At 34.9% G+C, this 72,089-nt stretch overlaps 1 pseudogene; it reads left to right on the forward strand.

Annotated features, from left to right (window-relative positions):
• The first annotated feature begins 30,405 nt into the window (after positions 1-30,405).
• Positions 30,406-50,835, forward strand: LOC141419838 (renin receptor pseudogene; annotated as a pseudogene).
• The last annotated feature ends 21,254 nt before the right edge of the window (positions 50,836-72,089 follow it).

Raw genomic sequence — 72,089 nt, forward strand, 5'->3', positions numbered from 1 at the left:
ATGTATACTGTATTTTCAATTCTCAAGGTTAGGCATAAATAGTATTAAATAATAAAACTAATATAACTGGCTTGTGTATTTAGAGAATGTTAGAATAACATGGACCCCTGATGATTTTCATTAGCATTTTACATGAAACCATCTTCAGCATTTTAACTTTGTATTTATGTAAGAGTATTCAAAAGTCATAAAAATGTGATCTTTGAAATGATTATGACTCAACAAGAAATCCTCTAAATACCTTTTCCCTAACAAGCAATCCTCACCCATCGATGGAGGACTGAGTGTAATGGCTGGTGAAAAGTAATAGTGCATTTAATTCTAAGCATAAAAGTATGATGAATGCAAGCAAACATGCTGTCTTTGAAGTCATCCTAACTCATTTCCTGTTTATGCATGTAACATAAAAATTTGTGACTCAAACTGACAGATGTTGCTAAGTTTCCTTCCCACACCATATCATATTAAGCAGCAGTTGATTCTTTTGATGTTTGTAACAGAAGAGAACAAAGTACAGTACATTGTTGAAATTGCTTTCATGCTTTTTTCCCTAATCCTTGATTTGATTTCTATCTTAAGGATAGTGTACTGATGCGTAACGTAAAGTATAGAGAAATAACATGTAAACAGTAAATGATAGCCAGTAAGACTCAAAAGAATAGGCTAGTTTCTTGACTTTGGGATTTATATTCAACTCTAAGTAGGGATGAACAGATTATGTTTCTCTTTTCATTTTGAGTGAGGCGACGGAGGTAGTTTTCTTTTATGAAATAGATTATTCTAGTTTACAAAATAAAAACTTCAATACATAACATAAAAATGTTATAAAATTAGTTCCACTTCTGCACATTATATAAGTCTTTCATTTCCCTTTTAGGAAATATTACTGTACATGGGGATTAATTATAATTAGGTTTACTGAGAAAATATTGCAGCAGTGAAATTATGTTAAATTTGATTTTCTTTCACTTATAATATTTTGCCATAATTTCTCCTTAATTCAGCAGATTACTTCAAATAAACACCACTTATAGTCCATTCACATATCTCATATATTGATTCATCAGTATCACATTTAAGGAAATATATAGAAAACAGTTGTCTTTGCATTTGGATGCTGTCATCCCAGCACACTGACTGAAATATTCAGATATGGTCCATTTTACCAGATTTCCTTTACAGCATAGTCTGTGAGATACATTTGTACAGTTTTTAAATCATTTTTTCTTTAATATCCAGAATTTAAATGTCCCCAGGGGAAATTTGTGGAGGATTTTTTAGGAACTCTGCTACTCATGAGATTGCTTTTCTTTTTAGTTCTCTCCAATCAATATAGGCAATGTTGGGATATTGTACACCTTAAACCTTCAATTTAAGCAAGAATATTCTTAGAGCTCTGAGCCAATAGTTTTGTTCCCATTATTTTGGTGACACCTCCCTACAAAATGCTGAAAGCCTTTTAAAAAGTGTCAGCATGTTAATATATGTAATTTTAAGTAAATACTCAAACACAAGTGAAGAAGTTATAATTCAAGCTTAAAATTTTGCAGCATTTATCCTTTGTCTTTTATCATTCTTCATAGATCATCACTTGTCTAGTCTTGTAGAACCATCATAAATGGTGTGTCTTGCATCTCTTCCTTTGTTCCCTTGCTATTTCTGCTTCATACTGTGTTCCTATTAATTTTTCTCTTTGGGAGGATGCCCATTCTAACTCTGATTTCCAAGCCTGCCTCTGTGGAACACTGGATTACATGACCTTTAGATGCAGTTTTACTGGAGAGACATTGTATTAAATGTGTTTCTTTACTGTGGTATTTATCATATGCATTAAAATGCTAATTTTATTAATCCAGAAAACTATGTGTCAATTACTATGCTAGACCTTCTTATATTTCATTCAATAATAATCTTTTTACTATAGTTTTTACAGCTTATACAGCTAGTAAGCAATGAAGCCAGAATTTGAATTCAGCTTTTTATGACTCCCTGCTCTGTCCATATTCTTTTCCTCAGACTGAGACATCATACCATTTCCTTAGAACACAATGTAGTTATTAGTTATATATTTCTTTCTCTTCCCAGAAATTTTGATATTTAAATATAAAGAAAAAATAATTTTGCTTTATTATGGAATGGATACAATAAAGGTAAAAAGTAAATGTCTATCACATTATGAATTATTTCTACAAATTACTAGCTGTGAAAGAATAAGTCCTTTGGTGACTTAAAACCTATTTCCATGTTTTTACAGTAGAGACAACATTGATTTTAGAGAGGTATTTGTGAGGATTGCATGTGAATATGTAGAAAAATCGGTTGAAAAATTTGACATATAAGTATTGAATCATAATATTTTTTATTATTGTACTGGGTGTGAGTATATTGCACTTGAATGCACTCCCTGCTCTATTTTCCTCCATATTCCCCTCCCACAATCCAAGAATAGTTTCATCAGGTATCATTTTTCCATTTATATACATGTGTCACTGTATCATCTTTACCATACTGTACCATTTCCACACTTCCTCCCCCATCCCACTGGAACCAGCCTCCCCAGGCAGGACCTGTTCTGTGCTCCTGCTCTCTGATTTTGTATAAGAAAAGAAAAACAATGACATTTTTGTTTGTTAAGATAGCTACATAGGAAGTTTCCTTGTTGTACTTCCATGTTTATATGTATTACAGCCTATTTTGGTTCATCAACTCTATTTTTCTTCTTTTTAACCTTAGTCTATTTCTTATGGTGGTTTCATCCCATTTAAAAATTCTATATTCATTCTTTTATACAGAGTTCATCTACCATATTCACCTTTTTAACTTCCTTCTTTACCCCCCCATATGTGATATCTTTTATCATTACCTGATTTTCAAAGCATTACTGCATTTGTATTAGGTCTGTATTCCACATATGAGAGAAAACATGTGACTTTTGGCCTTCTGCACCTGGCTAACTTCACTTAAGATTATGTTCTCTAGTTTCATCCACATACCTGCAAATGACAAAATTTCATTCTTCTTTCTGGCTGAGTAAACTACTACAGTTTCTTCATCCAGTCATAAGTAGTGGGGCATCTTGGCTGTTTCCATAATTAGCTATTGTGAATAAGGCTGTAATAAACATGGGTGTGTGGGTGCCTTTTTTGTAATCTGAATTACATTCCTTCAGGTATATCCCTAGAAGTGGTATTGCTGGATCATATGACAGTTCTATTTTTTTTTTTTGAGTAGCCTCCATACTGTTTTCCATAGTGGTTGTATTAACTTACATTCCCACCACCAGTCTATGGAGTATCAAAGTACTTGACTTCAAACTATACTACAGAGCCATAGCAATTAAAACAGCATAGTACTTTCCAAAAATAGATATAAAGAACAGTGGAACAGAATAGATGACCCAGATATGAATTCACACAGCCATGCCCACTTGATTTTTGACAAAAGCATGAAAAACATATGATGGAGAAATGACAGCCTCTTCAACAAATGTTGTGGGAAACTTTGATATCTGCATGCAGAAAACTGAAAGTATATCCATGTCTTTCACCCTGTATAAGTATCAACTTAAACTGGATTAAGAACTTTAATATAAGAGCTGAAACATTGAAGCTGGTGCAAGAAATAGCAGGGAATACACTGGAAGTAATAGGCATAGGCAAAGACTTCCTCAGTTGAACTCAAATGGCTCAGCAACTAAGAGAAAGGATTGAAAAATGGGTCTACATGAAATTAAAATGCTTCTGTACAACAAAAGAAATCATTTCTAAATTGAAGAGGCTGCTCACAAAATAGGAGAAAATTATTGCTAGCTATACATCTGACAAGGGATTGATAAGTATAGGGAGCTCAAAAAACTCAACTCCCCCAAAAAATCTATGACCCAAAGAAGAAATGAGCAAATGAACTGAGCAGAGCTTTTTCAATGGAAAAGTCCAAATGTCTAAAAAAAAAAAAAAGAAGAAGAAGAAATGCTCACCATCCCTGGCCAAAAAGGATATGCAAATCAAAACCCTGTTAAAATTCCACCTCACTTCTGTTAGAATGGCTACCATCAAGTACACAAACAACAACAAATGTTGATGAGAATGTGGGGAAAAATGAACCCCCACATGCTAGTGGGAATATAAACTAGTACAACCACTTTGAAAAACAGTATGTAGGCACCTCAAAAATCTCCAAGTAGACCGGCCATATGATCCATCAATTCCACTCCTAGGCAGATACTCATAGCATCATTATTAAAAACTATGTTCTCAAAACATTCACTTACCTAAGTTTCTACATCAAAATTGGATTGAATTGGTTCAGGTAGGTTTACTTTTTTGTAATTCATTTTTTGAGACAAATCTCATTATGTAGCCCAGGCTGACACTGAAATGTTGATCTTCCTACTTCAGCCTTTCATGTTTTCTTTGTCATTTTTATTTTAAAAATTAATAAGTGATTTGTAATGTTATTAAAAGAGAAAAATGAAATGAGTCAGACATTGGGTGATAGATTTCTTATATTCAATTTCGACCCCAAATTTAAAATTGGGATTTTTTTAGCCTATTCTCCAGGTTTTTGAATGGAAGATTATTCTTACTTTACAACTGGTAACTCCTAAACCTCATATTTTAGTTTCCAGTGTGGATCTTACTCATTGAGATGATCAAGCATAGAGTACCACCTTGCTTTCACTTAAATTTGAATGCTCAAAATGCTGAGTTTCGTTTCTGTAGACACTTTTACATGAAAACTTAAGATATTCTATTAAGAATGGTGAAAGAAATTTCAAAAAAATAAGATTTGAAAATTAGTTTATAAAATTATTAAATTCATTGTGTAAAATTAAGAAAATACCACTAATTTTGTAAGGTCCATCTAATAACCAATTTTAACAAAACCCATCTTATTGAGCTTTATTTGTTTGAAATTTATATTCTTCTAAAACAAAGATCTGGTTATACTTTTTAGACAACTTCACCAGGAAATTCTGTTGAGTGCATGGTTTTTAAAATGGTAATAATAATCACAGAACTTAGGGCATAATACAAACTGGCAACAACTCTAACTACTGTGCATATATTCACTAATTTTGTCTTCAAAACAAATGAAGTGAATACTGTATTAACAGAACTGAGGTATTTTAATCCACATGCTGGCTCAGTATCTGATGTAATGTATCACTTGTCATAGTTTATTAGCAATTATGCACATTTAAAATGCTTAATACCCAGATATTGGTCTGATTCAAAATGTCACATTCAAGTTGTTCCAGATAATTTATTTTTCAATATCTTTATATTTTTAAATAATATATTTCTTTGGTCTACATTCTGAAAATTCTCATTAGAAATACTATTGATATTTTTACTGACAAAAACCTCAATATTTAGCTCTTCTCAATTGCAATTCTTATCAAAAGTCTGATACAAGCTTAAAAGTGAGTATATGTTTCAAAATTGAAACAATCTGTCATTTTTATCTAAAAATACACCTGGAAAGATGCTGCCTTTTATCATGAGAAAAGAAGCTTATTGTTCATTTGCTCTAACTCATAACAATTTTAAGCAGTCAGATAGCAGAGAGGTGAAACAATGCAAAGTATAAGCAACTCATGGTTTTTATTTGTAAATTCAATATATATTTTACTTAGATGACATATTTAACAATGCATAAGTATGTACAAACTGATAATTGACAATTTTCTCAGAAATGTCCATACTGAATCTTCCAAAGAACAATTATACCCTATTCTCTTCCCACTTGAAATGAAAATTTTGATTTCTCTTTCACTAAAATCAAAGGCAGCATTCATCAAAGTATATTCTGCAAGATATTTATAAGTATTAATGACAGAAAAGTGTTTTGTAGTCAAAGAAATAGAGTTACTAGGTTAAACAATCAGACTTATGAATTAGAAAATTTTTCATGATATCCATCATGAATTTCCAAGGGCAGAAACACCATGTAGAAGTTTATAAAACAGAAAATGAGCCTTCACCAAACACCAAATCTTCTGCTTCCTTAAACTTAGACTTTCCAGCCTAACATAGAAAATGTTACTAGGGATGGGTGCAGATACCTTAACATATTGAAGAAGCATCTGAATGTAATGATGGATAGAAGCTAGAAGAATTTAGAGAGGTATATCAGAAAAATCCAAAATTTCTGTAAGTGAACATTGAGGATGATTGTGGTGAGAGCTCAGAAGAATAGGAGAGCTGTAGAGAAAATCTCAATCTTCTTAGAAATTAGAAATAATGAATAGAACACTTCTCCATTGCTCTATTTTTGCTGCTATAATGAAATACCTGAGTCTAGGTAATTTATAAACAACAAAAATTTATTTCTCACTGTTCTAGAGGATAGAAAATTCAAGCAGTATATTGAAAGGATTTAAGGTTGTAAAAAGAGTGGAATTTATCATAGGATGCAAGAGCTTATCAAGAAATGCAAGAATGGTTTATAGATGGAAATCAATGTAATGAACCTCAATAATAGAAAAAAGAAACCCACATAACCATCTCAATTGATATAGAAAAAGCACCTGACAATATCCAACATTCTTCCTGATAAAAATATTTAACAAATCAATAACATAAGGGAAAATACTCAACATGGTAAAGAGAAAGCATGAAAAATCACAGGTAATATCCTTGTACTTGATGGTGAAAGAATGAAAGCTTTCCCCCAAGGAACAGGAGCAAGACAGTGATAACTGCTTTCACCACTGCTATTAAGCATTGTGTTGTAAGCTCTACTGTGGAATTAGACAAGAAAAAGAAATAAATATCAACCAAATTTGAAAGTAGGAACTAAAACCAATCTCTATTTGATGACAACATAATGTTATATAGAGAAAATACTAAGGAAGTATCCCAAAACCTGTAAGAATTCTAAGGAATTTGGAAAAATTGTAGGATATGAGATCAAACACAAAAATATGTGGTGTTTTTACTCAGTAATAAGCAAAAATTTTAATGAAAAATGAATAATTCTATGTACATCAGCATCCAATGGAATAAAATACCGAGAAACAAATTTAACTAAAAAGGTACAGAAGTCACACATTGAAAACAATAAAAAGTTTGCTTAAAAATTAAAGTGGACTTAAATAAAAGGAAAGACATCACATCTTTATTGAGAAGACTTATTAATGTTTAGCTGGCAACACCCTCCAAAATAATGATTAGAATCCATAGTATCACCATCAAATCTCAATAACATTTTTTGTAGAAATCAAAAACCTGACGAAAATTCTTTGCAATTTCAAAGTATCTTGAATAGCCAAAATGATCTTAAAAAACAACAAGTACTTACCACCTGCTGTAATGGTTATATTTTTTAAAAAATGAAAAAATTAAGTGTTGGTATAGATATGGAGAAATTGACATCATGTTACATTATGAATGACAATGTAAAATGGTCATTTTGTAATAAATCAGACATGTAATTATGATCCAGAAATTCCACACATGGATATAAACCCAAAAGAATTGAATACAAGTATTAAAACAAAACTTGCATACAGACGTTCATAGCAAAACTGTTTACAATAGCCAAAAAAGTGGAAATAACCCAAAATGTCCATGAATTAATGAATGGATATTCAAAGTCAGTGTATCAACATAAAGAAATATCATTTAATCATACAAATCAATGAAGTAGAGAAAGAGGTTACAATATACAATATAGATAAATATTGAAAACTTGTGCTAAGTGAAAGAAGCCAAATACAAAAGTCCATGTATTATAGGATTGCATTTGTAAAAATTATCCACAGTTAAAAAAGCCATTAGCAATGAAAACTGAGTTGAAATTTCCAGGGCCTAAGAAAGAAAGGAATATGCACTGAGCTCCTTTTAAAGTATAGATTTCAAACCTTTCAGGATGATGAAAGTGTTCTGGAAGGTAATAATTATGATTACATAGAATATGCTAAATTCCATTGAATTGCCTATTTGAGATGGTGAAAGTCATAAATGCAATGTGTATTTTATCACACTAAAAAGTAAGAGAATATTATGGGCAATTTCATGTCAATAAACCAAAAAACACAAGAAACTGAACAAGCTCCTACAAAAATACATCTTACTAAACTGTCTCAGAGAAAAATTAAGGAAGAAAACACAGAAACCTAAAACTTTAAGGAAATTGAACACAGTATTTAAAATCTGTAACACAGGGATTCTTTTTTCTGCCTGAATATGTAGGTATCTGGAAAGGATACAGTTATTCCCATCCTTAAATGAGAATGAAAGCTAGAAAAATCACTACCTTATAATTTTTTTTGACTATATCAGAGGTGACATCACAAGAAAACAAACTACAACCAAACCTAGAGAGAAGTAGGCTCTTGAAGGGACAGATTGTTGCATATGAGTGCTTGCTCTCCTGGGATATATCCTGATGAACACCAGTTAGGGGAAATCTGCTAAAACAGTTGACAAATCATTGGATTCACGTCGACAGGATCATATAAAGCTCATGAGGGCTGCAGAAACAGAGCCAGCAAATTTTTATACACATGAAGCATCATTTTCCCTGAATCCCAGTAAGAGCTTATAGTAAGGACTAAGGAGAGTCTTAAAGGGTTTCTTTGAGTTGGCCCAGAAAAGAACAGTTGTAGTAGGAAGTCCTCCAGGTGCCTTCTGTAATTGTGATATGTAACAAAATTCTCAAATTATTTGTGTGTGTGTGGTTAGAAATATCTTTAAAATATTGGGGTGTTACAAGAGAGATGACACTACTCAGAAGTCAATAGGCAAGGAAAAATTTACCTCTGCAGAAGGGTTCACATCAGAAAGTCTGGGAAGTAAGCACACTGGGCAGGAAATCTGCAGGGGTTTTATCTAATGCCATGCTGTCCCTCTCCTGTCCCCATACGGGGCAGGTTTTGGGCTTGCAGTCAACGTGGTTGGCTAATTAGGAAAGACCAGGTTGAGAAAGGGCTTTGGGAACCCAGAAGTTTGAAAGTTCAGGGAAGCTATAACCATTTTTGGTTATCATCTCCGTAACCAGGGCATCTAGTAGAATTCTTGTCCTGGCCTAGCTGAGGATAACAACCATTTGTTCTTAATAGAAACCTTCATCAGATTAAGTTGAGTCCATGAAGTTAGCATACGGGAAGCAAGTTAGTAAGGCAGTTATTACTGATTAAATTATTTGACAGAACGACCTTACCTAAGCTAATTCTTATAGTGTGGAAGGGGATCTAACAAAACTTCCTGACATTGGAGTACTGTCAATACCTTTCACAACTTGAGGAAGGGGACAAACAAAAATCTTCTCCTCATATAAGTATTCCAGGCATATTTGTTGGGCCCAGAATTCAGCTAGAGGAAAAACATTTCTGACAGCCTGAAAATGACACTCCATGGACTCAGAGACAGATAATTGACTAAAATTGAGCTTTAATCAGAACATTAGAGAATGCTCCCATAAATTCCAATTACTCTGAAGTAAAGTTCTACAAATATGAAAATGATCCCCATTTCCAGGCATGAAAGCTATTTACCTTGATTTATACTGCCCTACACATAATTTCTATGAACATTTAAAAATGTTCATAAAGCATAAAAAGCCAAGGAGGATGTCATTCTAGATGACATTCTAGATGTCATTATCATCTGTTGCAGATATAAAAGAGGTATGGCATATACCCTGCAGTATAACATAGGCATTATCAGAATCCTGGAATCACAGAATGAAGAAGAGGAAACAAATGGGAAGATTAGAGAGAGAGAGAGAGAGAGAATATGGAGAGTAAAGATTGACTGAGACTTTTTAAAATTAATGACAGACACCAAACTCCATATCCCAAAATGCTCAGAAAATATTAAATAATTTTTTTCTGATACATGAATGTATCAATGGATATATTTTATAATTATGCATGCTATTCAGTTAGTCTGTCTTTCCTTCATTACAGCTGCACTAACTTGAACACAAAGTTTTATGTTAAGTTTAAAATGGGTGGTGTGATTACTCCAATTTTATTCTTTTTAAAGATTACCTTGGTTATTCTAGTTCCTTTGCATTTCCAAATGCATTTTAGAATCAACCTGCCTTCATTTTGGTTTATTTGAATGGTTTAAAGTATACCATTTAAATCATCTATTGTTTCTGGCTGTACATCTGTATGCATAATTTTAAGTAGCTGTTCTTGGGATTAGTATATGTATACTTTACTTTTCAGTGTCTACTTAGACTCAACATTTTATCACTTCAAGTAGAATGTAGAACATTGCTATCATATACCTTATTTTGAAATTCCCTTACTAATTTTCTTATATGTTATATCTACATACACTAAAAAAAACTAACATTTCTGTTATCAAATATCAATTGCTTTGAAAGAACTCAAGGAGAAAATTGTTCATTATATTTAAGCAAATATTTAACATTTCTAATTGTGTTTCTCCATTCTTGGTGTATTAAATCCCTTTTGGTACCATCTTTCTATGTTCTGAAGATTCTTCCTTAGGAATTATATCAGTTCTACTGGCAATGAATTCTGTTATTTCCTTCATTTGAGAATATCCTGATTTCTGTTTTATTCTTTTTTTTTATTTCTTGTTTTCCAATTGTGTCATTTATATCTTCAAGTTTTTTCGCCTTAGATGCCACCCTGCCCCCCAAATAAACATCACTGAATCTCTTTTTTTTTTTCTTGGTGTTTTTATTTTTTTATTTTATTTTTTAATTTTTTTTCTTTTATTATTCATATGTGCATACAAAGCTTGGGTCATTTCACCCCCCTGCCACCACCCCCTCCCTTACCACCCACTCCCCCCCCTACCCCCCACCCCCTCAAAACCCAGCAGAAACTATTTTGCCCTTATTTCTAATTTTGTTGTAGAGAGAGTATAAGCAATAATAGGAAGGAACAAGGGTTTTTGCTGGTTGAGATAAGGACAGCTATACAGGGCATTGACTCACATTGATTTCCTGTGTGGGGGTGTTACCTTCTAGGTTAATTGTTTTTGATCTAACCTTTTCTCTAGTTCCTGGTCCCCTTTTCCTATTGCCCTCAGTTGCTTTTAAGGTATCTGCTTTAGTTTCTCTGAGTTAAGGGCAACAAATGCTAGCTAATTTTTTAGGTGTCTTACCTATCCTCACCTCTCCCTTGTGTGCTCTTGCTTTTATCATGTGCTCAAAGTCAAATCCTCTTGTTGTGTTTGCCCTTGATCTAATGTCCACATATGAGGGAGAACATACGATTTTTGGTCTTTTGGGCCAGGCTAACCTCACTCAGAATGATGTTCTCCAATTCCATCCATTTACCAGGGAGTGACAACATTTCGTTCTTCTTCATGGCTGCATAAAATTCCATTGTGTATAGATACCACATTTTCTTAATCCATTCGTCAGTGCTGGGGCATCTTGGCTGTTTCCATAACTTGGCTATTGTGAATAGTGCCGCAATAAACATGGGTGTGCAGGTGCCTCTGGAGTAACCTGTGTCACAGTCTTTTGGGTATATCCCCAAAAGTGGTATTCCTGGATCAAATGGTAGATCGATATCTAGCTTTTTAAGTAGCCTCCAAATTTTTTTCAGAGTGGTTGTACTAGTTTACATTCCCACCAACAGTGTAAGAGGGTTCCTTTTTCCCCGCATCATCGCCAACACCTGTTGTTGGTGGTGTTGCTCATGATGGCTATTCTAACAGGGGTGAGGTGGAATCTTAGCGTGGTTTTAATTTGCATTTCCTTTACTGCTAGAGATGGTGAGCATTTTTTCATGTGTTTTTTGGCCATTTGAATTTCTTCTTTTGAGAAAGTTCTGTTTAGTTCACTTTCCCATTTCTTTATTGGTTCATTAGTTTTGGGAGAATTTAGTTTTTTAAGTTCCCTATATATTCTGGTTATCAGTCCTTTGTCTGATGTATAGTTGGCAAATATTTTCTCCCACTCTGTGGGTGTTCTCTTCAGTTTAGAGACCATTTCTTTTGATGAACAGAAGCTTTTTAGCTTTATGAGATCCCATTTATCTATGCTATCTCTTAGTTGCTGTGCTGCTGGGGTCTCATTGAGAAAGTTCTTACCTATACCTACTAACTCCAGAGTATTTCCTACTCTTTCTTGTATCAACTTTAGAGTTTGGGGTCTGGTATTAAGATCCTTGATCCATTTTGAGTTAATCTTGGTATAGGGTGATATACATGGATCTAGTTTCAGTTTTTTGCAGACTGCTAACTAGTTTTCCCAGCAGTTTTTGTTGAAGAGGCTGCTATTTCTCCATCGTATATTTTTAGCTCCTTTGTCAAAGACAAGTTGGTTATACTATAAACTTTCCTCTCAGGACTGCCTTTTATGTGTCCCATAGGTTCTGGTAGGTTCTGTTTTCATTTTCATTGACTTCCAGGAACTTTTTAATTTCCTCTTTTATTTCATCGATGATCCATTCTTCATTAAGTAATGAGTTATTTAGTTTCCAGCTTTTTGCATGTTTTTTGTCTTTACTTTTGTTGTTGAGTTCTACTTTTACTGCATTGTGATCAGATAGTATGCACGGTATGCACGGTATAATTTCTATTTTCTTATATTTGCTGAGGCTTGCTTTGTGCCCTAGGATATGATCTATTTTGGAGAAGGTTCCATGGGCTGCTGAGAAGAATGTATATTATGTAAAGGTTGGATGAAATGTTCTGTAGACATCTACTAGGTCCATTTGATCTATTGCATATTTTAGATCTTGGATTTCTTTATTGATTTTTTGTTTGGATGACCTATCTATTGATGATAATGGGGTGTTAAAGTCTCCCACAACCACTGTGTTGGCGTTTATATATGCTTTTAGGTCTTTCAGGGTATGTTTGATGAAATTGGGTACATTGACATTGGGTGCATACAGATTGATGATTATTATTTCCTTTTGGTCTATTTCCCCTTTTATTAGTATGGAATGTCCTTCTTTATCTCGTTTGATCAATGTAGGTTTGAAGTCTACTTTGTCAGAGATAAGTATTGCTACTCCTGCCTGTTTTCGGGGGCCATTGGCTTGGTCAATCTTCTTCCAGCCTTTCATCCTAAGCATATGCTTATTTCTGTCAGTGAGATGAGTCTCCTGTAAACAACAAATTGTTGGATCTTCCTTTTTAATCCATTTTGTCAAACGGTGCCTTTTGATGGGTGAATTAAGTCCGTTAACATTAAGCGTTACTACTGATAGGTATGTGGTGATTACTACCATTTAGTTGTCTTAGTTGTTTGAAGGTTTGATTGTATGTACCTAAGTTGATGTTACTCTCTACTGTCTTGCTTTTTCTTTTCCTGTGATTTGGTGCTGCCTGCCTTTTCATGGTTAAGTTGGGTGTCACTATCTGTGTGCATAATACCTTGCAGAATCTTTTGTAGTGGTGGCTTTGTGGTCACATATTGTTTTAGTTTCTGCTTATCATGGAAGGCTTTTATTGCTCCATCTATTTTGAATGATAGCTTTGCTGGGTAGAGTATCCTGGGATTGAATTTATTTTCATTCAATGCCCAGAAGATCTCACCCCATGCTCTTCTTGCTTTTAATGTTTCTGTTGAGAAGTCTGCTGTGATTTTGATGGGTTTATCTTTGTATGTTACTTGTTTTTTCTCTCTTACAGCCTTCAATATTCTTTCCTTAGTTTCTGAACTGGTTGTTTTAATGATGATATGTCATGGAGTAGTTCTATTTTGATCTGGTCTGTTTGGTGTCCTGGAGGCCTCTTGCATCTGTATGGGAATATTTTTCTCTAGATTTGGGAAATTTTCCATTATTATTTTGTTGAATATATTACGCATTCCCTTCGCTTGCACCTCTTCTCCTTCTTCGATGCCCATGGTTCTCAAATTCGGTCTTTTGATGGAGTCAGTGAGTTCTTGCATTTTATTTTCACAGGTCTTGAGTTGTTTAATTAATAGTTCTTTGGTTTTTCCTTTAATTACCATTTCATCTTCAAGTTCTGAGATTCTGTCTTCTGTTTGTTCTATTCTGCTGGATTGGCCTTCTGTTTTGTTTTGCAGTTCTGTTTTGTTCTTTTTTCTGAGGTTTTACATATCCTGGCTGTTTTCCTCTTTAATGTTGTCTATTTTTGTCCTGAGTTCATTTATCCATTTATTCATTGTGTTCTCTCTTTCACTTTGGTGTTTATACAGTGCTTCTATGGTTTCCTTTATTTCTTCTTTTGCTTTTTTAAATTCTCTATTTTTGTTATCTTGAAATTTCTTGAGTGTCTCCTGTACATTTTGGTTGACCCTATCCAGTATCATCTCTATAAAATTCTCATTGAGTACTTGAAGTATGTCTTCTTTTAAATTATTCTTGTGGGCTTCATTGGGTCCTTTGGCATAGTTTATCTTCATTTTGTTGGAGTCTGGATCTGAGTGGCTGTTTTCTTCATTCCCCTCTGGTTCCTGTACTAATTTTTTGCTGTGGGAAAATTGGTTTCCCTGTTTTTTCTGTCTTCCAGTCATTGTCTTTGGTGTTGTTACTGTCCCTGTACTGTGTGCAATTAAGTATTTCCTAGCTTGTAATAATAACAATGGTAATATTTAGAATGGAAGGGTGAGCTGAGATGGAAAGCAAGAAGTTAAAGGAAAGGAGAAAACAAATACACAGACAAGAGGGAGAAAGCAGAACAAGGTTTCAGATAAGAAAGTTTCAAAGGTATAAACAGGGAGCGTTAGTGTACTAATTGACAGTAAGCTGAACAGACATTAGAGAGAGAGAGAGAGGATTGAAAATCAAAGATAAAAAATAAAAAATAAGTAAATGAAAGAAATATCTATATATAAAAATGAATTAAAACAAAATGGAAAATAGAAAATAATAAAAAAAAAACCTCCAAATTTATATGCAATGCAGTTTCAGTCTTAATAATTTGGGTGTCCATCTCAGTCTCCAGTCCCGGAGATGTTGCCTCAGATGTTGTTCTGTAGTTGTCTCATCAAAGAGGATGCATAAAGTAGAACAAAACTACACACTCACACACACACAAAAAGCCCCACAAAGTGTCCCAAGTTCAAATGCAATACAGTTTCAGTAAGTTTTTCGGCCTGCAGGTGTAATTCGGTTGTTCTCTCATCAAAGGTAGGGAGAAAAAGAAAAAAAAGCGTCTGGAGACAGTTCTGAGAGTGGTATCTGCAACTGTGGCTTGCCTGCCTGCTGCTCTCAGCCTGTAGCTGGCGGCGTTATTTATGCAGATCTCTGGGGTGAGCTTAGCACTCACCTGGTCCCACAGGCTTTGTTTGTTCAGAGTTCTCCTGTGCGGGAACCTCTGCTACAGGCTTTCCCCTTTCCAAGCACTGGGAAAGGTGACACTGCCCCCGCGTTGTCAGGCCTGCGTGTTTATTTACAGTTCATGTGGGAGGTGGGTCTTCCCTCCCTCCTGTGCAGTTTTCCTCCCACCGCCACTTTCACAAGCTTTCCTGCTCCTGATTACTGGGCGGTGCTGCTGCTCCTGCCGGCTGCCATGTTTGTTTACAGTTCATGTGGGAAGTGGGTCGTCCCTCCTCTCCTGTGGAGTTTTCCTCCCTCCTCCACTCTCACAAGCTTTCCCACTCCTGGTTGTTGGGCGCGTGCCCCGCTCCCGCCAGAGGCTCTCCTGCCCACCCGGCTTGTTTATTTACAGTCCCGGGAAGGATTCCCTTCCCCCAATCTTCAGTGCTCAGGGCGCCCCACCCTCTTTCCAGCGTGTCTTAATTGTTCTTATTGCTTATTACTCAGTTTCTCTTTTTTTCCCTGGGTGGAGGTCAGTCTGTCTAGGGGCCTATGCTGCTCTGGCCTGTGGGAGTACCGCGGTTCCGCGAAGCTCACCTGGCCCACGTCTTCCCAAGCCGTCTGTACGCTGGCCACTGGCGGCCCGGGGACCCTCCTCGTTTCTCCGTGTAATGTGAGGTGGAGATTCTCTGCGCTGGCTGGAGATGTGGAGGGGTCAAATTATGCCTTTTCTCAGTGATTATGCCTGCAAAGTGTGTCTCCAGCGTCTCTCCAAGATTTCACTATAGGAGGCTCATTTTCTGCTTCCTCTCTCTAGCTGCCATCTTGGAATCCCTCACTCTCTGTTTTATTCTTAAAGAATAATTTTATTGCTTATAAAATTCCAAATTGATAGTTCTTGTCTTTTAACATTTTAAAATCACATGCCATTTTCTTCTCTCTCCTTGATTTCTTCTGAGAAATCAGTTTATTTGGATTATTGGTACATTGTTAATAATTTCATTTTTCTGGATGTTTTTAGAAGTTTTTTCTTTGTACCTATTACTACCAGTTTGATTTTGATGGGTCTAAACGTGGATTTGTTTTCATTTATTTTGTTTAGAATTCACAAAACTTCTAGAATGTGAAGATTTACTTCTTTTACAAATTTGGAGAATTTTTGATGATTATTTCTTCCAATATTTTTCTGAACTGCTTGCTTGCCTCTCATTCTGGGCATGCAATAATGTCCATGTTTGACCTTTTATTATTGTCTCAATTCCTTTGAGGCTCTCTCATTTGTTTTCAATATTTTTTTCTTCTGTTTTAAGAATTGAATACTTTTTATTGATCTGTCATCAATATTTACTTATACTTTCTTCCATCATTTCCGTACTGTTGAGTTCATCTAGTGATTTTATTCTAATTCTAATTATTTTATTCTTTATTTATATTGATGAATAGAAATGGAAATTCATTTATTAATTTTTAAGTTCTATTTGTCGGCTTAGTCTTGTCTATATTTTCATTCCTTTAAGAATATTCTACATTATTTGTTGGATCATTTGTAGTATGTTCTTTAAAGATTTTTGTCAAATAATTCTAATTTTGATGTTATACTAACGTTCACATGTACTACTTCTCCACATCCATACAAATGAAAATGCTCCTAATTCTTTTATATGCATTGTAAGTTTGGATTGAATCTTAGACATTTTGAACATTATCTAAGAAAACTTTGACAGTTATTTAAATCTTACAGAGAATATTCATATTTTTGCACTAAGACTTAATCAACATGGTTAGGATCAGGTCTCAAATTTTGACCAGGTATTTTTGAAATGTAATTCAATGCTATTTGATTGTATTTCATGTTTGTACCATGTAGTGGGTATTCTGAATAATGTACAGTAAGTTAGCTCTTCATTCCATCCACATAGTATTTGATAAGATGTTTAGGAGAGGATCTCTGAATATGTAGTTTCAGTGTAACCTTAAGAGTCCATAAATAACTTTATGAGCATTCTTCAGTATGTATCTCCTTTGTAGTCTCCACAAAACTTTTTAAAATCTATTTTCAGTCTGTCAGGCAGAAAACTGGGATTTTAATCACACTGATCTTCGTACCAACATCTGAGACTAAGCTTTGGAGTAGGGATAAGACAAAAATGGTTATTTTCCTCATACTTTTGAACAAAGAGAAAGATTCCCTTCCCTTAGATTTTACATGTTTGTCCAACTGCCTGTGTCTCACTACAATTGCTGTCTTTGTCCTTGAAACTGAACTAGAGAAATTTTTCTTGCAGCTTACTACATATCTTTCAATGATCATGTGTTACTTGCATAGATGTTGAGATCAGGCCTGTAGAGACTGGAGGAAAACTTAGTAAAGTCATATCTGATTTAACTGAAGTTTCATATTCCACCAGTTAGTGCTTTTCTAGACTTGTCAAATTGCTGCTGCATGCACTCAATGTGGATTCAATGATAGAGACAGCTTAAAATTTGCATACTCCATCTTATTCTGAACTTACTCTGTCAATCACTTTTGGGAATTGTCATAGCCTAACACTTTAACCATTTTAATACGTATAATTCAATGGTGTTTTAGCACATTCACAATATCACATAACTACTACCATGATATAAATGCAGAACATTTTCTTTACCTGAAAATAAACCAAGAATTTATTAACCAGCCTCTACTATTCTCCCTCCCACCAACACCCCAAAACCACTAATCTACTTTATGTTTTGGTGAACTTTGCTTATCCTAGACATTTCATACAAATGAATTTGCAAAAATGAAGCTTTTTGCATCTTTCACTTTCAAATTGTAATAATTTTGTCAGAGTTCATCAATGTAGCATATTTCAGGATTTATCAGTACTTTATTCATTTTTATGGCTGAATATTATTCCACTGTATGGATATACCATATTTTGTTTATCCATTCATCAGTTGATGGACAATAAAGTTATTACCACTTTTGTCTATTATTATGTAAAATTTGCATACAAGTTTTTATTTGAGTATCCCTTTCAGTTCTTTTTGTTATATATACAGAAATAGAAGTGCTTGATTCAATGTTAATTCTGTTTAATTTTTAGGAAAAAAACCCTTTTTCCCACTGAACTCAACCATTTTTTATCCATACCAGCAGTGCATGAGGGTGCCAATCTTTTCAGATTCTTATCGATGCTTACAATATTATGTTTTATAATTATATCCATCCTGGTGGGTGTGAAATATTATCTCATTGTTGCTTTTATTTTCATTCATGTAATAATTAAAAAGGATGAGAATATTTTATGTGCTTATTGGACATTTGTATATCTTTGATGTATAAATATTTGAGACTTTATACATTTTAAAGTTTGTTTATTTGTATTTTTGTAGCTGAATTATAAGAGGTCTTAAATATTCTGATATTAGACCCTCATTAGGTGGAAGATTTGCAAAGATTTATACTCATAATATAGGTAGTCTTTTCACTTCATTTATAGGGTATATGGAAAAAGCACACAAGCTCTTAATCTTGGTGATGACCAAATTATTTTGTTGTCTGTTTCTTAGGTCTTTGTTGTCATACCTCCTAATATATTGTCAAATCTAAGGTCATTAATATTTCAGTCTTTAAGTTTTATAATTTAAGGACTTCCATTTTCACCTTTGATCCATTTTGAGGTTTTTTTTTTTTTTTTTTTTTTTTTTGCAGAGCTGGGGTCCAAACTCAAGGCCTACACCTCAAGTCATTCCAGTAGCCCTATTTTTTGATGGGTTTTTTGACATAGGGTCTTCTGGACTATTTGCCCACACTGGCTTGCAACTGCAGTCCTCCTGATCTCTACCTCCTGAGTAGCTAGGATTACAGGCATGTGCCACCAGTGCCCAGCTTGAGTTCATTTTTTACAAAATATATGTAATTCAGTTGTATGTGGAAATCAAAATTTTCCAATACTACTTGCTGAAAAATACATTGTTTTCATTGATAAATGTTCTCTTCATGATTGCAAAATGTTAAATTTAATCTGGGCATGGTGGTATAATCCTTGTGCTCAGGATGGTAAGGTGGAGAATAGTGAGTTCATGGTCAATCTGTGCTACATAGTGGGACACTATCTCAAAAACAAAACCAATAAATGAAATTTGAAAGTTAGCCATACATATGATTGTTTCTAAATTTTCAATTCCATTCCATTGATTTAATTTTTTTTCTTATCCTAGGATCACTATGTGAATTATTGTAGCTTTGCAGTAATTATTGAAATCATAAAGTGTGATTCCTCCAACTTAGTTTTTTTTCTCTTTCAGGATTGTTTTGGTCATTTGGTGTCCCTTACAATTCCATATGAATTCAAGGATCAGCCTTTATATTACTGCAGAGCAAAGATCATTGATAATTTTTAGGAATTACAGAGAAACTGTACATAGCTTTGAGAATATTGTATCTTTTTATACTGTATCAATACATGAACACAGATGTCTTACCAATTATTTAACTTTTCTAAAATTGCTTTCAATAATATTTTGTAGTATTTTTATATTATTATTTTATTCACATGTGCATACATTGTTTGGGTCATTTCTCCCTCACTCTCTCCCCCCTTCCCCTCTCAGTTCCAGGCAGGTCCTGTTCTGCCTTTGTCATTAGTTTTGTTGAAGAAAAGAGACAAGCCTAATAAGGAAGACAAAGTGTTTTTGCTAGTTGAGTTGAGGATAGCTATACAGAAATATTCCTAGCATTGCTTTCGTGTACATGTGTTATGACCCATGTTGATTCATCTTTAATTGATCTTTACCCTGGTTACTGATCCCCTTCTTTTTTTTTCTTTTTTTATATAGTTTTTATTTTATCCTGGAAGTTTGACCCTTGTGCACAGTCTGTAGAAATCTGTCTTCACTTTCATCTGTGTAGCACTCACCTTTGTTTTTTTTTCCTTTTTCTTTTATTATTCATATGTGCATACAAGGCTTGCTTCATTTCTCCCCCCTGCCCCCACCCCCTCCCTTACCACCCAGTCCGCCCCCTCCCTCTCCCCCCCAATACCCAGCAGAAACTATTTTGCCCTTATTTCTAATTTTGTTGTAGAGAGAGTATAAGCAATAATAGGAAGGAACAAGGGTTTTTACTGGTTGAGATAAGGATAGCTATACAGGGCATTGACTCACATTGATTTCCTGTGTGTGGGTGTTACCTTCTAGGTTAATTCTTCTTGAACTAACCTTTTCTCTAGTTCCTGGTCCCCTTCTCCTATCGGCCTCAGTTGCTTTTAAGGTATCTGCTTTAGTTTCTCTGCGTTAAGGGCAACAAATGCTAGCTAATTTTTTAGGTGTCTTACCTATCCTCAGCCCTCCCTTGTGTGCTCTCGCTTTTATCATGTGCTCATAGTCCAATCCCCTTGTTGTGTTTGCCCTTGATCTAATGTCCACATATGAGGGAGGACATATGATTTTTGGTCTTTTGGGCCAGGCTAACCTCACTCAGAATGATGTTCTCCAATTCCATCCATTTAACAGCGAATGATAACATTTTGTTCTTCTTCATGGCTGCATAAAATTCCATTGTGTATAGATACCACATTTTCTTAATCCATTCGTCAGTGGTGGGGCATCTTGGCTGTTTCCATGACTTGGCTATTGTGAATAGTGCCGCAATAAACATGGGTGTGCAGGTACCTCTGGAGTAACAGTCTTTTGGGTATATCCCCAAGAGTGGTATTACTGAATGATCCCCTTCTCATGATAACCTCTGTTGCTTTATGGTTTCTGTATTAGTTCCTCTGGAGTAGGGACATCAAATGTTTTCACATTTTGGGTTTTCTACCTATTTCTATATCACCAAAATGTGCTCTCCCTTTATCATGTGATCCAAGTCCAACCACATTGCTGCATTTGCCCTAGATCTAAAGTCCGCATATGAGGGAGAACATATGATTTTTGGTCTTCTAAGCTTTGCTGACCTCACTCAGAATGATGTTCTCTACTTCCATCCATTTACCTGAAAATGATAAGATTTCATTCTTCTTCATGACTGACTAAAATTCCATTGTGTACAAGTACCACATTTTCTTGATCCATTTATCAGTAGTGGGGCATCTTGGTTGTTTCCATAACTTGGATATAGTGAATAGTGCTGCAATAAATATGGGTGTGCAGGTGCCTCTGGAGTAATCTGTGTTGTATTTCTTTGGGTATACTCCAGGAGTGGAATTGCTGGATCATATGGCACATCTAGTTTAGGTTTTTAAGGAGTCTCCAAATTTTTTTCCAAAGTGGTTGTACCAGCTTGCATTCCCACCAGCAGTGGATTAGGGTTCCTTTTTCCCCACATCCTCACCAACACATGTTGTTAGTGGTGTTTTGATGATGGCTATCTTAACAGGGGTGAGGTGGACTCTTAGTATGGTTTTGTTTTGCATTTCTTTTATGGCTAGAGATAGTGAGCATTTTTGCATGGTTTTTTTGCCATTTGAATTTCTTCTTTTGAGAAAGTTCTTTTAAGTTCAGTTGCCCATTTTTTAATTGGTTCATTAATTCTACGACAGCTTAGTTTCTTAAGTTCCCTGTATATTCTAAGTCCCTTGTCTGATATATAGGTGGCAAATATTTTCTCCCACTCTGTGGGTGGTCTCTTCAGTTTAGAAACCATTTCTTTTGTTGTGCAGAAGCTTCTTAATTTTATGAAGTCCCATTTTTTCCATTCTTTCTCTTAGTTGCTGGGCTGCTGGGGTTCTATTGAGGAAGTTTTTGCCTATACCTATTAGTTACAGAGTGTTTCCTGCTCCTTCCTTGAGTAACTTCAGAGCTTTAGATCTGATATTTAGGTCCTTGATCCATTTTGAGTTGATACTAGTACAGGGTGAAAGACATGGATCTAGTTTCAGTTTCTTGCAGATGGATAACCATTTTTCCCAGCAACATTTGTTGAAGAGGTTGTCTTTTCTCCATTGTATGTTTTTGGCACCTTTGTCAAAAATGAGATGTGTATAATTGTGTGGATTCATATCTGTATCTTCTATTCTGTTCCACTGGTCTTCATGTTTGTTTTTGTGCCAGCACCATGCTGTTTTTATTGCTATTTCTTTGTAATATAGTCAGGTATTGTGATACCTCCAGCATTGCTTATTTTGTGGAGTATTGCCTTGGCTATTCGCAGTCTCTTGTGTTTCCAAATGAACTTTAGGGTAGATTTTTCAATTTCTGTGATGAAAGTCATTGGGATTTTGATGGGAATTGCATTAAACATGTAGATTGCTTTTGGTAGTATAGCCATTTTTATTATGTTGATTCTACCAATCCATGAGCATGGGAGATCTTTCCACCTTCTATAATCTTCCAAGATCTCTTTTTTCAGGAATTTGTAGTTCTCCTTATAGAGTTCATTCATGTCTTTTGTTAAATTTACTCTTAGGTATTTGATTTTTTTTGAGGCTATTGTGAATGGAGTTGTTTTCTTATATTCCTTCTCAGTTTGTTCATTGTTGGTGTATAGAAAAGCTAATGATTTTTATAGGTTGATTTTGTATTCTGCCACCTTACTGTAGCTGTTTATGGTGTCTAAGAATTTTGGGGGGAGCAAGCCTCAGCAAATGTAAGAAAATAGAAATAATCCCATGCATTCTATGTGACCACAAAGCATTAAAACTAGAAATCAACAATAAAAACAGCAGTAAAAAACATGTAAAGAATTGGAAGCTGAACAACACATTGCTCAATGGTGAATGGATCATTGATGAAATAAAAGAGAAAATTAAAAGGTTCCTGGAAGTTAATGAAAATGAAAACATGATCCACCAGAATCAATGGGACAAATGCAGTCCTAAGAGGAAAGTTTATAGCCATGATATGCATACATTAAAAGCACAAAAAGATCTTAAATCAGTGACCTAATTCTACAACTCAAACTTCTAGAAAAACAAGAAAACCCCAAAACAAGAAGAAGGAAAGAAATAATTAAGAAAAGGGCTGGAATCAATGAAATAGAAACCAAAAAAAACCATACAAAGAATCAATGAAACAAAAAGCTGACTCTTTGAACCAATAAATAAGATTGACAGACCCCTGGCAAGCTTGACTAAAATAAGTAGAGAAAAGACCCAAATCAGTAAAATCAGAAACACAAAAGGGGAGATAACAACAAACACCACAGAAATCCAGGAAATCATCAGAGACTACTTTGAGAGCCTATACTCTAAAAATTTGAAAATCTTTAAAAAATGGACAAATTTCTAGAATCTTACAACCACTCAAAACTGAACCAAGAAGATATCAATCACCTGAATAGATCTATAACACAAAAAGAAATTGAAGCAGCAATCAAGAGTCCCCCAAAAATGAAAAGTCCAGGACCTGATGGACTCACTGCTGAATTCTCCCAGACGTTTAAAGAAGAACTAATACCAACTCTCCTTAAACTGTTTCATGAAATAGAAAGGGAAGGAACACTGCCTAACTCATTCTAAGAAGCCAATATTACACTCATTCCAAAACCAGACAAAGACACCTCCAAAAAGGAGAATTTTAGGTCAATTTCTTTAATGAATATAGATGCAAAAATCCTTAATAAAATAATGGTAAGCAGAATCCAACAACACATCAGAAAGATCATACACTATGACCAAGTTGGCTTCATCCCAGGGATGCAGGGATGGTTCAACATACACAAATCTACAAATGTAATACAATACATCAATAGAAGCAAATATAAAAACCACTTGATCATCTCAATAGATGCAGAAAAAGCCTTCGAGAAGATCCAACACCACTTCATGATAAAAGCTCAAGAAAACTAGGAATAGAAGGAATGTACCTCAACATCGTAAAGGCTATATATGACGAACCTACAGCCAACATCATACTTAACGGTGAAAAACTGAAACCATTTCCCCTAAAATCAGGAGTGAGACAAGGGTGCCCACTATCCCCATTCCTCTTCAACATAGTCTTGGAATTCCTAGCCAGAGCAATTAGGCAAGAAGAAGAAATAAAAGGAATACAAATAGGTAAAGAAACTGTCAAAATATCCGTATTTGCAGATGATATGATCCTATACTTTTAAGACCCAATATTTTGTAGTTTTTGCTTAAAAATCTGGCTACTGAAGTTTAATTGGGTATTAATTTTTACTAAAGTTTTATAAATAAATGCAACAGTAACTTGGTGGCACAGAGATCATAGCCAGGAGTTTTCATTTGAAAAACCTAGTGATAACCACAGAATATCAGGTTAATTTCTTGATCACCCCAACTGATAGAGAGGAATTGCTGAGAAACTTCCTTTGTCATGAGCAATGACTCAGGAGCAAAGCAACAATGATTCAATATTATTCCAAAAGATCTATTATCCCCACCATTTTCCAGTTTGAGAAAGAAGCTCCTAAATTAAAGAATAGGACAAATAAGGTAAGTTTTATAACACAGGATGGAAAAGAATTATTGAATCTGGCCACATAAGTATTGCCTGTTGTGGTGAGGTTTATATAAGAAGCAATTATAGTATATAATCAGGATGCTCATAGTCACTTGGCTAAATGCTAGAGATACATGATTAGCAACACACTATGTTTGATTGCTGATCCTAAACAAGCTTTGGAAAGTATCATGCAAGGAGCAATGTAAATAATTCAATATGTGGAAGTAGTGGAGATAGGATCCATGGGGTTGTTAATATAGTGGAAACTGAAACACTGATGTTTATAATGGAGAAGGCTTAGAGAGTTAAGAGTACCTTATTGAAAAACTAGCCTTATAGCATCATTCATAAGAAGAATCTTATTTCATTCATATATCATCTTATTCACCAAGTGCCTAGTATCTGCTAGGCACTCAGTTTTCTGTATAGTATCCCTTACCTGTTGCAAAAAATCACCTCAAAATGAATTAAAGGCAAATATAAGACTCAAAACTATGAAACTGGTTAAATGAAGCACAAGGAGAATGCTTCAGGACATAGAAATAGCAACAATTTTTTTGGACAAGATTGCAAAAGCATAGGCAATAAAAGCAAAAATGGGATTGTATCAGATTTTAAAAGTCTGCACTGACAATGAAACAATTAAAAGTGCAGAAATAACCTATGTTATGGAAGAAAATCTTGTAAACTATACATCTGACAAGGATCTGATATCCAAAATATGTAAGGAATTTTAAATCATTGGAAGCAAAAAAAAAAAAAAGCAACAAACCTGTTTTAAAATCACCATAAGAAAGGAACTAAGGTAGAAAGGAGAAAAGCAGAGGTGAGCCAATGTGGGTTATAATACGTATGCATTATATAATATATATACATGGAACTGTCACAATGAAACACCTTGTACACTTAAACAAACAAAAATGTCATTTTTCTTTTCTTTTTCAAAATCAGAGAACTAGAAGTTAAAACAGTTCCTGTTTGGGGATTCATACCAGTGAGGGGTTTGGGGATGATGTGGAGAAAGAGTGTAGGAGGGTGGATATGGTGAAAATATTATGTACACATATATGAGAATGAAAAAATGTGACCTGTCAAAACTATTGCAGGAATGAGGGGAGGGAATGTAAAAGAGAGTTATGGAAGGGTTGGATTCAACTATGATATATAGTGAAAACATTGTAAATGTTACAATGTACCCCCAATACAACAATAATACATAAATATTGTCTTAAAATGGGCAACAGATGTAAATAAACTTGTCTCAAAAGAACATATACCTTTGTAAATGTTATAATGTACCCATACCCAGCACAGCAATAAAAAAAACAAAGAAAATGATCATATAAGTTATTTGTTTGACATAAAAATGAACACATATAACAATGGTTAACATCAGTAATCATCAGGCTGTTGGTGGGAATGTAATGGGAAATAACATGGATTTTCCTCAAAAACATAAAAATACAACTGCCATATGACCTAGCAGTCACACTACTGGATGTATATCCAGAAGAAACAAAGTTAGTTTGTTGAGGAGACATCTGAAAACTCAAGTTCGATGCCACACTATTCACAATAGCCAAGAAATGGAAGCTACATACATGCCTACCAACTAATGAATGGATAAAGAATTGGGTAAATACAAACAATGTAATATTATTCTTCTTTAAAAAGGAATAAAATCTCCTCATTTGTGTCAAATGCATAGAAATAGAGGCTATTATGTTAAATGAAAGAAGCCAGACACAGGACAAGTAACACATGATCTCACTCATGTGGAATATAAAAAATGTTCTCACACTGGGGTTGGGGCACAAGTCTGTAATACTAGCACTAGGGAGGCTCACATAAGGGGAGTTAGAGGCCAACCTGGGCTACAGACCAAGTTGGTGCCCTTCTGAACTATATAGTGAGATCCTGCCTCATAAAAACAACAAAACATGGTTGCATAGAAGCCAAGAAAGGAATGGTGGTTACCTGAAGCTAGAGAGAGTAGTGGAGAGAAGCAACCATTTACATACTTGTAGACAAAGTATTTGCACTGTATTCACCGTCCTTCACCATATCCTTACATCCACCTCCCTCCCACTGGTACCAACCTCCCCCCTACCAGAAAGAACCCACTACGCCCTCTGGTCTTCCAATTTTTAAGAGAAAAAAATGTCATTTTTGTTTGTTTAAGACAGTTATGCAGGCAGTTTCCCTGTGACATTTCCATGTCTATATGAAACTTGTCCAGAAATGGGGAGAGGCAGGGATAAAGGAGAATAATGGAAGGGATGAATTCAAGTATGATATATTTGATATATTGTAAGAACTTTTTTAAATGTCACAATGTTCCCCTAACCCAGATTAACAATAAAAAAGAAAAAAAGAGAAATAATAACTGTTTGAGAAAATACATATGTTTACCTTGACTTAATTGTTCTACAATATACACCTGTATCAAAAACTCACATGGTACCCCACAACTATGTACATTTTTTTAGGTTTTAGTATATCAGTTAAAATAAATTTAATTTCATATTATTAAAAAAGTAACATATCTAAATTTACAATGCTTCTATTTCAGGCCACTAATTTGGGTTTTAAGAAATGGAAAATTTACCCGCAAATGATAACATTTCGTTCTTCTTCATGGCTGCATAAAATTCCATTGTGTATAGATACCACATTTTCTTAATCCATTCATCAGTGGTGGGGCATCTTGGCTGTTTCCATAACTTGGCTATATAGGTAACACCCATGCACAGGAAATCAATGTGAGTCAATGCCCTGTATAGCTATCCTTATCTCAACCAGCAAAAACCCTTGTTCCTTCCTATTATTGCTTATACTCTCTCTACAACGAAATTAGAAATAAGGGCAAAATAGTTTCTGCTGGGTATTGAGGGGGGGAGAGGGAGGGGGCGGAGTGGGTGGTAAGGGAGGGGGTGCGGGCAGGGGGGAGAAATGACCCAAGCCTTGTATGCACATATGAATAATAAAAGAAAAAGGAAAAAAAAAGAAATGGAAAATTACTGCTTATTTCTCTTTATCCCTCCTTTTATTGGCTATAACAACAAAATAATTTCTACTACTACTGAATATTTGGGCAAAATGTCTAATAAATAGTCCACTTTTCACATTAAGTAGAAATCATCTCATGTTACTAATGTTTCAAATATTTAAAGAAAAAACATTTCTGCTCTCTGATCTCACTTGTTCCATGGATCCATACAATTCTCAAGACTACCTCTGGGCAATATATTATGTGAATATTTGCCTGATGCTTTGATATCTGTTTAAAGATCTACTTTCAAAGATTTTGGCCTGATATTGGGATGTTTCAGCAAATGCCCTAAAGTCCTCTGGAAAGAGTATGCACTAAGAGTAATACATATTTCTATATTTTATAACTCTACTTAAATGAATTTCTTAGAATTTCACTATCTAGTAGTTTTGTAATAAAACAGAGACTAATTAGAAATGACATAACATATAGTTTACTTATTATCCCCCAAATTACACCCATTATTTCATATCACCTTCAGAAAACCACTGAAATGATGACCAGTTCTCTAAATGATGATCTATGAATTAAGTACATTAGGTTTTTAAATACTTAAAAATGAAATAATGATACATCAACTTCAAATACATATCAATTATATTGAAGTGAAATGGGGCACTGGACACTGGAAAAGTTATAGCATTCAGTGACTTCCTAGTATGTTACAGAAAAAACTTTTAATCATCATATATCAATTATAACACTTGATTTGAATCTCGTTTAACTGAAATTCTCTTTCCACAACACATACCTAACATAGGCTTAGCATCCTTTTAGTTCACTGAAAATGGGAATTTTTACTTATTTTAGGAGCAAAATATGACACACACACACTCTTTCAAAACACCCATTGAGATTCTTTTCAGCCATGTTGCATATACTTGTAACTAGATAGCTTATTGTAAATTCATAAATTCGACAAAAATAAATAAAATTAGTGTATTCTAACTTTATAAAACAAGATGCAGAGGACTACTAGCATTAATGATAGGAATTAAATGAAGTCATCTGAGGAAATGATCAGATTTTTACCTGTAGGCAAATTTATGACAGTTAAGAAGAGATAGAATCCAAAGCAGAGCACAGCAATGTTTCTGAAGCAAGGAGAAAACCATTAGAATGAAAAAAGGATGTCATAAAAAGAATTTGTGATGCAGAGGATAAAGAGGAATATTCATGATGATGAAAGTGTCAATTCAAAAAGAAAACAATAATCCTTAATGTGGATAAACTCAAAATAAAACTTGAAAGCAAATAAAAATTGATTGAAGAACTTATGTAATGCATCTAAAATAGCTAAAATAATCTTGACAAATGAGAATAAAATTGGAAAACTTACACTTTCCTATTCCAAATTTATTACAAAATTAAAATAATCAAGGCAGTGTGATACTAGCACCTGATGAAAGAAAGTGAATTGGAATTCCAAAAACTAAACCTGTGTGTGTATGAGCAACTGATTTTCAAGAAAGGTACCAAGACTATTCAACAGGGGAAAGAATAATATTTTTAACACATAGTACTGAGACTCCTGGATAACTACATGCTAAATAATGAAGTTGGACCCTTGCCTTAACACCGTATACAAAGATTAGCTTAAAATGGATCAAAGCCCTAAATATAAGAGCTAAAACTATAAACTTTTAGAAGAAAATAGAGGAGTATATCTTCATGTTTTCAAATGTGGCACAGGATTCTTATTTAACACATCAAAATATGAGAAATTAAAATCACCATAAGAAGGGGACTAAGGTATAAAGGAGAAAAATAGAGGGAATGAACGAATTTGATTTATAAAACATACATACGTGTAAACTTCACAATGAATCATCCTGAACAGCTATCTTAAGCAAACAAAAATGTCATTTTTTAATAAAAACAGAGATCAGGAAGGCAAAACAGGTCCTGTCTGGGGAGTAGGAAGCAGTGGGAAGGGGGAGGATATAAGGAAAGTGTGTAGGAGGGTGAATGTGGTGGAAATATTCTCTACACATGTATGCAAATAGAAAAATAAGACCTGTTGAAACTATTCCAGGAATGGACAGAGGTAGGATAAAGGAGAGTGATGGAGGGGGTGAATTCAACTATGATATATTGTAAGAAATTTTGTAAATATCACAATGTATCTCCATTTCAACAGTAAATTAAAAAAAATTTTAAGTATGAGAAACAAAAGAAAAGAGTACTTAAATTGGACTACAGCAAAATCAAAAACATTTGCACTTCAATGCACACAAGTAAATGAAAAGACAGCATATAATTTTGCAAAATATTGGTAAATCATATATTGTTGAAGGATTTGCATTCAGAATATACAAATAACTATAAATGGAGTTCAGTAGTAGAACACTTGCCTAGCACAGGTGAGGCTCTGGTTTCGATCCCTTCAACTACAAAAAATTTATAAAAACACAAATATTTCAATTATAAAAGGGCAAGGTTTTAGAAAGACATCAAAAGTGGTCAAAAAATGTTTATACACTGCTGGTGAGAATGTAAAATTACACAACTGTTTTGGAAAATAACCTGGCAGTTCCTTGAGTGATTTAATATAGAGTTCTCATTAAACTCCTAGGTATATATACCCCAAATTCAACTAGGAATTCAACTCCTAAATATGTATACCCAAAGAAATGAAAACACATCACACAAAAGTTTGTGAATCAATACCCATAGAAGCATTACTCGTAATAGCCAAAAAATAAAAAGACAGATATAGAACTAAATAAGGGTTTGCCAGTCCTAAAAGTTATTGCAAAGTAGGTTGTATATTCTAATAGTCATGAAGATTCCTTCTGAGCTGACGTAAGTTTCTTGAATTAGATGGCAGTGATTGTTACATAATAATGTGAATATATTAAATAACAGTGCATTATGTACCATATATGAATTAATTTTATGGTGTACAAAGTATATTCTATTAAGCTCACTAAAACAATAAAAAGGGCACTTATCTTAGTTCATAGGTTATAAAACTGGGTGTAAAAAAATCATAAGGTCAAATCAAAAAGCCACTAAAAAGTAAACCACTAATTTTCAGAATGTTGATTTGGTGTACAAAAAATAATTGCTTTTCTATAGTAGTAAAATAATGCTAGAAATTAAGTATATCATCTTAATATCATGAAAATGAAATGAATGATTTGACACAAATTTATTAGAATTCATTTAGTAAAATTGAATAAAATGTTCACCCTGAAAACTACAAAATATTGTTAATTTAATGAAAGAATTTCTAATGGGAAAATAGTCTATGTTTATATAACTGTTTACTTAATATTTTTGATAGCCAATTTGCTAAAATCAACTATAATCAATTTTTTTTCTTTTTTTTTGGAAATTGACAAACTGATTCACAAATTTATATGAAAACAGATTAACCAAAACACATTTGAAAAAGCAAACTCAAATCATAGGACTAATCTTTCTTGATTTTAAGTTTCATGCTAAAGCAACATTATTTAATAAAAGGTTATAATGGTATCAGTTTAGAAATATATATTAATAGAATGGAATAGCATGTAAAGTATATCCGAAGGCATCCTGTCAATTTGTTGTAACAAAAGTTAGATGCAATTCTGTGATGAAAGGGAATTCTTTTCAACATGATTGATATTTTGCATCTTGTTTGTATCTATATTTTTGTATGAAACATCAACTCACAAATTATATCACACAAATATTATTTTGAAATGAATCATAAGCCTTAAAGTAAAATCTTAAAATATCTACAATAAAGAATTTGGGAAAATTTTTGTTACCTTGGATTTGTATAGTATTTTTAGGTAGGGTACAAAAACCCGGATCATAAAAAGAAAAGATTGGTGTATTGACATTAGCATTAAAAACATTTGCTCTGTTAAAGACTCCATTAAAAAAGCAAAAAATCATTCTACTAAAAGTGTGAAAACATGATTCATATATTTCTTAAAACACTACATATAGGATAATTTAAATGGCTCAACAATAACACAAACAACTCAATAAAAAACTGAACAAAACCAAATAAAAATGAGTATTTTGAATAGACATTCCTCAAAAATTTACTGAAAAGCAAATAAACACATTAATAGAAGCTCTATGTCATTATTCATCAGATACTTCTAAGCTAAAACAACTATGAGACACCTCTACTAACCCACTATGATAGCTAAAAAGAAAATAACTTATGAAACAAGAATGATAAGGATGTGAAGCAGGAGAAACACTGATATATTGTTGGCGAGAGTTAAAGTAATGAGTACTTTGAAAACTATTAGAACACAATTTGTCAGGTTTTTATTTTTTCCACTGTTGTTTTAAAATTGTCAAACATATATTTACCACTAACACTAATTCCAACCCTAAATATATCATTATAGTTACATATAATCATAAAAAACCTAAAAAGCCTTGGTATCCACACAAAGAACTTGCATGCATATATCTATAGAAGTTTTATTTGTAAGTCAAAGGCCAAAAAATGCAAATGCATTTCAAAACGTAAATTAATAATCTAAATTGTAACATATTTAGATGCTGGAAAACTAGAAATATAAGGAAATGATCTAATGACCTTCCCTTTGTGTGACCTGTTTTTCATAATGTTGCTTTCATTTTTATTAGGTCTATATTTCACACATGAGAGAAAAACATGCAGCTATATTCAGCATATGAGAGAAAAACATGCAGCTTTTGACTTTCTGAACTGGGTTAACTTCACGTAACATGTTGCTCACCAGTTCCATTCATTTACCTGTAAATGACAAAATTTCATCTTTCATTGTGGCCAAATAAAATTCCATTGTATATTAGTACCACATTTTCTTTCAGTTTTTACTTTATTCATTTATTTATTCCATTATTCATTTATTCACATGTGCATACATGTTTGGGTCATTTCTCCCTCCTGCCCCCTCCCCCACCTTCTCACCCCCTCTCCCTCCACCCTCTTCTCCCCACTCCCTCCCTTTCAGGCAGAAACTGTTCTGCCCTTATCTCTAATTTTGTTGAAGAAAAGAATTAAGCATAATAAGAAAGGCAAAGAGTTTTTCCTAGTTGAGTTAATGGTAGTTACACAGAAATATTCCTAGCATTGCTTTCATGTACAAATGTGTCACAACCAATGTTGACTCATCTCTAACTGATCTTTACACTGGTTCCTGATCCCCTTCTCATGTTAACAACTGTCTACTGTTGCTTTAAGGTTTCTTTATTAGTTCCTCTGGAGTGAGGACATCAAATGCTTTCATGTCATTTTCTTTTTTTTTTCTTTTATTACTCATATGTGCATACAAGGCTTGGGTCATTTCTCCCCCCTGCCCCCACCCCCTCCCTCCCCCCCCAATATCCAGCAGAAACTATTTTGCCCTTATTTCTAATTTTGTTGAAGAGAGAGTATAAGCCATAATAGGAAGGAACGAGGGTTTTTGCTGGTTGAGATAAGGATAGCTATACAGGGCATTGACTTACATTGATTTCCTGTGCATGTGTGTTACCTTCTAGGTTAATTCTTTTTGATCTAACCTTTTCTCTAGTTCCTGGTCATTTTCTTAATCCATTCATTGGTAGTGAAGCAAGTTGGCTGTTTCTATAGCTTAGTTATTGTGAATAATGCTGCAATAAACATGGTCATGCAAATGCCTTTGTTGTAAACTGATTCACATTCCTTCAGGTTTATCCCTAGAAGTGGTGTTACTGAATCATATAGCAGTTCTATTTTTATTTGGTTGTACTAATTTACATTCCCACCAGCAGTGCATGCTACGGGAAATGACTAATGGGAGAGGGGAGGTAAAAGAAGAAAGTTAAGAAAGTGAATATGGTTGATGTACTTTCTCTACAAGAATGAATATAGAATTTTTAAATCTGTTGAAACCACCATAAGAAGGGGATTAAGGTAGAAAGGAGAAAAACAGAAGGGATAAGCCAATTTGGGTATACATAAATACATGGATATGCCACAGTGAAATTCCCTGTGTAGTTATACAAACAAAAATATCTTTTTTCAAAATGGAAAAGAGGAAGATAATATAGGTCTTGTCATGTGGTGGGCACCAGTGGGAGCAGGAGGATATAAGGAAATGGTGTAGGAGGGTGGATATGGTGGAAATATTATGTAGTCATGTATGAAAAAGGAAAAATGAGACCTACTGAAACTATTCCAGGAACGGAGGGAGAGAGTTAAAGGATAATGTGGATGGGGACAATTCAACTATGATATATTTTAAGACCTTTGGTAAATGTCACAATGTACCCCCACTATAACAACAATAATAATAATAAAGAATACCTTAATGGAAAAAAAAGAAAAGACATAATGAATATAAAACTATATGAATAAATTTTAGTGACAACATCCATAGTAAAGGAATCCAGGCACAAAAAACTTACTGAGATTACATTCCACTTATTTAAAAATCTAGAAAAGACAACTTAATCTATGATGACAATGATATAAAAGAGTGATGTTTGTATGAGGCCAAGGAGTGCAAGGATTGAGTATAAAAAGACACAAAGGATTATCTTGAAGTAATTTAAAAATCTTATATTTTGGCAATGGTAGTGGTTATACAGTTATATAAATTTGTTATAATTCATCAAAATATACTAAAATGGATGTGTTTTATTACAAAGTAACTATACTTCAAAAAGTTAATATTTTTAAATCAGATAGCCCAAAATCCAGAAAAAAAAACTGCTTTGATGTACAAAGATAATTAACTCAATTTTTCCCTAATATCCTGGATGCCAAAAACTTATTAATTGTGATCCTGGGAACAAAAAACTAGACATTATTTGAGATCCTCCAGTTTGGTGAAAACAAAAAATGTCGCAGATCAAAATCTTATTCAGCAGTTATGGAGATAATTTAATAGCAATGGTTAGGTACAAACTTAGCTATTTTCCTAGTAGATGAAGTAGTTTCCCTTTCAAATTTAAGTTGGCAATCTCAAATGAATCAGCATCTTTGTATAGCTTTAAAATGGAAAATTAGTGAAGCACTGTAATACAATTAATTATGTACATTTTGTGTTGCATATGCAATTATAAATTCAAAGTCAATGAAGGAAATCTCATAAAATACATTATTGCATTATGAATAAAGAAAATGAATTCTATAATTAATCTGCAGGATTCTTATTAATATTCATAAATTAAAATAAAAAATCATTTAAGTAAGCTGCTTAATATATTTGATGTATACAGTAACTTGAAGTTCTTCTTCTGACCACTAGATAGAGCTTTAATATTAAAGTTCTAAATAAGATTTAATAAATCTGGTATAAGTTGATGGTTGTCTTAGATACATATTTTGCTTTGCCTCTAAGCATTATGCTTTTATACCTTTTTAAGTAGTGTCAAAATGGCATTAAATTTTTTCCTCTCTTGGATAAATCATTAAATAGAAAATTCCCTTACCTCACAGAATGCCATTTAGTGTTTATTCCATAGCTTATTGAGGAAATAACAAAGGAGTCAATCTGTTCTCTAAGATTCTCTATATTCAAACAAACCTATCTAAAGAATAAGTTCTAATTCTAATTATTTCGCATCACTAGTGGCCCAATTTATTGTATAGGTTGATATGAAACAATTTTCAATAAAATATATTATTTGAGAAGTTTTATTGGAACATTACCAGTATTGTTTGTAAACATTTTCAGCCATTTCTGGGACAGGAGCACATGGTCTCTGTCAAAAGGCAAAAAACTACATTATGTATTTATTGATTCCCATGAGCAGGCAATGAAGAGGAGGTCTAAAAAACTCATGTCATATAAAGAGTTGACAAGCTGTCTTAGCTAAGGGCCTCTAGGTTTGTAATCACTTTAGCACTGGAGCTGGGCAATCGAAAGGTAAACTAACAATATTCTTATCTTCTCTGAGAGAGTAATTTCCAGTTTCTACTACCCAAAATATAAAGGCTCATATACAAAGATCCAAAGTATAGGATATTATTTTATATATTTTTACTTATAATGAACATGTAGATAGCTCTCCAAAGTTATACTCCAAAATTGGCAAAGGGAATGAGTGACTAATAGAAAAAAATGGAAAATCCTGTGAAACCCCAAATTTTATATTGGGTTTTAAAAAAATTTTATTATAATACAAGGTAAAAATATATGTCAAATTAATTGAGTTGTCTTTAGGTGATGATATTATGGTTTTGTTTTCACTTTCTATTTTTCTGTCATATAAAACATGAGATTATACTTAAATATTTTTATTGTGCTTGGGGGGGTACACTGTGGCATTAACAAAAGTTCTTAAAATATATCAAGTATATCATACTTGAATTCACTCCCTCTACCATTCTCCTTCATTCCCTCATCTCTCCATTCCTGGAATAATTTCAACAAGTATAATTTTTCCACTTACGTACACAAGTAAACAGTATTTGCACTATATTCACCCCCCCAAACAATTTCTCCACCTCCTCCCTCCTCCCACTGGCATCAATGACCCCAGGCAGGACCTGTTCCAAAATTCTGTTCTCTGATATTGCAAAAGAAAGAAAAAATGACCTTTTTGCTTGTTTAAGATAACTACACAGGGAGATTTCTTGTGACACTTCAATGTATACATTGATTATAGTGTGATTTGGTTCATCTTCTCCATTGTTCTTCTTTCTATCTTAGTCCCTTTGTTATGGTTGTTTCAACAAGTTTAAAAATTCTACATTCATTCTCGTATAGAGAGTCATCCACCATATTCACCTTCTTAACGTCCTTCTTTTACCCTCTTTCTCTTGTATGTGACCTCCCTCTTCGAGTGATCTGTTAGTCATAATATTGCCATATTCGTACTGGGCCTATATTCCACATAAGAAAGAAAAAGTGGCTATTGACCTTCTGAAACTGGCTAACTTCACTTAGGATGATGTTCTCCAGTTCTATCCATTTACCTGCAAATGACAAAATTTCATTCCTATTTTTTTGGCTAAGTATAATTCTATTGAATATAAGTATCACATTTTCTTAATTCATTTACCAGTTGTGGGGCATCTTTGCTGTTTCCATATCTTAGCTATTGTGAATAAATGATGCAATAAACATGGTTGTGCAGGTGCCTTTGTTGTAACCTGACTCACATTCCTTTGGGTATACCCTTCAGAGTGGAATTGCTAGATCATATGGAAGTTCTATTTTTAGATTTTTGAGGATCCTCCATACTGTTTTCCATAGTGGTTGTACTAGCTTACAATCCCACCAATAGTGTATGAGGGTTCTTTTTTCCCTGAATCCTCACCAACATTTGTTGTCATTTGTGTTCTTGATGATAGCCATTCTAACAGGAGTGAGGTGGAATCTTAATGTGGTTTTCATTTGCATTTCTTTTATGGCCAGGGATGTTGAGCATTTCTTCATGTGTTTTTTAGCCATTCGGACTTATTCCTTTGAGAAAGCTCTATTCAGTTCTTTTGCCCATTTATTTCTTCATTGGATCATTTGATTTGGGGGAGTTTAGTCTTTTGAATTCCCTTATCAAACATAGCTGCCAAAGATTTTCTCCCATTTTGTGGGCAGCCTCTTCAATTTAGAGAACATTTATTTTGTTGTGCAGAAGTTTTTAATTCCATTTAGTCTAACTTGTCAATCTTTTCTCTTAGTTGCTGAGCACCTTGAGTTCTTTTGAGAAAGTCAATGCATATTCTTATTGATTCCAGTATATTCACAGATATTTCCTGCACTTGCTTTAAAGTGTCAGGTCTTATATTAAATCCTTAGTCCACTTTGAGTTGATATTTGTACAGGGTTATAGACATGGTTCTACTTTCAGTTTTCTGCGTGTAGATATCCAGTTTTCTCAGCAGCATTTGTTAAAAATAACTGTCTTCACTCTATAATATGTTTTTGGCTCCTTTGTCAAAAATCAGGTGGGCAGGTGTAGCTGTGTGGAATCATATCTGGATTTTCTATTGTGCTCCACTGGTATAGTTTGAAGTCAGGCATTGTGATACCCCCAGCTTTGCTCTTTTTACTCAGTATTGCCTTTGCTAGCTGCAGTATGTTGTGCTTTCAAATGAAATCTAGGGTTGATTTTTTAATCTTTCTGATGAATGTCATTGGAATTTTGATGGGAATGCCATTGAACATGTAGCTTGGTTCTAATAATATAGCCATTTTCACTATGTTGGTTTTACCAATCCCTGAAAAAGAGAGATCTTTCCATCTTTTGTAGTTTTCTTCAATTTATTTCTTCAATAGCTGTAGATAACATTCACTTCCATTGTTAAGTTTACTACAAGGTCTTTTTTGATACTATTGTAAATGGAATTATGTTCCTATACTCTTTTTTAATTTGTTCACTGTTGGTGTATAAAAAAAGCTATGGATTTTTGTAGGTTGATTTTCTCCCCTGCAACTTGGCTTGAGCTGTTTATGGTATCTAGACAGATCTTTTACATATAGATCATGTCATCTGCAAGTAGGGATAGTTTGAAGACTTTGTTTCCACTTTGTATTCATTTTATTTCATCTTCTTGTCTTATCGATCTGGTAGGAATTCTAAGATTTATGCTGAATAAGAGTGTAGAGAGTGGAAACATTTTTCTCATTTATGACTTAAGAGGAAATGTTTTCCCTTTTTGCCCATTAGGTATGATACTGGCTATAGGTTCGTCATAAATAGCCTTTATTATGTTGAGGTTCATTCCTTCCATTCCTTATATTATCAGTTTTTATGATAAAAGTATGTTGAATTTTATCAAAGTCTTTTTTTGTATCTGTTGAGATGATCATGGCTTTTATCTTTGTTTCTGTTATTCTGCTATGTTACATTTAATGATTTGCATATGTTGAACCATCCCTGCATCCCTGAAATGAAACCAACTTGACCATGGCATATGATTTTTTGGATATGCTGTTGAATTTGATTTGCCAATATTTTACTGAGGAATTTTGCAACTGTTTATTAAAGAGATTGGTGTGTAATTCTGTTTTTTTATTGTGTCCTTTTCCAGTTTTTGAGATGAGTGTCATACTGGCTAAATAGAATGAGTTTTGCAGTATTCCTTCTCTTTTTATTTAGGGAAAAATTGTGAGAAGTAATGGCATTAGTTCTTTATTAAAGGTCTGGTAGAATTCAGCATTGAATCCATCAGATCCTAGGCTGTTCTGTTTTGGATGCTTTTTATTGCTGCTTCAATTTTATTGTGTGTTACAAATGTGTTAAGGTGATTTATATCCTCTTGGTTCAATTTTTGATGGTCATATGTATCTAAAATTTGTCCATTTCTTCCAAAGTTTCCAATTTATTTGAATATAGGTTTTCAAAGTAGTCCCTGATGATTCCTAATATTTCCTTATTATTTGTTGTGATCTTCCCTTTTTCACTTCTAATTTTTTTTTAATTTGGGTCTTTTCCCTCTTTATTTTAGTCATATTTGCCAGGCATTTGTCAATGTTGTTTATCTTTTAAAGAACTAGGTTTTGATTTCATTCATTCTTTGTATGGCTTTTTTGACCTCTATCATTGTTTTCCACCTCTATTTTTATTTTTTCTCTCCTTCTGCTAGTTTTGGGTTTAGCTTGTTCTTGTTTTTCTAGTAGTTTGAGATGCAGAATTAGGTCATTTATTTGAGGTCTTTCTGTTTTTAACATGTTCATTTGTGGCTATAAACTTTCCCCTTAGGACTGCCTTTACTGTGTTCTATAGGTTTTGACAGGTTGTGTTTTCATTTTCATTAAGTTCTGGAACTTTTTTTATTTCTTCCCTTATTTCTTCAATGATCCACTCATCATGAAGCAATGAGTTATCCAGCCTCCAGTTGTTTCAGCATTTTTCTGCCCTTTCTTTTGTTGTTAAGTTCTACTTTTACTGCATTGTAGTCAGACAGTATGCAATGGGTAAGTTCAATTTTCTTAAATTAGTTAACACTTCTGTTGTGACCTGCAATATGGTCTATTTTGGAGAAATTTTAATATGGACTGCTAAGAAGAAAGTATATTGTGCTGTTATAGGATGCAGTGCTCTGTAGATGTTTGTTAGGTCATTAGATCTATGATGTCATTCAATTTTAGAGTTTATTTGTTGATTTTTTGCCTGGATGACCCATCTATTGGTGATAGAGGAATACTGAAGTCTCCCACCAGCACTGTGTTGGGATCTATCTGTGTTTTTAAATCCAGTAGTGTATATTTAAGATTATGGGCACATATAAGTTAAAATTTTTTATTTCCTTTTGATATATTGTTTCTTTATTAGTATGAAGTGACCTTCATTGTCTCTTCTGATTAATTTAGGTTTGAAATCTAAAAGTATTGCTACTCCTGCCAGTTTTCAGGAGCCATTAGTATAGTAAATCTTCTGCCCTTTTAACCTAAGGTAATGTTTATTTCTGTCTCTTAGGTGGATTTCTTGAAGATAGCATATTGTTGGGTCTTCCTTTTTAATCTATTTTGACAATGGGTGCCTTTTGATGGGGGACCTGAGGCCAGTAACATTCAGTGTGGTGATTCCTGTCATTTAGTTGTTTTTGGTATGCAAAGGTTTGTGTATGTGCAACTCATTCAATGGTACTCTCTAATTACCTGTCTGCTCTTTTCTTGATGTTTAATAATTCCCATGATTTCATGACTATGTTTATTTTCACCTTCTGTGTGTAGGATTACTTTCAGAGTTTCCTGTAGTGGTGGTTTAGTGGTCATGTATCATTTTAGTTTCTGTTTATCATGGAATATTTTTATTCCTCCTTCAATTTTTCATGATAGCTTTTCTGGATGAGTATCTTAGGACTAAAATTGTTTTTTTTTTCAGTGCTCGAAATACCTCCCCCCATGCCCTTCTTACTTTAAAGTTTTCTGTTGAGAAATCTGCTGTTATTTTGATGGGTTTACCATTATGTATTATTTGATTTTTCTCTCTTATGGCCTTTAATACTCTTTCCTTTTTCTTTGTGCTAATTGTTTTGATGATAAAATGCTGCGGAAAGGTTCTGTTTTGATCATATCTCTTCTGTGTCTGGAGGCTTCCTGTACCTGGATAAACATCTCTTTCTGGAGATTTGGGAAGTTTTCTGTGATATTTTGTTCAATATATTACCTATACTTTTGGCTTGCACCTCTTCATTTTTGATGTCCATTATTCATGAGTTTGGTCTTTTTCAGAGCCACAGAATTCTTGCATATTCCTTTCAGAGCTCTTGAGTCTTTTGTATTCTTTGTTTTTTTCCTTTAATACTTATTTTGTCTTTGTGCCCCTTCATTCTGTCTTCCATCTGTTCCAGTCTGCTAGAGTGGTTTTCAACTGTGTTTTTTAGTTGATTTAAGGCATTTTTTATTTCCAGGATTTTTGTTTGATTCTTTTTGCTGGACTTTCCATATCTTTATTAAACTCCTCTTTTATATCTTTAGTTGTCTTCTTTATTTCATAGGCCTCTTTTTTTATAGTCTCCTAAGTTTCATTGTGGAGTTTGTTCAGATCCTCTCTGAGTTCTTTCATTTGTTTCTATGTCTTCTTGAGGTTTTTATCCATGTTCATTTGATATGCATTGAGTATGTTTTCTTTAAGCTCCTCTTTAAACGCATTGGACAGTCTTATCATCATTATTCTGAGGTCAGCACCAGGTGATTCATCCCCTTCCCTTTCCACCAAATCCTCTTTTATGTTATTGTTAGTCTTTTGAGGAGTCATACCTCCCTTTGTTCTTTTTCTGCCCATGTTTCTATTTTGTACTTTGCTCATGTGCTATTGATTACCTTGACTTAATTTCTATGCTATGACTAGCTTAGCTTTTAGTTATGTTGTTGTAATATTTCTGTACCCAAACCTGGAGATATAATTTATCAATAACAAATTCACAAATTTAATGCCAAAGCAGTTATTTACATAATAGATAAGAAGCCCCTTAGCAATATTGTCTATCAACAGTGAGCACTGGGAAGATAACAGTTGTTTTGGTAGATATATATACATGTGTAATTAAAAGGATGGTGCCATAAGGTGGAGCAGGGAGGGGAGATAGGGTGAGGGGCAGAAGAAGTGTTAGGTTTTGTTGACTATAGGGAAATGGGGCCCTAATGTGTGTATAGGTTTTACTCAGTCATTGGGAGGGAAGGTGGTATTGTCAGGGATTGCAGAAAGATAGGAAGCATTGGGGTAACATGTTAAGTTAGTATAGTAGACTATTCAGTGAGTGGAGAGTATGGAGGAGGTAGGGACAGTGGGGCAAAGGATGGAGGAGGACAGGAGGGAAAGGAGAAGGCAGAAGGATTGACTAGAAGAAAAGTGAAGAAAAGAAGTTGGAAGAGAGAAAGAAAAATGGAGTAGGAGAGGGCTAAGCAAATTAATATTTGGACAGAGTGGAAGAAGAATATAGGTAATAATAGACTGTAAAACAAGAAAAAATAATGAATAAAGTAAAAATAAAGATGAATAAGAAGAAGAATAAAAATAGTAAATAAAAAAATCAGTTTGTTGAAAGTTCTGAACTCATTCCTCTTATTTCAAATCCAAGTGGTGACACTTTTGACAGGTGCTTTCTTGGTATTTCTGTCCCTTCTTAAGGTTGGAATGCTGGGCTGTATAGCAATGGATGTTTCCCCTCTTTTTCTGAAAGCTTAGAGGGAGTTAGCTCAGGGTGTTTGAGCCCAGGTGAGCTAATACTTTTTAATTGGGACAAATATACTTAAACACAAATAAAAGAAAATCAGCCAAAAGGAAATTTATATATGTAAAAAGCAGCCATATTATTATATCACCAGTCTTCCTAATATTAGGAACAAATATTGTTATGCATTCTAAAACAAAATTGATATACATTTTCCATTGGAGGTATTCTGCTAGTAAATTTTCAGTACTTGTTTGCTGTTGGGCTCTCTATTTTCGTCTTGGAGCTAATGGATATACTTTAGCTCATTTCATAAATACTTATGTGGTTGAACATAGAGTGAACATTGTCAAGGAAAAGCATTCATTTAATGTTATGGACATGTAAGTATGTGCATGTTTGTGCACAGAAACCAAAAGGAATACTGATTCAAATAACCAAGGCCAACTTTATTTCTAAATTAAAATGTCCTTATGCACATGAGAAAATGCATACACAAACAATTCTCTACTCTCAAATTATAATTGATCAGCTGAATATAGATGATACAAGGAACCCCTTCTTAGAGAAAGTCACGTTTCTAAGAAGTCATAGGAGACCCTTATAGAATTGAACCTGTTGTTCTGTAACTTATAGTTATGGTTGACACCATATATGTGACTAAATGTAAAGGTAGACTGAGGAGCTGTTAGAAGTTACAGCTAGATATCTTCTCACCTGTGGAGGCTGGTCACTTTGAGATTCAATACTCATGCAAGGCAGCTCCTATATGTCCTTCTAACACAAAATAATACAACAAATCGAAAAGAAAGCATAGTTGTGGAGAACTTAGGGAGTTTCTTTTTATTCATATCCTGATGCTATTTGTGATGCTGAGCAGGAACTTTTAGGTAATAATGTTTCTGATACTAGTTGTTAACTCTGAACTGGTATAAATTTATTTTATTTTATTTTATTTCATGTACATTCCTTTATTCATCTGAATAAGGAGCCTCTCAAGAACACATGGGCAGTGTCCAGAACTTAGTTTTTATAAGGCTACAAGCCAGAACTGGCAAGTTATTGATCCTGATTTGTAACTATTTAATACTATAATACATTTATTGAGTGCATAGAAAATACTGAACAATGACATAGTAATTGAAAATAATTGGTAGTTCAGTAGGAAAGAAATATATTTTTTCCTACAATTCTGAGGCTGTGCTTCCTGCTGAAATAGACTTAGAGCAAAAGAGAAGAGGTAACATACAACTAAGAGATAAAATAGTGAGAAAAAACCAAACATGGTTCATACTCTTGAATTTATAGGTGATGGAACAGATGTTCATCAAATGATATCAAAACAAATATGAAACTAAATTCTGATGAGTGTCATGAAGGAGGAATATATCATCAATGATAACCTAACAAAATTGGATTTGACTTAACTGGGAGCACAAGAAATTTTTCTTTAAATCATTGATGACTTGACTAAGACCCAAAAGGTGACTAGGGTCAGCAAGACAAAATGGGATGAAAGGTTTTCCAGACAAACAAAACAGTACACACAAATGTTTTGTGATATCAGAAACTTTTGTAATAAAATAAAACCAAAGAAACTAAATTAGGTTGACATTATTGCAATGGATAACACACAGGAAAGGTACATTACATGGGATGTTTTAGCTATCCTATGATTGGGTGGAGTTTTGTAATTAAATCCAAGTATAAGGAGATTCAATTAAACAATATAAAATAGACTTTTGTGTGGAGGATGTTCTTTCAGTATAATTATATATTTGCAAACAAACCATAGTGAGATGGATGTACATGGTTTTGAGATTCCTTGTACAACCTTAACTGAATGTCCTTATTTTTACTATCTTACACAGAAAGTATATTCAACAAAACTAACATGGGTAAAATACTTTTAAGTAATTTATAGATTCTATACATATAATCACCAGGGTTTTTTCCCTATGGCTGTCTTTTCTTGCTCCAGAGTTCATTCCATGATCCACATTTCTTTTAGACAAGATTTCTTCTATGTTTCCACTGGTCCTTGATAGATTTTCAGGATTTCTCTGCTTTTGAAAACTAATGCACAAGTAATTTGTAGTATATACCCAATTTTGTATTTGTAGGATGTTTTCTTATGATCATACTCTGGTTATGGGTTTTGGAAAGAATATTATGGAACAGAACTGCTTTTCTCATCACATTATGCCAGAGTTACAGGGATCAGCATGAATTATCACCAATGAATTAACCTTTACACATGGATAGGTGGTTTCTGTTTTGATTCTCTATTTTAAAACTTCTATTTTCCTTCTACCTATCTTAGTGTTTTGAAGTCATTCATGAAATTTAATCCATACACAAATGGTAGAATACCAAGTTTTACCTCTGAGATGTGGAGATGTATATCTATTATAAGAAAATTTTGTTATGCAGTTAGTTCATTTTTATTTTTGGAATTTTTTTCATAATTCTTGGGATTAAACTCAGGACCTCGCACTTGCTAGATAAGTGCTCTATTACTTGAACTACACTCACAGCCCCATTCATTTACTTTTTGTTGTGTGTGACTCTGTCTGTGTGTGTGTGTGCTGTGGTCATGTGTTAAAGAAATTTTTTTTAAGGAAATTTTTTTCTTTAACTTCTCTCACTACAGAAATATATAGTATCATCCTGTTTTTCCTTGCACCAGCAGAATACATGCAAAAGGTTTGAAATTGGTAACTCATATCCTTCTAAAAACTTTACCTTTGAGAAAACAGTATTTGTATACGTTTCCTCTTATCTTTATCCTTACAGCATTTAGTCAAATACCATTTTCTGAAGTTTTTGATAAGATTCTAATTTTCCCTTATTCCCTTTCAGTGAACTTAATAATAAAGTTGCATTGCTTCACTGAAGTCTACATTCTGTCTTAGAACTTTCCATGTACTGGTTGATATATTTAATTTATTTACATACAGCAAAGTCACTTTTTATGGTTCATGATACTTTTGAATTTGACAAGTGCATAGATTCACTATGCACCATTGTTGGAACCAGCAGTGGGACTATGCTTGAGTGATTTAGCATCTGGCCTTGTGAGAAAGCTCTAAGGAACTGAGGCAAAGTTCTCAGAACAAGACGTCCGAAAAAACAACAGTGCTCAAGGTTCCTTCAGATGTAAATAAGAAGGTTATGCTGACCATGTGCTTCTCCTGCTTCTCTGTTCCCATTTTAAAAGAGACATAACAAAGAGTTAATTTTAACTATATTTCCCTGTACTAATGTAACCTTGACACATAATACTTGGCATGTTTTTTCTGACCAAAGGCTGTATGTGAAACAGGAGTTTATAAAAAGCAGAAGTAATCTTCATTAAAGCGGCTATTGAGCAAGACTCGGTAGTCCCCTCATATTTCATGGATCCGGTCACCCAGTCTCAGCCAATAAATGGCAACACATCATGAGTCATCATTTATCATTGCACATTGACATAAGACAGAAGTTCAATCACTGCCAAATTTTCTTATACAGCCCTTTGTATCATGTTCCAAATGTCACGAATTGGAAATAATTTATTTGGCTTTTATCCACATAATTTTGCCATTTTCAGAGTGTCACATGAAATGGAAACAGAATATATATCCTTGGGGTCCAGTTTCTTTCATTTAAAAATTATGATTCAACCTTAATTAATCCATACAATCAATACATGGTGAGTATTCCTAATCCAAAAGTTTGAAATCTTTAATATTGTAAGACCCAAAACATTTCTGGTCTCAAATATTTCCAATAAGTGAAATTCCCCATGTGGACTGGCCTCTAATTACTATCTTCCTAATCTCAGCCTCCCAAGCAGCTAGAATTACAGTCATGAGCCACTGGCACCCAAATTGTACCTCTTCTTTAGGGGTCTGCTGGAATTTAAGTCCAGTTATACATCTAGAAACAAAAAAGGATATTGTTGGTGGGTTGTGAGGAGAATTAGCAGTTCATAATGGTAACTGCCTTAGGAGACACCATTATAGTTTCCTCAGACAATGAAGAGCAAATGTTGTCAGAGGGAAGTAGATTCCAGTGATGGTGGCTGATACCAGTTCAGGTTGTAGAAGTCTGTGGAAAGTGATGTGATTATTCCACTGCTAAGTAAGGTTTATTGGAATCTAGGGGCTCAAACTATAACCCTGGAAATTTGAAACAGATAAATTGGTGTTCTTTGTGTTCATGGTAATGTTTGGGATGCAACATTGACATTAAGCACATCAGCAGGACTGGTAGGTCCCCACCAAAGTAGTCTCTTTGCCCTTCCTTGTGTGTTGCTTTTCTTTTGTGTCAAAAAAGAAAGATAAAAGAAAGAAAGGAAAAAGAAACAAAGAAAGAAAGGTGGGAAGAAAAGAAAGGAAGGAAATAAAGAGAAAGAAAAGAAAAACAGGAGGTTTTAATGAAAAAAGTTTTCATATATGATTGTCTGATAGTAACTGTCATGAAAAACTGCCAAACCACAGCTGTGGTCATCAGAACCTTATGCAAAAAATATTTATTTAACAAAATTTGCTCAACACCTGCTTGTTTAAAGTCAGTCTGGTTTTATACATGCCATTAATTGGATTGATGTGACCAGGGATTTTTGTTTCAATCTATCTTATTAGACCTTCCAAATTACTTACTTGAAAAACTCCTTGTACTGACCTCTTCGAATGTACTCATAGTTTACTATGGTACATGTATTTCTATTGCAATGCTCTGATATTCCCAAACAAATATAATTATTCTTTGGAGGAGTTCTCTGTGATTGCTATTTAGGGTGATAATTTCAATGTATTGTATACTGAATCATCTAGCTCCTCGTTTTTATGAGTGGTTGATTAAGATTATCCAAAGTAATATTTTCCATATGTCTATAAGCAGTCCATTCTATGGGTTATGAGTGTTGTCTTTTCCACAGAAAATATGACCCTTATATGTTTAATCAGATTGGAGATCAATTGCTAGAAACTTCAGAACCAGTTTGAAAGTTTTCTTTAAAACTCCATTCCTCCAAAAGTACTTGAGATAAGAGTGCCCCAAAACTTCTAACTCCCTATTCTTAGAATAATTTCAGTAAGTCTCACTTTTCAATTTATACACATGTGTTCACAGTACTGGAATTTGAACCATATTTATCTTCCTACATCCTCCTCTGGTATCAAATCCCCAAACTTTCTTAACAATGTTTTTCAAAGGCCAAAGGTTTATAATTTTATAATGCATACTTTTTCATTTTCCTCACGGATCATAGATTTGGTGCTGTAGTTAAAACTGACTGTGAAATCCAAAGCTGCACAGATTATCTTCTCTATTTTCCTCTTAAGGTTTTATAATTGATGTGAAGTAACTAATGTACATTATATGAGGTTTGTGTGCATGTTCTTTTATTTTGTATATGAAACTCAAATTTGTTGTATGAATAGTTTTGTTATCTCTATTCTGTTCCATTGTATCTATTTGTGTAGTAATACCCTGTTATATTTTATACCACAATTCACATTTTTTGCTTATTGACATTAATTTTTTTGTGCATATAAATGTTGTTATCAGTTTTTTAATACCTACAAAAATATCCTGCTGGACTTTTAAGAATTTCATAGACTACAAATCAAATTGTGGAGAAATAACAGCCTAATAATACTGAATCTTCCAAATCCAGATACTTCTATATTACATTTATTTAAAGTTTTATGTCTTTTTCCAGTGATGTGTACCTCACAGAAGACAGTTCTTGCACATGTTTGGTTAAATTTTCATATAAATATCTTGGATTGACTTCATTGGGAATGATGGAGTGAAGACTTTCAAAAATCAGCTCCTAAATAAAAGCAATGAGAATACTAGATAGGATGGGGAGGGTTAAAAATCATCTTTTTAAATGAGTTTTGGAAATTGGCCAAAACTTGCAACATTCTGAATATCAGTTATTTGCAAATAGTTGAATCTCAGTAACAACTTGTCATTTTCTTATCTTTTCCCCCTCAGGTCTGTGACTACCTTTGAAAATGATATCCCAGCAATCACCCTGATACCCTTCAGTCTTGAATACTCTTCAGGGGGGAGTATGGATGGGGGTTCCCCAAAAGCACCTTCGACAGAAAACTTTCACTGGTTGAATTGACTGGAAATTCCCTAGGAACTTTTATTTTGTGTTTGTATGACCTCATTCAAAGTTCCCTCAGTGCAAAGAACCTTTTCCCTGTGGATACTTGTCAAGTGTTGTTAAACTTTAAAGTTGCTCAGATTGTGAAAAGAAAAGAAGCAAAAATAAACTCATCAAATAAATGAAAAATCTATGACTTACAGATATGGACACTGTTCTATAAAAAAGTAATGGGACTGTAAAAGTTATAATAATGAAGATTATTGTGGCTCCCCCTAAATTCATATGTTAAATCCTAACCTGAGTAGCTAGCACCTCAGCATGTGATCTTATTTGGAGATGGATAGTTTAAAGAAGTGATTAAGTTTACATGTGGTCATTAGTATACACCTGAATTCAATATGATTGGCTTCATTATAAGAAGAGGAGTTAACGACAAAGACACAGAAGGGAACCATGTAAAACCAAAAGGAAAAGATGACCATATACAAGTCTGGCAGAGGTTTCAGGAGACATGAGACACCACCTTGATTTTGAACTTTATAGTCTCTAGAACTGTGAGGAAATAAATTTCTGTTTTGGCAATGCAAAAAAATGGAAAATCTATGAAATGAGATATTCACGTGGCTCAGGAAGATCCCTTTCCAATCATTGACTAATCATGAACTAATCAAATAGACTTCAAAGAATAAGGTGTTCTAGAATTAGTTTTAAAAAGTAACTAAAAAAGCAACAACCAAAAATAGTAATAACAAATACTGAGAAGAAAGGATTAAATTTCCAGACTTGGCACACTATATTATTTAAAATGTCCATTGTTTATAAAAAAGCTATAAGACAGACAAAGAAGCAAAAATAAGTGGCCCATAAAACAGAAACAAAGGAATCAACAGAAAAATATATCGGAGGAAGTGCATAGGTTTCATTTTCTAGAGAGAATTTAAAATTAACTAATTTTAATTATTTAATGATTTTGGTGGTACTAGGGTTTGAACTGAGGGACTCATGCTTGCTAGGCTAGTGCTCTACCAAATTAGCCACACACCACCCCTTTTGGCTTAGTTATTTTTCAGACAGGATCTTGCTTTTTGACAAGGACTGGCCTCAAACTGTGATCCTCCTACCTATACCTCTTGTGTACTTGGAATTATGAGTGTGCAAACACACCTGATTTATTTGTTGAGATGGGGTCTTGCTAAATTTTTCATCACAGCTGGCCTCAAACTGTGATCATCCCCATCACCCTCTCCTGGGTATCTGGGATTATTGGCCTAACTCAATGAAACAGGCTCTAAAGAAGCTACTTTAAATGGGCATAAAGGAAATTATATTTAATGAACTAAAGAAAAGTATGATAATAATGCCTCACTAAACACAACAATAAATAAGAAATAGACAAAAATAATAACATATAGTTACAGAACATGTGAATGTAATTAATGCCCTTAATTTATATGCTTTAAAGTGGTTAATTTTACCTAAATAAAAAGGTATCAGAGAAATTTGAGAGCGGAAAGTACTGTACCCAGAATTTTAAAAATCACAGCAAATTTGAGATGGAGGGAAAAAGCATCAAGTTTAAATAACATTCACTTGAGAAAATCTAGTCTGAAGAATGACAAAATAAGAAAAATCACAAAATCTTGTAGGAAGCAATCAAGTGTATCTATATATACATAATGAATGCATACAATTTGATGAGTCCCATCAAATCTATGTAGTCAGGTATACACTACCACAATCAAGATAACATTTCAGTTATCCCAGTTGGACTTTATGTCTCTCCACATTATCTTGTCTTTTATACCAGAAGCACCTGCCTGTATTTTTGATATAATGCGAAAAGCACAGCTATAAATAATTAATTGTACTTTATCAAAATGGAATAATTTTCATTCAAGGGAAAACCCTTAAGAGATTGAAAAATAAAGCCACATACTGAGAGAAAATATATGCATGAGATATAGTTGGTAGAATACTTATATACAGATTATGTCAAGATACTTTAAAACTTTTTCAAGAAAATTCATTCTCAATTCACCTCCCCACAGTTCTCTGAGTAGGAACAATGAAGGTGACGTGCTTTTTCTTTCTGAATTGCAAACACTGCATACTTTTTCAAGTTTGTTGTCATAGCATCTAGCCAAGGATTATTCTGATTTATATTCACTAGAACTGGCAGGTTTGTATGAAATTGATAAACATTATAGGGAAGACTCTGAACAATTCAGAGATGCTTCTAGCATCCTTATTGATGCTCTGAAAGAAGTTTACAGATGACAAACTTTACATTGGGAGTGCACGGGTAGAGTGATTGACTATCAAATCAATCAATATACCCTCTATGAGGATGACAAGGATTATCCTTGAGAAAAAACAAGAGAACCTGGCAAATTCCTATGAACTTGCATATAATTTTAAGTATTCAGTGCTATCTATTCAACATGGTACTTTTGATAATGATCACCTTTGCATTGGCTATTATTATCACATTTTACAATACTTGGAACATAGATCCTAGATAGGATAGCATCATTTATAGGATGACAGCCATAAGATTCAAATGAATTGAATTTTCCTAATGTTAAACTTAGATAAGGGATTTGGAGATTGGCTGTTTTATTAAAATATATCCTTTTAATTTATTTTCAGTTTTTATTTGTGCTGAGTGAGGAGCACATTGTGGCATTTGCAAAAGTTCTTACAGTATATTAAATATGTCATACTTGAATTCACCACCTCCATTATTCTCCTTTATCCTCCCTTCCCAGTTCCTGGAATAGTTTCAACAGGTCTCATTTTTCCATTTACATCCAAGTGTACACAGTACTTGCACCATATTCACCCTCCCACACCCTTTCCCCCCTCCTCCCTGCAACCAGTACTAACTCCCCCATGCAGGATCTGTCCCGTCCTCTGGTTCTCAGATTTTTTTTAAAGAAAAAGAAATGACCCAAACAATGTATGCACATGTAAATAAATAAACAAACCAAAAAAGTTATAAAATAATTATGGTTTTAACTTTACATTTTTCTCAGCTTATTCCCCATTTATGTCTTAAAATATAATATACAATCAATACAAATATATTCAAGTTAAAAATAGAAATCTTTTTCTGCTGTAATGGTTGGGGAGAAATTAATTAATAAAAGCCAAAAAGTTCCAAAAAAAAAAAAGAAAAAAAAATGATATTGGTGTTTAAGATAGCTACACTGGGAGTTTCCTTGTGACATTTCCAAGTATATATGTATTGTAACCTGAATTAGTTCATATGCTCTGTTTTTCTTCTTTCTACCTTAGTACCCTTCATATGGTGAGTTCAACAGGTTTATTAAAAATTCTACATTCATTCTTGTGTAGAAAGTATATCACCTATATTCACTTTCTTAACTTCCTCTTTTACCTTCCCCCTCTCATAGGTGACTTTCCCTTAGTGTGACCTGTTTTCATAGTATTGCTGTATTTGTATTAGTTCTATATTCTGCATATAAGAGAAAACATGCGATTTTTGGCCTTCTGAGCCTGGCTAACTTCACTTAAGATGTTGTTCTCCAGGTCCATCTACTTACCTGAAAACGACAATGTTTCCTTCATCTTTGTGGGGTTTAAAGTAGATAGTATACCTTAAATTTATTTTTAAAAATCAGCAAATTTTGTTATCAATTTTGTGTGTGCCTATGCTTTTTGAAGGGAATTTAATACTGACATGAAGCAAATTATGACATAAACTCCACAATTAGCTTGACTATTATGATACATGCATTTAATAATATAATTCTACTCCATTAAATAAATTTGGAAATAAATACAGAAATGTAAAACACTTAGAATAACTTGTGCTATTATTTTGGGAAAATGCACTTAATTTATGAAAGAAATTTGTGAATGCTTAACATCCTTGCATAATAGAGATGATAATCATAATTGGGTTTCTATGTATTCTGAACTATCTGCAAATGTTTTAATTTCATGTAAATATCTCTGAAACAAAAGAAAAAGTTTTTTAACTTAGAGCAGCCCTTAAAAACAAGTTGTGCTTATACAATCACTTGGGTTTGGAACTGTATCTGATTGACAGTATAGAGTTTTGTTAACCTCTTCTGTGAGTTTGGTGATTCACATAGTCTAGTAGGGATATTAAATATACTACATTTATTGAAGAAGAGACTATCTGTGGGTGCTATATATGCTTATAATTAGATGTATAAAACCAAATTTTTGGAACCATCTTGAGTCATCAATATAAAATATTTTTACTTCAGTAACTATACCACCTGTGAAGGTAAGGATGGTTTGTGGTACAACTTCATTCTATGGAATATTAAGTGGAAGTGGATGGTTTCTACTTTTCATGAGGAAGTGGAGTAATATCTGTAAAGAGTGAGAAATAAAGTTAACCATTACAAAAAAGAGCAAATGCCTGTGCCAACACTTTACCTAAAAAGAAAGTACATGTGTGTGTATGTAAGTTCACTAACATTTCTCTTAAAGAAAAAAGAAATACAAATTAAAACTACAATAAGATAACTCTACTGCTGAAATGACAAATTTTATATTATCACATGTTTGTGACTATGTGGACTAACAAGAATTCTCACTTATTGCTGACTGGAATACAAAGTAGCATAGCTTGTTTGGGAAAAAAATAAGTTTTTTATACACATGCAATATTAAGAAAGTTCTTATACTAATTACCTCCTAACTAAATTGAAATCTTATATTTACACAAAAACATACAAACAAATGTTTTATAAGCTTTATTCACAATCTTAAAAACTGAAATCAAAAAAAGGAATCTTCCACAAGGTAAAGGATAAACAAATAATGTTACATCTATACAATGAACTACTATTCAACAGTGAAAAGGAGTGAGCTAATAAATCATGCATCAAGTGGATTAATATTTAATACATTTCACCAGCTAAAATGAGGTAGAGCCAAGTGTCTACAAATTGGAAGACTCTAGTTATGTGAATTATTGAAATTACAAAATTATAGGAATAGAAAACAGATCACTGTTAATTAAAGGAGGCAGTTAACAAAAGACTGCTTTGTGAGGTACTGTGGTGGTACTGACACAAATGATAGAATAGAAAATATCTGGTAATGAAGGGAAAATTTCTTGTTTAGAGAATAATACTATATAATAAATGTAGAACAAATGAGGCAAACATAAAAATCACCATTAGAACACCACAGAAATAATTTGTGCATTAAATGACAATGTCAAAATTGTTAGGTAAAACATTAAAGAGAAGCAGGATACTTGTGGAATTTCATAATGTTTTCACCAAGGAATTTATTAATTGTTGTAGTGCTTTTTTCACGGATGTACATGTTTTTCAATATTCTTTCCTCCAGCAAGTAGAGCACTCAATTCTTGCTGTACTTAGTGGTTTGCTTCTAGTGAATCCATTCTTAAAATGAATAATAGTGACTTTACAGAACAGAAGCCATTTAGACCTATTACAAAGACAAACATTACTAGTAATAAATCATGTTGCTTGTATGTAGCAACTGATAAGTATTCAGAAGAAAACTTTACATCTGGAATATTCTTTCCCCAAACACATAACCCTGTATATGGAGAATGGATTAAAGCCTATGAGAACTGGACACAAGCAAGGAGAGATGCAGTTAATTGCTTTTACCTGTAGGCCAGGATAGGCACAGCCCTAGGCCATGAAACAGGAAAGGCAGAACAGCTGTATCTCCTCAATTGTGTTCAGAGAAGCAGGAAGGCAGGTTTCTCCTGTTACAATGTCACACCCTTCCCTGTGGCTCCACCCTGTTTGCTGCTATAAAAGACCCCTGAAGGAGGCAGAGGGCCTTTTCCTTTTGCTTTTTGCTTTAGGCTTTTGCCTTTTGGGGCTTTACTTTGGGCTTTTTGGTGTGGGAAGCTTTTGGAAGGGAAAACAATTATTGAAGGGAAAATGCTAAAGAGGGGTTGATAGAAAGTCTGCACCAAGAACTTTAACAAAGGCCTCAGAAAGCAAAGCTGAGAAAGAACATCATGCATAGGCCTTAGGAAAGCTAAAGCTAAAGAAAAGCCAAAGAGTACATGGGACAGTGCACAGTGCAAGTCTAAGGACCAAGGCTTTAAGAGTTATGCATATGCAGGTTGTAGGTAAGGCTGTTTGCAAGTTTGAGCTCTGAGGCTTTAAGAAAGCTAAAGAGAGATGGGACAGTGCAAGCCTGGGGGCAAAAAACTTTAAGAGTGATTAAGCTAAAGATTAGCTGAGAGCAAACATGGGACAGTGCAAGCCTAAGGAAAGAGGTTTTAACAAAGTTTTAAAGAAGACTTTAGAAGCAAGGTTTTAACAAACTGCAAGGAGTAAGGCCTTAAAGAATCAAGATAGAGAAAAGAAGCAATGAGGGTTCTGCATCTCTAGCTGAGCATACAACACACCTGACCCCAAATTTCTTTGTCTGTATGTCTATCCTATATCTTCTCTAAAACCTCCAGTTGCCCCCGGTTAAGCCCAGTTATTTCCAGTAATAACCAAGGAGCAAGAGAGAAAACCTTGGTCCAGCAAGGGAGGGAGAGTGAGTAACAGCATTCCCTCACCCATAATTATTAAAAAATACTAAACCAACCCAAATTTAGTGGAATTTTGCAAAAGTGCATTTAAAAGATCATAAAAAATAAGGAAATATTGAGTAATTACATTAGATCTGAGGACATTAAGCAGATATGACAAAGATAACGTATCTGGATTGGATCCTGGAATAAACAAGGACATTAGTGGTAAAAGTGAAATACAAATAGTTTATAGATCAGTTTATATTATTGCACCAATATTAATTTCATAATTTTGATTATGGGAACGTAATTTTATAAGATGTTAACATTAAAGAGAAAGAGAATGTTGGGATACATAGGAACTTTTTATGTCTTCATCACAACTCTTAAATATATCATTAAAATTTTTTGTGTAAAGAGTTGTGTAGCTTTGGCTCACATGTCAAAAATGGTACAGGGAATATTCTGATCTAGCATTCAGTTGGTCACTCTTCTAAGTCCTTAGGTTCATCACCAATAGAAGCCATCATCAGATCAAGAACCAAAACTATAATTATCCAGTTAAACCATACATTGTCAAGAAAACCAAGCCATGATTTAATCAAGATTTGAACTTTTCTTTCAGTTATAAAGAGCACCAGTCTTCCCTTTTTCAGTAATTTAATAGCTGTGGATAGTGATATATTATTGGGATTTTAATGTGAATTTCCCTAACTAATAATATTCAAAAACTTTTCATATTTTAACTTTCCACTTTTATATATTCTTTGTTAATATGTTAGACTTTTATTTGACTCATTATTGAGTTATTATCGACATTTTAGTTCTATAGGTTCCAGACATGTACTTTATCAGATATAGAATTTGCAAATATATTTCAATTTTGGGCTTGTCTTTAATTTTTTGTACATTATGGTTTTGCTAGCATTTCTGATTAATATTTGCCTTATCTGTTTTACTGATTGTTTTGCAAGATCAAATTTTTGGGGGGTAACAGGGGTTAAACTCAGGGCCTTAGGCATGCTAGGCAGGTACTCTATGACTTGAGCCACTCTGACAATCCCTTTCTGTATTGGTTATTTTTGAGATAAGTTCTTGCTCTATGCCCAACAATCCTGCTATTGGTGCTTCCAGGTATAGCCAGGACAAAAGGCTTGAACCACTGAGCCCAGCCATTCATTAAGATGGGATCTGGTGAACTTTTGTCCTGGGCTGGCCTTAAACCAAAATAGTTCCAATATCTACCTCCCAAGTAGCTTAGATTACAGGCTTGAGTTACCAAGTCTGGCCTGGAAGTAATTATTTTTATTTCTTAGCATAGAATAGTTATACAAGGGGGATTCATTGTAATATTTACATATGTGCTTCCAATATATATTAGTTAAATTCACCCCCTCCACCATTCTCCCTTATCCTCCCACCTCCACTTTTTAGAAAAATTTCAGCAAGTTTTCTTGTTCTATTTTCATGCAAATATACAAAGTATCTTTTTGGATCTTGAATAATTTTGTGTTACTATAAATAAACTTCAGCCTTTTTCTAGGGTGTTAATAAGTTATTTGTAAACAATTTGATACTGGAGAATCAAACAATTCTTTTAAGAATCATTAGGACAAGGTGGAAACTGAATAACTCATTGCTTAATGAACAATGGGTCATTGATGAAATAAAAGAGGAAATTAAAAGGTTCCTGGAAGTCAATGAAAATGAAAACACAACCTACTGGAACCTATGAGACACATCAAAGGCAGTCCTAAGAGGAAAGTTTATAGTCATGAGTGCATATATTAAAAAGACTGAAAGATCTCAAATCAATGACCTAATGATACATCTCAAACTCCTACAAACACAAGAACAAGCAAATTCCAAAACAAATAGAAGGAAAGAAATAATAAAAATAAGAGCTGAAATCAATGAAATAGAAACAAAAAAAATACATACAAAGAATTAATGAAACAAAAAGTTAGTTCTTTGAAAAAATAAACAAGACAGACAGATCCCTGGCAAACCTGACTAAAATGAGGAGAGAAAAAACCCAAATCAGTAAAATCAAGAATGCAAAAAGGGAGATAACAACAAACATGATGGAAGTCCAAGAAATCATCAGAGACTACTTTGAGAACCTATATTCAAATAAATTTGAAAATCTTGAAAAAATGGACAGATTTCTAGGTACTTATGATCATCTAAAACTGAACCAAGAGGACATTAATCACCTAAATAGATCAATAACACAAAATGAAATTGAAGCAGCAGTAAAGAGTCTCTCAAAAAAGAAAACTCTAGGACCTCATGGATTCTCTGCTGAATTCTATCAGACCTTTAAAGAAGAACTAATACCAACCCTCCTTAAACTCTTCCATGAAATAGAAAGGGAAGGAAAAGTGCCTAACACATTTTATGAGGCCAGTATTACACTTATCCCAAAACCAGGCAAAAACACCTCCAAAAAGGAGAATTATAGACCAATCTCCTTAATGAACACTGATGCAAAAATCCCCAATAAAATAATGGCAAACTGAATTCAACAACACATCAAAAATATCATTCACCACAACCAAGTAGGCTTGATCCCAGGAATGCAGTAGTGTTTCAGCATACCAAAATCAATAAATGCAATACACCACACTAAAAGACACAAAGACAAAACCACTTGATAATGTCAATAGATGCAGAGAAAGCATTTGATAAGATCCAACACTATTTCATGATAAAAGCTCTAAGAAAACTAGGAATAGAAGGAAAGTACCTCAAGATTATAAAAGCTATATATGACAAACCTACAGCCAGCATTATACGTAACAGTGAAAACTGAAAACATTCCCTCTAAAATCAGGAACAAGACAAGGATGCCCACTATATCCACTCCTATTCAACATAGTACTGGAATTTCTAGCCAGAGCAATTAGGCAAGAAGAAGGAATAAAAGGAATAAAAATAGGTAAAGAAACTGTCAAAATATCCCTATTTGCGGACGATATGATCCTATACATTAAAGACCCAAAATACTCTACTCAAAAGCACCTAGATACCATCAACAGCTATAGCAAAGTAGCAGTATATAAAATCAGTATAGAAAAATCATTAACATTTCTATACACCAATAATCAACAAACGGAGTAGGAATATATGGAAACAATTTCATTTACAATAGACTCAAAAAAAATCAACTACCTAAGTGTAAACTTAACAAAGGATGTGAATGACCTCTAAAAAAGAGAACTACAAACTCCTGATGAAAGAGATCAAGGAAGAATACAAAAGATGGAAAGATCTCCTATGCTCATGGATTGGTAGAATCAACATAGTAAAAATGGCTACACTACCAAAAGCAATCTAAATGTCCAATGCAATTGTCATCAAAATCCCAATGACATTCATCAGAGTTTGAAAAATCTACACAAAAATTCATTTGGAAACACAAGAGAACAGGTATCACAATACCTGATTTCAAACTATATTACAAAGCAATAGTAATAAAAACAGTATGGTACTGGCACAAAAACAGACATGAAGACCAGTGGAACAGAATAGAGGACCCTAATATGAATCCACACAACTATGCCTACCTTATATTTGATGAAGGTGTTAAAAATACATGATGGAGAAAAGACAGCCTCTTCAAAAAATGTTGTTGGTAAAAGTGGTTAGACCTCTGCAAAAAAGTGAAACTAGATCCATGTTTTTCACTCTGTAATAGTATCTGATGGGAACTGCCTCTTCTGCAGCCTAAGTCGCAGCTGGTTTCACTCCTTGCAAAACAAAGCCCACCGTTCCTTATCTCCCACCCTCTCTTCCTTGCCTGCCTGTAGACCTTGCTTCTGCAGCTGGTCTCTTCCTTTGCAGATCAAAGACTATCCCTAGCCCTTGCTTTCTCCCAAATGCTACTTAAGGCCAGAACCACTGAGAGAAGCTGCTGTGCCATTTTTCTTTTCCTTTTCTTGGGCAGCCAGCCTACTTATTATACTTTTGGACATGAGATAACTCTCATGAGCCTCCTTTGTGTGCGATGTGCAGCGTTTTCCTAACATTTGGTGCATTGGCCAGGAACAGGTGAGTTCTGGCATTGACCTTGCTGTACCAGTCAGTAAATTCATGCCCTCATAGATGGGAGGTGCCTTCCTTAAGCTTGGGTAAAGTTACTGGGATCTGAGTTGCTTTGCCGGGAGCCCTGTTCCTAGACTAGTGCCATCATCACCAATCTTGCTCACAGGGAACCTCTTCAAGGTCAGTGTGCTTCCTTTAACTTGCCCACCACTGGCTAATTTCCTCGGTCCTGCCTTGGTGAGCTCCCTTGGGTCATGAGTTTTGGCTCTCTCTCTCTCAGTAGGGAAATTCTAGTACTAGGTCCTGACTTACTCAGCTCAGGAACCAGGTTCCAGAGGTGTGGGCGATCCTCTCTGGGAAGACATTCCCTTGAGGTCTCCCCACTTCTCTATTTTGTCCAGGAAAGGAATATCTCAGGGATGCCCATCATACTCTTCCTCAGACCGGGTGTCACCATGGGCACTGGACCTTCCAAAATTCCCTCAGACACCCATCTGGGCTGTCTGTTGGCCAAACTCGAGTCCCTACAGTTCTTGCCTGATCTAAAGGCAAAAAAACATTTTTTTTTTTTGCAATCAGGCTTGGCCACAATACCAATTGGACAATAACTCTAAATGGCCACTAGATGGCACACTCTACCCTAACATTCTCAGGGATCTCTACACCTTCTGTGAATGCACTGAAAAATAAAAGGAAATTCCGTATGTCCCAGACTTCTCTTATCTCCACTCTAAGCCTTCTCTCTGCACCTCTTGCTCCCCTGCCCAAGTCCTTCTGGCCATAAAAACCCCAATTAATGTCCTTGACTCTAAAACCTTCTCTTCCTTCGACCCTGCCAACAAGCCAAATCCTCTCCCTAACCTCCTCCTTCCCCATGTAAACAGTCTTCTTATACTGCTCACACTGCTTGTCTCTCAACTCTGGCTCATGGCGATTCTGCCTCTGGGTAGCTCATGCTTCCTCCCTATGGGCTGAGACCAAGCCCCAAGTTTATTCAGTACACCTCATGTTACATTGGCAGAATCCTGTTTAATTATGGCATCTGACGACTGCTTCTCTTCACCCCCTCCTGTCTAATGACCCTTTTCCTTGAGACAGCGATTGGAGAGTGGAGGTTTCATGTTGCTGAAAATGTTCCAGTACCAGTCAATGGGAGCGACCTAGAGACAGAGGTGATGGCTAATCCCTCAAGCATGTGTCATGCCTCCAGGCTCTGCCTTCCCCTCCCTTACCTAATTTGTCAGGACACCTTTTCTGCTTCCTCCATGGTCTCACCTCATGTCCTTTGTCTGCCTTCTCCTCCCTGAGCTTACTGGGACCCTGCCTCCCATGAAAAACTTGTAGCATGGTACCTTATGACTTAAGTTATTCCAAATAGTTTGCCAGGCCTCTCAATCTAAAGTAACTTTAAGTCAGCTGCTTTATGAAAGCACTTACAAAACTGCAGCAGCCACATTCATGCTCTAACTCTGCCTCCACAAGGGGAGGAGGGAAAACAAACAGGCACACTCATGCACAGGATGCCAGCTCCTGGGGACAGCAGAACACTTGCCATAGCTAAAAAAAAAAATCCATAGAAAGGACCCAACACATCCTGGGCCGCTAGTCACACGTGGCGATGGCTGCAGCCCACTGCCACTTCCCCCTAGAATAAATGCATGCAGAGAACACAGGAAAGGGGGAGGGGTGACAGGCTACAGGATCAGGGCTAGGCAGTCATGCTTGCTTGTCCCAGAGGGAGTGGCACCTTGCACAAGTACTGCTCCTAGTCCCACCTCACACATGGCACCAGACTCAGCCCTTGTAAGCCAATTGTTAACCCAAGGTTACAGTCCCAAAAATAACACATTACTGTGGTCTCTAAACTTCTCATTTAAAATTTTCTATACTTTTGGCCTTAACATAAATTTTTTCCTCCAAATATTAACACTAGTTGTCCCATGTGGTACTGTTATTGGCCCAAAATGCTCTCTGAATGCCCTTCTCTAACTTTACACATGATTTATTCCTTTATTTAAAAAGTAGCCTTTATTAAAAAGGCTGCCTGCTGTTAGCTAAAAGACAGGATCCTAATGTTTTGTTCTTTCTAGATGAGATCTGCACTTTCCAGTCTTCTGTCTTGTAGATGTTAAAAGCTTTGAACTGAGGCCTGGCCCCAATATGCCTTGGGTGACCAAGAGAAGTGGCCTTCACAGGGTTCCTTAAATTACAATACCATACTCCAGTTAGACCTTTTCTACAAAAGTAAAAAAGTAAACTAAGGTCCCCATACAAATTTTCTTTCATTTCAGACTGGCTCCACATTGCTATTTAGATACTCAGATGCTGGCAGTTCTTTGTAAGCCATAGGATAAACATAGAAAGGAGGACCAAAAAAGTCCCTTATCAATGACAATGCCCACCCCTACTGGTCCACCCTCTGCCCTACCTGCTAAGCCACCCCAATATCAAAAACATCCTAGTGGGTGTTTCCCCCTTCAACAAACCTTTCAATTAACATAAAAGGATATTATGCTTCTACTAGACCAGACTCTTTTCTCATTTAAAAAAATGGGTTCTGGCCCAGGCCACTAATTGGTAAAAATGATTACCATTTACAATAAGCCCCAATACTAGTGACACTTAAAAATGAGGAAAAAATACACCTACCTACAGGGGCACAGACAGTCCCCTTAACTGATCCACACTTAAAGGGACTAATGATATAACTCAAGCAGTAGAGTGCCACTTTAAAGACATAAAGCCCTGAGTTCAAATCCAACACAGCCAAAGACAAAAAATATTTGGGATTAAAGAAGTAGCTCAATGGAAAAATGTCTGCCCAGCATGTACAAAGCCCTGGGTTCAATTTCCCAATATTACTAAATCAAATAATAATAATAAAAAGATAACTGTCATTAATGCCACTTCAGCCATCTCATAGTAAAAAAAAAAAAAAAAGTAGTTTAACCTAGACCAGTTTCCTCATTTAAAGAATGAGGCCCAAAACTGTTCAAAGACCTGCTCTTCAGAGTGTCAGGTGTCAATGTAAAATAACAACTTTACTTTACAGCAATGCCCTAAAAGAAAATCCCCTTACCTTTCCACAACATCTTAAGGACGCTATCAGAAAACATACCACAGTAGACTCAGAGTCACAGGTGAGAGAGGTTCTCCTCAAAGATAAATTTCTGACAGTCAGCCCCTAATATTTATAAAAAACTCAGTCTATGGCTGAAGGAGAAAAGTCATTGGATCAACTAATACAACTATTCATATCTATATATTGTAACTGGGACATTACTAACAGAGAGAAAGGTAAGAGACATGACCTCATTACTGCCCCCACATGACCGGGGACTACATCTTGAGTTTGCTACCATGGTGGATAGGAGGGGCACTTCTACAGAGAATGCTTAAGGGGGGACAGCCCCACCCAAACCAGGACCCTACCCTCTCTGGGAAGGTAACCACTGGAAGTGCAAGTGCCCCATCTCCAGATGGAAGGTGAGGTGCTATCTCCCATGGATTGATGAGTACCAGCCTCCTGTCCACACTCCACTTCTTGGAGCCTTAGGGTAGTCATAATGGTAAAAAGCTGAAGGTTATTTTCCTCCTACACAATGGAGCCCATTTCTGTCTTATCTTTGTCATTCAAGACAAATCAGGCCAGCCCCAAGAGCACTAGTTTACCTGGCCTCTGGCCTGCTCTTGGGAAGACCTCTTCTATCACTCTTTCCTCATTGTACCTAAAACTTCAATGTCCCTGCTGGAACAAGATTTACTATCACAACTAAAACTCAAATTCTCCTCCCACAGGCAGCTATTTCTGCTGCCCCCTCCTTCAGAGACAAATAGATTCCACAATGTAACAAAACTTCAATGTCCCTGCTGGAACAAGATTTACTATCACAACTAAAACTCAAATTCTCCTCCCACAGGCAGCTATTTCTGCTGCCCCCTCCTTCAGAGACAAATAGATTCCACAATGTAACAATGTAAACTGATAAAATAAATGTAGGGCAAGCCTTGATGGCCTCCCCTATTCAAATAAAACTCAAAATTCCCTCACAATTTCCATACATAAAACAATATCCCCTCAAGCCTGAGGGACCATGAGAACTTACACCTATCATAAATTCCTTAAAAAACAAGGACTACTAATTAGTTACTTCAGCCCCTATAATAAACTTAAAATTCTTATAAAAGTTAATTTTAAAATACAACTTACAAAATAAACACCTAAAAGAGATATAAATAGGTAATAAATGTATTTTTTAAAAAGTTAAAAAATTGTTTTTAGATAAAAAAGGATTTTATAAAGAAGGGTTTGTCCTAAATATTGTTTCAAATAGAGATAAAGGCAAGCCATCAAAGGGTTTAATATGTTATATAAAGGTCTAAGTAAGTTTTTAAAATGTATAGTAATAAGCTTCAATGTGTAACAAAATTAAAGTTAAATATAGTCTCAGAATTACCTACAAGAATTTTAGGGTCATGTCAAACTAAAATCAAATTCTCTATGTCTATAAAATAACAAGGTTATCTTAATATTATTCTGCTCTGAGTAACAGCTACAAAAAACCATTACAAAAAAAAGACTATCAAAGAAATAGTTTATGTTTTCTGTTGATCTTGTCACACTTTAAGAACTACTAAATCAGAGTTCATTTATATATTTGCTCATGCAACGGTCTCTTAAATGACCACCTTATAACTGTGTGCAATGTCTAGACTTTATCTAAATATGGTAAAAACATTTACAGAGTTAAAAGTGTCAATTTATGTACAATGATGAGCTAAATCTCTTTTATCCAACAGTGTTGCATTTAACCTACATTCTGACAGTCAGCCTCTATTTGCCTTTAAAGGTCCCACAAACACTTCATAACAACTAACCTGGTCAGTCTTGCCACAAAAATTTAAAGACAGCCCTCATCTTTGTGGACAGGCCCTAACCAGAGACTTATTAGATTGGCACTACCCAGAGGCCACCCTTCTTCAATGCAGAGCCATAGAGCCCCTTTCAATTATGTCTCCCTCAGGTCCTCTACCTAGGTATGTTCTTAAAGGGACAGACTCACTCCCTGAGTCATGAGTAAATCAAACCAATCCTCCATTTCCCACTTCTCCATACCATAAAACCAGCTTAGAGCTTTCCTGGGAGGTATAGGATTTTACAAAATTTAGATCCCTAGGTATGCAGTCCCTTAGCAAGACACCTTTTTATGCTCCTCCTAATATTCCTGTTTGGGTCTTAAATAATATATGGCCACCCGTTTCTCTTAGAAAACTTGCCTCCAACAGACCCTACTTCCTCTGGCTGACTACCTGCCTTATCTTAACCTTCTCACGGAACTTCTCAAAAAACATACAGACCAGATCCTGCTCCACCCTATAACAATTTCTGTTAAACCAGGGGATTTTTCTCCTAAAAGATCTTCTACCCTCTCCATTGGGACTTTGATTGACCAGCCCTCGTCTGCTCACGACACCCACTGCTGTCAGGCTCAATAGGATCCCCCAGTGATATCACTTCTTAAGGAATGAACTCTTAAAACCCTCTAGGGAACATTTTACAGTGGTTCTCCTGGCTAATGCCCATTCTAATGCCTATATTTCTTGTTCTCCTATTTTTAAGCTTCCTCCCTTGTAACATATTACATGTCTGTTACCATTAATCAAAATTTTAACCAGTTGTACCTCCAGGGATATCAACCTCTCCAAAACCACCAAAAAACACTACTGTAAAGGCCCCATCCAGGACACCAGAGGAGCCTGAGAATCCTGCCCCATACAACACCCCCTGCCAGCAGGAAGCAGCTAAAGAGACCTATGCTTCATCCCAATTCCTGATCTTCAGCCCCTACCTTCATCATTATTAAACAAAAAATGGGGGAATGATGAGAACTGCCTCCTCTGCAGCCTAAGCTGCAGCTGGTTTCAATCCCTGCAAAACAAAGCACACTGAGAATAATAAGGACTGTCTCTCCCAAAACTAATGAACCAATAAAGAAATGGCAACTGAACTAAATAAAACTTTCTCAAAAGAAGAAATTCAAATGGCAAAAAAAACATGAAAAAATGCTCACCATCTCCAGCCATAAACAAAATGCACATCAAAACCACACTAAGATTCCACTTCACCCCTGTTAGAATAGCCATCATCAAAAACATCACTAACAGGTGTTGGCAAAAAACGTGGGGAAAAAAGGAGCCCTTGTATACTGCTGGTGGGAATGCAAGTTACTTCAACCTCTCTGGAAAAAAAATTTAGAGGCTTCTTAAAAATGTAAACAGATCTTCCATATGGTCCAGCAATCCCACTCCTGGGGACATACCCAAAGGAATGTGACACAGGTTACTCCAGAGGCACCTGCACATCTATGTTTATTACAACACTATTCACAATAGTCAAGTTATGGAAACAATCAAGATGCCCCACTACTGACGAATGGATTAAATAACTGTGGTATTTATACACAATGGAATTTTATTCAGCCATGAAGAAGAATAAAATCTTATCTTTTGCAATTAAAGGGATAAAACTGGAGAACTTCAACCTGAGCTAGGTTAGCCAGGCTCAGAAGACCAAAAATCGTATGTTCTCCCTTATATGTGTACTTTAAATCCAGGGAAAATACAGCAATGTGTTTGGACTTGGGTCACATGATAAGGGGAGAGCACATATAGGAGGTATGGGGATAGATAAGAAACTCAAAACATGAAAGTGTTTGATGTCCCCACTGCAGAGGAACTTATACAGAAACCTTAAAGCAACAGAGTTCAATATGAGAAGGGGATCAGGAACTAGTGAAAAGGTCAGTTTGAGATGAATCAACTTGGGTTTTAACAAATTTGTACATGGAAGCAATGCTAGGAATCTCTCTGTATAGCCATCCTTATCTCAACAGGCAAAGATGCTTTGTCTTATGTTTTCTCTTCAACAAAATTAGAGTTAAGGGCAGAACAGGTTCTGCCTGGAAGCTTGGGGGGGTGGGAGGGATGGGGGGTCAGGGAGAGAAATGGCCCAACAATGTATGCACATGTGAATAAATGAATAAAAGGAAAAGAAATTCTAGAATTAAATGATACCATAGATCAAATGGTCCTAACTGAAGTCTACACAATATTTCATCCAAGAACACACAATGTACACTCTACTTAGCATCCCATAGAACTTTCTCCAAAATAAATCATATCTTAGAATACAAAGCAAGCCTCAACAAGTATAAGAAAATAGAAATAACCCCCTGCATTCTATCTGATCACAATGCAATAAAACTAGAAGTCAACAATAAAAACAACAGTAGAAAATATGCAAATAATTGGAGGTTTAATAACACATTACTATGATCAGTGGATCATAGAAGTAAGAGAGGAAATCAGAAGGTTTCAGGAAGTTAATGAAAATGAGAACACCACTTTCAAGAACCTATGGGACACAGCAAAGGCAGTCTTAACAGTAAAGTTTATATGCATGAGTGCATATATTAAAAGTACAGAAAGATGTCAAATGAATGACCTAATGGTACATCTCAAACTCCTAGGAAAACAAGAACAAGCAAAACCCAAAACAAGAAGAAAGAAAGAAAAAATAAAAATAAGGGCTAAAATTAATGAAAACCAAAAAAAAAAAAAATACCATACAAATAATTAACAAAGCAAAAAAACTGGTTGTTTGAAAAAATAAGCAAGATTGACAAACCCCTGGGAAATCTGACTAAAATGAGGAGAGAAAAGACCCAAATCAGTAAAATAAGAAACAAAAAAGGGGAGATAACAATAAACACCAATGAAATGCAGGCAATCATCAGTCTTCTTTAAGAACCTATATTCCAATAAATTGAAAAATCAGGAAGAAATGGACAAATTGCTACATACTTACGACCATCCAAAACTGGACCAAGAAGATTTTAACCACATAAGTGGATCTATAACACATAATGAAATTGAAGCAGCAATAAAGAGTCTCCTAAAAGAGAAAAGTCCAGGACCTGACAGATTCTCTGCTGAATTATCAGACCTTTAAAGAAGAACTAATACCAACTCTCCTTAAACTTTTCCATTATATAGAAAGGGAAGGAACACTGCCTGACTCATTCTATGAAGCCAGTATTACACTCATCCCAAAACTGGAAAAGGACACATCCAAAAAGGAGAACTACAGACCAATCTCCTTAATCAACATTGATGCAAAAATCCTCAATAAAATAATGACAAAACAAATGCAACAACGTATCAGAAAGATAAAATTCACCATGACCAAGTCAGCTTCATCCCATGAAAGAAGGGATGGTTCAACATATGCAAATCAATAAATGTAATACTGCACATTAATAGAAGCAAAGAAAAAAACCACATGATCAACTCAATGGATGCAGAAAAAGCCTTTGATGAGATTCAACAGCACTTCATGATAAAAGCTCTAAGAAAACTAGGAATAGGAGGAATGTACCTCAACATTATAAAGGTTACATATGGCAGATCTATGGCCAACATCCTACTTAATTGGGAAAAACTGAAACCATTTCCCCTAAAGTCAGGAACAAGAAAAGGATGCCCAGTCTCCCCACTTCTATTCAACATAGTCTTGGAATTCTTTTTTTTTGGGGGGGGTGGTACTGTGGTTTGAACTCAGGGCCTTATACTTGTTCGGCAGGTGCTCTACCACTTGAGCCATTCCCCCAGCCCCTAGTCTTGGAATTCTTAGTCTAAGCAATAAGGCAAGAAGAAGAAATAAAAGGAGTACAAATAGTTAAATAATACTCAAAGTATCCATATTTGCAAACAACATGATCCTATACCTCAAAAACCCCAAAAACTCCTGTACTCCATAAACAGCTTTAGCAATGTAGCAGATACAAAATCACCTTACAAAAATCAGTAGTCTTTCTATACACCAACAAAGAATAAACTGAGAAAGAATATAGGAAAACAATTCCATTTAAAACAGCCAAAAAAAAATCAAATACCTAGGAATAAACAATGATGCTGTTTAGCAATATACTTGGTTTTAAAGAAATACTTTTTTCCAAGAAGAATTTCTTTAAAACCATCATCTTAACTATACTTCCCTTAAGTCTAAACTCATGGACATAGCTGTTGTGACATTTTTAAATGAATTGGTTTTGAGCTCACAATAAATAGTGTTTCAAAGTTATCCCTTCACTACTTTACCAGCACTAATATCATTCCTGGGACAGTTTGTTGATTTAGAAGGGTAGTGTTCCATTTGTATTTATTTTTATCCCTCACCAAAAAATATTTTCTAATTCTGCCTTTACCAGTAACAAGAATGCTCCAAAATGCAATTCAATTTTCTTGCACTGAGGAACTTCTTTTCTCCATGAGTGACTGCTGGTTTCCATCAGCCAAGCTTACCTTGTTGTGGTTTGTATTTGGTAGTTAATTCTGTGCTGGTCATAAAGAGTCTGTATTGAGATGTTTTTTAACATTCAGCAGCTTCTTTATATTGTTATCTTTCTTGTGTTGCATGTTGCTTTTGGTATAACCTTATTCTTTGTCCGGTATATGATAGTTTGCAGATGTTTTATTGTTTATTGATAAACATATCTTCATTAAGAGTTTTGGAAAATCTCATCAAACTCAATAAATAAGTTTTGTTCATAAGCCATTTGGATTTCTGCCTAATAAAATGATAACATATAAGATTAGCCTTTGGACTCCAATCCACTGAGTCGCTGCTGGCCTGCTTAATAAACCTGCGTCCTGAAAGCTTTGGTACCCCATCTCTATGTCTAAGCCCTCCTACAACAGTACAAGTTTTCATATCAGGTCTTACTGGAGAGAAATGATGGCAAATGAAGCTTTGATCATCGTTCTTTGATAAGAACAACAATCAGGCAAAAGGAGTGAGTATAGTGTTAGAGTAACACTATTTATACATCCTATTTTGACTTGAACCTGATGCTGCATCTTGCTTCATGGACCCAGGGAATTTGAAAGAGCAGGAGATGATGAAGCTGGAGAAGAGAAGAAAGAGAGTGACATCATGAAATGAGTTTGAAAGAATTTTGGCACTGTAGCTTCTTCAGATCCTCCTCATCACACCCTCACACTGCACCAGGAGTTTGTTGAAGATTGCACAAAAATTGGGGAGAGATCCAAGATGGTGACTAGTGTACAAAAGCAGAAAGCCTAAACTCCATGACTCCAAAACCCTTCCTGAGACCTTGGAGGCATACCTGGGTAATTATGATTGCTTCTAGCCAAAATAATAACTGCCATCACATTAGGTGAAGAAAAAAATTTAAATCAGCTTTTAACTGCACCTAACACCTGCAAGCTGTGACCCTTGGCACAGCCAGCAAGCTGGGTCCAGCCGTGGGGAAACCCTCCTCCTGCACAATGATTTCTCTCTCCTTTTTTTTTCTTCCTATCTTCTCTTTCCCCCATTAAGTGGAAATAGAGCATCAGCCAGAATCAAACTCTGTGACACCCTGAACCGCTAGCATGTGGAAAGCATCCCCATGCCATACTGCAGTGAGGAAAGTTAGCACCATTTCCCCTGCCACTGCCACATGCTCCAAACCTGCCTGCATGTCAACTTGGCAGAATGAACAGGTGAGTACCACACACCACATGGGACTCTCCTATCCACCCCCAGGAACGTAAATCAGTGCAGTCCCTGGAGATCCCCCCCCCCGACAAAACTGAAAAACAAACGTGAATTGTAATCAAACAGAGTGGAAGGGGTGGGTGGAACACTGAACCTGCCCCAGAGAAAGGAGGTGGGGCAAAGAAGTAAACTCTCAGCTCCAAACTTTTAGTAAATAAACACAGGAAAGGCAGCAAAGACTGAGAGCAGGCAACTGACAAGCCACTGCCCAAAGCAGGGGAGATAGTAGATCACAGAGTTGATCTACTCAGCCAGAGATCAGCATCCAAAACTGAACTGTCTCACAAAACAGAAAAACAAACAGCAAGCTGTAATCAAACCCAGACTGTGAAGTGGGTGGGTGGAATGTTGTACTTGCCCTGGAGAAAGGGGGCAGAGCAAAAGACCTAAACTCTCAGTGATGAACAATCACAAAACAAACATAGGGACAAGCCACCTCCCAAAGCAGGGAAGGTAGTGGATCACAGAGATGATCTCCAGAACCAGAGGGAAGCATTTAAAACTGAAATGCCCCACCTCACTGTGAGAGGTGCTGACCAAACAGCTGCAGCTGAAGGACAACACAACTGTTGGCTGGGGAAACCACCCTGCATGATCTGGCAAACCTACCTCACATTCCAATTGCAACTAAACTTGTGGAAAGAAAAACAAAACACTACTCACAACACAGTCATCTGGTGAGACCACATCAGAGCTTCTGCTTATATGCCAGAACTGGATTCTGGAGGAATAGCACCAGAACTTAAACTAAGACTGAAATTCTATTGTTTCTGAACCTGATTTTTTTTTATTGTGTTTTTTTGTTTGTTATATTATTTATTTTATTTTTATTTTTATTCCTATTTTCTTTCTGTATTATCAACTTCACCATCACTATCTTCTCATTCCTATTCTCACCCTCCTTCACTCTCCCTCCTTCTGCTGTGCTACAATCCATTGTTCTCCTTCCCAACTACTCTTTCTGTCCCTTCTCATCCACTCTCTCCCCTTGCATTCACCTGCCCCTCCCTTCATCCTCCAACCTGTCACCATACCCTCCCTCCTTCCTACACACTCACAACCTTCTGACCAATATACTGTACAAACTTTATACAACCCCAAACCCTGCAATCCCTAACACAAGCACCCTACACTACAATGACAGAAATACAACAAAACACACACAAGGGCCACAAAACACAGAAGCCCCCACATTGCTTCCCCTACTCACCCACCCCACTTCCCACCTCACCTTTTAGTGCCACCCTAACCAACTTCCCAAATTTCTATAGCTAGCCTAACAAACATTAACCCCCCAAATCCTACTGTTTATAGATAACACCACCAAGGGGTCTTCTGTATAATATATAAACAACTGGTTGGGCATTGAGTCTGTGAATTAGTTATTGTTAAACTACACCTCCATGCCAGGGACAGAAATATCACACTAACCTAGCTAACAACCAAGATAGTCACAACACAAAAACTAAATTAAGGGAAAGAAAACAGGGGACTAAAACCACAAACTACCCTATCAAGAACACAGTTGCATACCATCAAGTGGAATGATGGGAAAAAGAGGAAGGGATAGAAACCACTCTTCTCAAAAAAATAATTCATTATAGGATTCAGAGAGAAATAAAGAAAATGGATACCCAGTTCCTGACCCCCAAAAAAACAATGATAAATGAAACTAAAGGAACCCAGCAATGCCCACAAAAACACTCTCAAAGAAGAAATCTTGCAATAAATCACTGAAAATTTCATGGAGAAGATACTAGACATAGTTAACCAAAATGTACAAGATGCACTCAAGAAATTTTAAGACACCAAAAATAAAGAATGTGAGAAGACACAGCAACAAATAAATGAACTCAGAGGCACCCCAAACACCAAGTGAAACAGAGGACACTATAAAAAGATAAATGAATTAAAGTTGAAAATAAAAAATATTAAAGAGGACTTGACCAAAGATATGGAAAACCTCAGAAAAAAAGAACCAAACAGAAGCACAAAACATAGTGGAAGTCCACACCAGCAGACTAGAACAAATGGAAGACAATCTCAGAACTTGAAGATAAAATAAAAAATAAAGAAAAAATGAAGAAATGTTAGTCAAACAACTTAAGAGCTGTGAAAGGAATATGCAAGAACTCAGTGACTCTATCAAAAGACCAAACTTGACCATCATGGGTATTAAAGGAGAAGAGGTCCAAGAAAAAGAAAACCATAATATATTCAATAACATAATAACAGAAGATTCCCAAATCTTGAGAATGTTTTACCCATTCAGGTACAGGAAGCCTCAAGGTCACCAAACAGACTTGACCAAAATAGAAACTCCCCACTGCATATTATCATTAAAACAAGAAGCACAGAGAATACAGAAAGAATACTGAAGGCTGTAAGAGAAAAAAACAAATAACATATAAAGATAAACCCATCAAAGTCATAGCACATTTCTTACTGGAAATCTTAAAACCAAGAAGGGCATGGAGAGTTATTTTGGGCACTGAATGAAAATAACTTCATCCCTAGGGTACTCTACCCAGGAAAACTATCATTCAAAATAGATGGAGCAATAAAAGTCTTCCATGATAAGCAGAAACTAAAATAATATATGACCACCAAACCACCACTACAAAAGATCC

The sequence above is a fragment of the Castor canadensis genome, chromosome X (genome assembly GCF_047511655.1).
Source record: "Castor canadensis chromosome X, mCasCan1.hap1v2, whole genome shotgun sequence".
Lineage (NCBI taxonomy): Eukaryota > Metazoa > Chordata > Mammalia > Rodentia > Castoridae > Castor > Castor canadensis.